This window comes from Scomber scombrus, chromosome 24 (assembly GCF_963691925.1).
Source record: "Scomber scombrus chromosome 24, fScoSco1.1, whole genome shotgun sequence".
Lineage (NCBI taxonomy): Eukaryota > Metazoa > Chordata > Actinopteri > Scombriformes > Scombridae > Scomber > Scomber scombrus.
Window position 1 is genome coordinate 1,421,227 of NC_084993.1, and position 70,676 is coordinate 1,491,902.

At 38.3% G+C, this 70,676-nt stretch overlaps 7 protein-coding genes across 9 annotated transcripts in view; 1 reads left to right on the forward strand and 6 right to left on the reverse strand.

Moving 5' to 3' along the window:
• Window positions 1–4,143, reverse strand: part of LOC133976654 (growth hormone receptor-like) — a 41,977-nt gene extending 37,834 nt beyond the window's left edge. Inside the window, exons 1-3 of the mRNA XM_062414914.1 lie at window positions 4,138–4,143; window positions 3,418–3,473; window positions 3,084–3,350 (exon numbers count right to left, since the gene is read on the reverse strand). Of these exons, the coding sequence (XP_062270898.1) occupies window positions 3,084–3,350; window positions 3,418–3,473; window positions 4,138–4,143 (329 nt within the window). The remainder of the gene's footprint in view (window positions 1–3,083; window positions 3,351–3,417; window positions 3,474–4,137) is intronic.
• Window positions 4,144–17,886: 13,743 nt separating this feature from the next.
• On the forward strand, window positions 17,887–30,166 carry LOC133976296 (cytochrome b-245 heavy chain). Its single transcript, XM_062414469.1, is given in 16 exon segments — window positions 17,887–17,989; window positions 18,806–18,898; window positions 21,708–21,818; window positions 22,516–22,600; window positions 23,144–23,292; window positions 24,201–24,382; window positions 24,576–24,705; window positions 24,938–25,030; window positions 25,963–26,216; window positions 27,009–27,171; window positions 27,285–27,411; window positions 27,414–27,430; window positions 27,645–27,675; window positions 27,678–27,768; window positions 28,696–28,712; window positions 28,715–30,166. Coding segments are annotated over 16 exon segments (1,686 nt in total). The 5' UTR covers window positions 17,887–17,944; the 3' UTR covers window positions 28,813–30,166.
• Window positions 30,167–30,204: 38 nt separating this feature from the next.
• Window positions 30,205–34,586, reverse strand: LOC133976319 (dynein light chain Tctex-type 3-like). 2 transcript variants are annotated; one of them, XM_062414502.1, is made up of 6 exons: window positions 34,450–34,586; window positions 33,771–33,812; window positions 32,473–32,596; window positions 31,442–31,519; window positions 30,724–30,808; window positions 30,205–30,671 (listed from the first exon to the last, which is right to left on the reverse strand). In XM_062414502.1, the coding sequence occupies exons 1-5, from the start codon at window positions 34,483–34,485 to the stop codon at window positions 30,735–30,737; spliced, it is 354 nt and encodes a 117-aa protein (XP_062270486.1). In that variant the 5' UTR covers window positions 34,486–34,586; the 3' UTR covers window positions 30,205–30,671; window positions 30,724–30,734. The 2 variants fall into 2 exon arrangements, with proteins under 2 accessions (XP_062270486.1, XP_062270485.1); XM_062414501.1 differs by having other exon boundaries at window positions 30,205–30,808.
• Window positions 34,587–35,374: 788 nt separating this feature from the next.
• On the reverse strand, window positions 35,375–53,191 carry rpgrb (retinitis pigmentosa GTPase regulator b). Of its 2 annotated transcripts, none has more exons than XM_062414467.1 (17): window positions 53,112–53,191; window positions 52,065–52,190; window positions 51,390–51,482; window positions 49,293–49,355; window positions 49,042–49,200; window positions 48,170–48,319; window positions 47,261–47,419; window positions 46,283–46,438; window positions 46,069–46,193; window positions 45,279–45,470; window positions 44,966–45,152; window positions 43,990–44,084; window positions 43,838–43,897; window positions 38,060–38,272; window positions 37,919–37,967; window positions 37,713–37,828; window positions 35,375–37,120 (listed from the first exon to the last, which is right to left on the reverse strand). In XM_062414467.1, exons 1-17 carry the CDS (start codon window positions 53,140–53,142, stop codon window positions 36,929–36,931), a joined length of 2,166 nt encoding a protein of 721 aa, XP_062270451.1. In that variant the 5' UTR covers window positions 53,143–53,191; the 3' UTR covers window positions 35,375–36,928. The 2 variants fall into 2 exon arrangements, with proteins under 2 accessions (XP_062270451.1, XP_062270450.1); XM_062414466.1 differs by having other exon boundaries at window positions 37,713–37,831.
• A 5,663-nt stretch (window positions 53,192–58,854) lies between these two features.
• On the reverse strand, window positions 58,855–60,390 carry LOC133976314 (tyrosyl-DNA phosphodiesterase 2-like). Its single transcript, XM_062414497.1, has 3 exons — window positions 60,278–60,390; window positions 60,009–60,179; window positions 58,855–59,204 (listed from the first exon to the last, which is right to left on the reverse strand). Exons 1-3 carry the CDS (start codon window positions 60,368–60,370, stop codon window positions 58,920–58,922), a joined length of 549 nt encoding a protein of 182 aa, XP_062270481.1. The 5' UTR covers window positions 60,371–60,390; the 3' UTR covers window positions 58,855–58,919.
• A 4,810-nt stretch (window positions 60,391–65,200) lies between these two features.
• On the reverse strand, window positions 65,201–68,382 carry LOC133976303 (tubulin alpha chain-like). Its single transcript, XM_062414484.1, has 4 exons — window positions 68,317–68,382; window positions 66,715–66,937; window positions 66,468–66,616; window positions 65,201–66,366 (listed from the first exon to the last, which is right to left on the reverse strand). Exons 1-4 carry the CDS (start codon window positions 68,317–68,319, stop codon window positions 65,392–65,394), a joined length of 1,350 nt encoding a protein of 449 aa, XP_062270468.1. The 5' UTR covers window positions 68,320–68,382; the 3' UTR covers window positions 65,201–65,391.
• A 1,647-nt stretch (window positions 68,383–70,029) lies between these two features.
• LOC133976311 (tubulin alpha-1A chain-like) overlaps window positions 70,030–70,676 on the reverse strand; it is a 1,611-nt gene continuing 964 nt past the window's right edge. The window contains exon 3 of the mRNA XM_062414494.1: window positions 70,030–70,676. This exon is cut by the window's right edge and continues 334 nt beyond it. Coding sequence (XP_062270478.1) covers window positions 70,030–70,676 — 647 coding nt within the window.

The window sequence follows — 70,676 nt, forward strand, 5'->3', positions numbered from 1 at the left end:
GTTAAAAAAAGGGAATAATCTACCTTCCTTATAATAGAGTTTATTTGGGTCAGTGATGTTGTTATTCTCCATGTGGTTTAGTTTAAATTTAAAGGGTTAAAACATGAAAATAAACGTATGAATAACTTGCACACATTCTTTTTTTGTGGACCCAGCATCATATTTCTGCTTTTAATCCATTTATAGAGAATATATTAGAGGATTATGGCAAAAATGTCTAAGTGGTGTAACCATAAAAACTTTGTACCAAATAATTCAACTTGCTTAAAAACAGTAAATTGTCAATAAAACACCATATCAACTAGTTTGGCATGATCTTACATTATAACTTTATATTAAATAAAGGTAATGGAATACAATTGTTCTACATATTACATTTACTCTGGTAACCATGGAGATCAGGAACCATTTATCATTCTTTTGTGGTTACACCATTTGACATCTTCAGGAGCATTCAGTCTTACTTTTGGTCAAAAATGGTGCAAATGTCATTTCACATGATATAAAACCAACAAAAATACTAAATGTAGATTTTAACAAACCTGATGCTGCTTTTAAATCTATTTTTTACATATTTTTTAATTGCTCATCTTTGTCAACTCTTATTTATCACTGACTCATACACGTTAAAACAATCTATGACTCTGAAATACATGATAAGAAAAGTTTGATTTATCTGTTTTATTTAATCATTTCCTGCTTTTTGTTGGCATGTTTCAAGTGGACAGAAGCAAAAGTGGTTCAGGGTAGGTAATCATTTTGTTCTCTCTGGCATTTCGTCAACTGTGCTGTGCTGTGTGTGTGTGTGTGTGTGTGTGTGTGTGTTTGTGTGTGTGTGTGACGATGCAAGACAAAGCAGCAGACATTGTCTTCTTGCACGTTCGAGGTGTGGCCATATTGACATGATGTGCCTTCTCTTATCTGTTGTAACATACAGTACGTCTGTGAGAGGAGAGGAAGAGGACGAGGAAGAAGAGACACCGACTCCAACTAACCATTATTCTCATTATCCATTAATCTGCCTGTTTATTTTAGCAATTACCCGACTTGTGACTCGATCTTTAAAAAGGTCAGATGTAACTCCAAACAGCAGGGTAATGTCTCCAAATTGCTAATTGTATCCAAGCATCAGTCCAACAACCTAAAAAGATTCAATTTACTGTCAAATATGACAAAGAAAAGCAACAAATCCTTAAATTTAAGAAGCTGGAACCAGATTAATCTCCGCCCAGAATCATTTCATTGAAGATATACCTCGTCTCAGTCGGTCATTAGTTAACTTGGCCCACATTTGAGTCCAACTGGCACCATTAAAAGTGTGCTAAGCTCTGTATTATCAGTCCCTGTTTGCAGTGTATCCATAGAAGATAAGAGATAGAAGATTCAGCACTTATAGGGAGTTTAATATCTTTCTAACTGTGATTGCTGAGCAGGTTTTCTTCAATGCATTTCAGAGATAATGACATAATCTGAAAGTGTCAGTCTGAATCTAAAAAATATGTTTATAACGTCAGAGTAGGACTCCGAAAAAAGGTACGCAACATGATGTTAAAGTTTGTAAAGCAGCTTAATTCCTTCATCTTCACCTCCCAGTATAAAAACCTCTAAACTGAACATCTTTGCACGATTAATCGATTAATCGATTAATCATGCAGATGGAGTTAACTGCAGCTCTAACACTTTATTATTTACTGTAGTTTGAGAGCTTTTATCAAACATGGTGCGTCTGTAGTGCAACAGGTGGTAACAGGTTTCCGCAATCGGATGTTATATTTGGTGTTTACAGCGAGCAAAATGTGCAATATTATCTATTTACTACATAGACAGAAATACCTGCATTCTGCATGAAGTATGTGATGAAGAATGGTACAAAAAAACAGCCGAAATCCCTGATTTGGTCGCAGAATTTGGTGCAAAAGCAGAATAATTTGGTAGTTTGATTATAAATGAACAGATGAAACATATCATTTAATTTAAAATAAGTTAAATATATAAAATTGTACAGGAGAGTCTGGTTTTAGATGCAAAATTGAATTTTAATGATGAAGTTGAGTGAAAACGAGTAGCTGGACTCAATTTCAGTGACAATTTTAGGTTGTTAATATCAGTGGTTCCCAAACTTTAAAGCTTAGGATTTGAAAATGAAGCAAAGTCTTCTCATTAACTACGAAGCCAATGATTAAGAGGAAAGTCCTGAAAGAGTAAATATCATTTTCAGCATTTTCTACAAGGTCTCCTCCACACTGTGTCAGTAATGTGTGCATGTTTACTTCCATCTACACACCAGATTAGTCTATATTAGTCCATCATTATGTAAAATGCATGTTTATGCATGACTGAATCTTGTTTAATGAGACTGTGTGTGAGTGCATGAATGAGTCACTACTCCATTAACAGACTCTGAATGATGTCTGTTCACACTTTAATCAGATGTGCAGACATGAGAAATACTCGGCAGCCCACAGTTTATGTATCAAGTGTCACAAACTGCAGGTTAAACATACATGTGGATTAATGTTAATATCAGCTCGCTTTGAGGTCACAAAACTGATGAGAAGGAGCAGGAAATATGCTGTATGGAATAATAATAATAAAACAAACAGCAATAAAAATGAAATGTGTAGAAAAAGCTGTCATCATAATATAGAAAAGTGCCTTTAAATGATCCTTAAACTGCACAAACACTGCGGATTACTTCCTTCTCTTACAGGTTAAAGCACTCTAAAATCTACAGGTGGACACGTTTAATGAGAAAACTAATTTATCCTTTATCATTTATTATGTAAAAACTCCACATACTTAAAGGCTGCACTCTCTCAGATGTGAAGATTTGCTTTAATTGATTATTGATCAGACATAATAAACAGATTAAAGATTTAAATGCTGTTTTTAAAAAAACGTTTTATTCACTACATTGTTGTGCTCAATCTAAAAGTTAACAAAAAGTCAAATATTATCACTGTATAGTTGTCATTGTGTTAATTGATGACGTATTTCACCTTAAACTTTAAACACCTGTGTGCACGCGCGCTGCGCTCATGCTCACGCGACGGATTGTTCTATTAACATGGTTCCTTTCTCACCTGACAGGTGAATAAACAGCGTGAAGAGACGTCTGCTGCTGCGTTAAAGCCGTCTGGAGACAGATTCCTCCAACATGCAGCCGCACCGGGAGCAGGACCGACCAGCGGCCGGCGGATGCAGCTGGTAGTCCGGGTGAAGTCCCTGTGAAGAGACGGAGCTGTGGCTGCAGCTGCTGGCTCCGTGGTGCAGGCAGCAGACTGTTGCGCTCACAGCCGTCTCTGTGTATTTCTAGCCCACTCCAGTCCCGTAAGGAGATTTTCCTCCACCTGATCCCGCGTCATCAAGCAAACACCAGCTGGAGCTCCGGGCCTCCCCTCTGCAAACTGGACCAACCTCCAGTCTGCAGCTCTGAGCTCTGTGTATGGAGGACCATTAATGCCAAGATTAGCCTACAACAACAACAAAAAAACATCTAATGTAGGGAATCACAAAAAATTAAAATGATATATGTTGATTATGACATACTGACTAAAACATTATAATAACATTAAAAAAATTACTATGAATAAATAAAATATTAAAAGTAAGTTTTAAAGTAAAAATGATATGTTAACTTTAATAACTTGCACACATTCTTTTCTTTTAATGGACAAAGCATTACATTTCTGCTTTTAATCCATTTTGAGAGAATATATTAGAGGATTATGGCAAAAATGTCTAAGTGGTGTAACCATAAAAACTTTGTACCAAATAATTCAACTTGCTTAAAAACAGTAAATTCTCAATAAAACACCATATCAACTAGTTTGGCATCTTACATTATAACTTTATATTAAATAAAGGTAATGGAATACAATTGTTCTAAATATTAAATTTACTCTGGTAACCATGGAGATCAGGAACCATTTACAAGTTTTAAAGTAATTTTTTTTATGGTAAGTAAAAATATGAACATCGTGACAGCTCAGCTCTTGGTCGCCCCCTGGTGTCTGGCTGCAGTATAGCTCATGTTAGCAGATGGTTTTGTAATTTTCCATTTATTTTTGTTGTTGATCTTTTCTAATCTGTAGTTTACCACGAAATGAAAATTAACAATATAAAACTGCATATTACCTTCATTGGCAGAAACAATTGGATGAATATCAGGGTTCATTATATTAGATTTAGCATTTTTAACATTATTTTATTTATATTATTTTGCATTTTAATAGGCAAAAATAGGATCTTAAAAACCATATTAATAAATTGTATCTTCACTTAATTTCATTAAAATATGAGTTGGTCAAATGCCAACATGCCAATACCAACAAATTGGAAAATAACATCATGTATACGCTACTTAAATACACTTTAAAACCTTGTTATGTGTAACTGTTAATGGGTCAACAACTCACATCTCAAAATACTTTGATGCGATGCAGACATGAACATCAACAACAAGCATTCGTTGTAAATGTTGCGATCTTTTTTGGGGGGAAAAACCTACGGCGGCACTGTCATCCTCATACAATGTGTGAAAGAACAGTCACCTCTGCTCTGCATTAGCTTTTGCCCCACAGAGACGAAAATAATCAGATTATTCTCTAGAGCAGCTTGTTGGTTCAGGTCTCCTGTACTGGGAGTGTATGCTGCTCTGTTCGCTAGCTGATGTTTAACCAATGAGAACAGCATGACTGCTCAGTGCCCCGGAGCGAAGAGGCATGACTCAAATTAGTTAGAGTGCATCTTCCTCTGAATGATTCATCAAACAGATCCAGATCCCGGGATGCAGCAACAGAGGCGACCAGGCAGAAAAAATGCAAGCTGTTATGAAGGAGGTGGGGGGGGAAAGAATTTTTCTACTAGCTGAAACATGAATGCGTCAGTTATGAAACTTCATATTATATCACTTGTAAACCTGCTGAAGCAGTTCTGGCACTGCAGGTACAGTTTGTTTTTCACACAGATCCTTTACATCAGGGAAAGAACCAAAACAGCAATTACGAGCTTGATGTAGTATGCAGTATTACAGTAAAAGTACTGCAGTATTATGAGTGATGTAGTATGCAGTATTACAGTAAAAGTACTGCAGTATTATGAGTGATGTAGTATGCAGTATTACAGTAAAAGTACTGCAGTATTATGAGTGATGTAGTATGCAGTATTACAGTAAAAGTACTGCAGTATTATGAGCGATGTAGTATGCAGTATTACAGTAAAAGTACTGCAGTATTATGAGCGATGTAGTATGCAGTATTACAGTAAAAGTACTGCAGTATTATGAGTGATGTAGTATGCAGTATTACAGTAAAAGTACTGCAGTATTATGAGCGATGTAGTATGCAGTATTACAGTAAAGTACTGCAGTATTATAGTGATGTAGTATGCAGTATTACAGTAAAAGTACTGCAGTATTATGAGTGATGTAGTATGCAGCATTACAGTAAAAGTACTGCAGTATTATGAGTGATGTAGTATGCAGTATTACAGTAAAAGTACTGCAGTATTATGAGTGATGTAGTATGCAGTATTACAGTAAAAGTACTGCAGTATTATGAGTGATGTAGTATGCAGTATTACAGTAAAAGTACTGCAGTACAAAACTAAGTTCTGATACACAAATGTGTTTTCAGTTTTTGGACTTTTTCTCTAATCTTTGATTTTTGCTGAAATATTGGATCATTTGAATATTTATTGAAATGAAAGCATGTGAGAAGTTTATAGGGAAAAATCAGTATTTAGTGGAGCTGTTAACAACTCATAGACATCTGAAACGTGAGCCGACTACACACTGCTTTTTGTAAAGACGTCAAAAGGTATAAAAAGGTGTCGCTATTTGAGTGATTTTAACAGCAGATTCCAGCTAACTGTTCACACTGTGTGTTACTTCAGTGAGTCTGCCTCCTATCACTGATATACTTCCACTCACACACACAGAAACACAGTAATAATATGCTCCTCTCTCACGGGACAAAGAGTTTATGTATCATTCATGAATTTTGCAGCGCTGCATGGATGATGGCAAAGAATCGCTGCCATGTGGAGTAAAGCCAGCTGGAGAAACCGGTTCACTTCACGATAGAATAAGTAGACCAGCTGCACCTTTTTTTACCTCCTTAAAATTAAAATACCAAGAAGCAAGAAGGAGCTCAGAGGTGCTAAAAACACAACCAACTGGATCAGAAACTAGAAATAAAACTGAAGAAATGTGGACATCCTAAAATATCTCAAAATGTTCTTAAACTGAAATTATTAGAGGTGTTTCTGGCAGTTTTTGGTGCCTCAGGAGAACTTTCTTTAATCCCCCACATTCCTCCATACAAAAGACTAAACTCATATTCCTTTGTTCATTATGGGGATGAGTATCGTGAGTTTCATCTATACTACTAACCTACTAATACTCGGTTCTGGACAAGATTTGAATTTAAGGATCTATGACTGATTACACTACTTCACTTTATAAGCATGGTGTGGTCGTGTACGTTGGTGGATGTGAGACTGCGAGCAAATACTGAACAATTGTTTTGATGATTTACTCTCATTGGTTTTATGGGATTCACAGTAATGAGTCAACTTCACAATCTGCTAATCTTTTTTCTTCGAGCACCAATAAAAGAACCGTTTGAAGTAACTTTGGGTTTTGAGATTGATGTGAATACGAGTGATGAGTCATGTCTGTAGTTGATTCAGAAGTTTACACATCTTTAAAACCAGCATCAAACACTTTCTTCTGCTTCATATTTTTTTATTTTTGTTTTCTTTTTTTAAGTCTCACTAACAGCCAGCTGGGTACACATCTTTGAGCTTCATTCATTCTCAACCCAACCCCCAACCTTAAACTTCTGGGCTGATTTATTAAGAGGCAGATGGGAAAGCCCGGAGGAACCAGTGTCTCCTCCTGTTGGCTTCTTTTAAACTCTGCGCCCACTTCTGCTCCTTCTGTTGCAGGACTCTGGCGGACTCTTGACGTTGGACCTCCAGCTGCTCGTTTGCACACCTGACGGCGGCCGTGAGCTTGGAGATCTCCACTCTCTGCTTGCTCCTCTCAGCCTCGTGCACCTCCCAAGCCTCCCTGGCCGAGTTGTTGAAAAACGTCTTTAACTGACTGATAGTGAAGCGAACTACTTTCTGCTCCTCATCATGCAGGTCTGGTTTAGACTCTTCCTCCTTCTTCTTCTCTGGAGCTTTTTCCTGCAGCTCTAAAACAGGTGTGTCAGTGCTCAGACTCTGCACACTCCTGTCTGTCTCATGAACCTTCTCCATTACTTTAATCTGTGTCTCCTGCTTGGCACACAGATTCGTATCTCTTCTCACCTCCCGAAGCTTCTCCTCTACGTGTGGCCCAGCTGCCTCGTCCTCCTGCACGCTGCAGGGCTGCTTCTCCCCCTTCTCTTTGGATTTATGCAGCTGCAGCTTTGGATCATCTGCAGCACTCTGACAGGGCTGCTGCAGCTGCTTCTTGGCCTGCTCCAGTTTGGACGTGAGGTCTTTATTGATGGCGGTTTGCACGCTCAGTATGGCGGCAGAGCTGCACTGGACGTGCTTTAACTGTTGGTGGAGGTGCTTCATGCTCCTTTCTACTTCCACTGTAGACTGCATTTGCTTCACACGAGCTACTTCAAGCTGGAGTTTAAGGTCTTTGATGATTTTATTAGAGACATGCAGCATGTTAGCAGAGTCCCTGTGCTTGATTCTAGTTTCCTCCAGCTTCTTTTTCAGAGCTATGATCTCCTCCCTCATCTCCTCTGCTCCTCTACAGTATATTTCAATTTCTTTCTTACCCTGGAGCTGCTCGAGTACAGTACTCAGGGTCTCAATACTGCTCTTTATGCCGGCTCGTTCATGAGGGGTGCTCATCATTAGCTTCATCTTATGGGCCTCCAGTTTCTGACTGACCTCGGACACCCAGCTCTTTGTGTAGGACCTCACACGGGAATCCAGGCTCGAGGCGTTTCCTGCTGCCATTATTGCTGTTGTTTGCTGCGTGCCGCTTCGGCGAGGAGAAGTTACATGTTGATGTTGAACTGAGACAAAGACACTGAATGTGAGGGTTTGAATGTGCAAACTGTTTCCCTGAAGGCTTTCCTTATGACATCTTCCAAATAATCTGGAATTGATGATGTCACACGGAATTAGTTTCACTCCGGAACAAATTTGCAAGAGCTGGTTCACAGGAAGCAAGCGGAGAACAGGTTCAAACCTTTAATAAATCTCCATGACAACGAAAGCTGATTAAAAAAAAGAATTATGAGGAGCTCGAGCCAAAAGGAAAAGGTAAAAAAAGAAAGAAGCAAGGCCTGTGGGAGACGCCGCTATATACCTTTTTGTTTTCTTTTGTTTGACGCTCTTCTTATTAGTCACCTAACTTTTAAAAAAGGTTTTGAAGATGTTTAATATTATTTTAGCATTTTGCATAATTGAAAGTCATTGGGAGACATGCTAATAGTTCAATATTAAGTTAAGCTATTTTGTCATTATCTATGAGCTGAAATCAAGACTTACTTTAAAGTCCTTCAATACTGATTACAGTTATTAAATTACTTAGATTAGGTATATTATTTGTCAGATATTTAGTAAATCTAAATATTTTTGTCAGATTTTTATATATATATTAAGTAAATATAAAGATATTTTTAAATATGAATGAAATTTTGACTTTTAATCACAGTTTTTACAGTTACCCAGCCAGCATGTCCATGTGGGACCCACCTGGGTTAAATGTGGGCTACATGGGTACTGAGTGGGCTTGAACTGGGCACATTTTGCGGTTCCTACATGATTTCAGTAACATGGGCCCCACATGTGAATCCCACATGGGCCGACTGTATGAGCCCCATAAGGGTTGTAAGTGGGCTAAGCGGGCATGGGCATTAACAGGGCAAATTGTATTGGCCCCACATGTGTAACTTACTCAGTTGGGACCCATCTGAAACCCAGTCAGAACCCACTTGAAGCCCATATGGGCAAACACAGGTGGGTCACCATGGAAACTGCAGAAAATCGCACTTGGGACCCATATCGCAGCCCAAATTAAATCTCTATGGGGCCCACATGGACATGCTGGCTGGGATATTAGAAATATACACAATAAGACAATTAAAGCATATTACTTGCCATTTACTATAGCTGATGGCAACAGTACAAATCTCTAAACTGATATTTTAACATTCCAAAATTAATCTACTTATTATATTTCATGTTTGCACAAAATAGGTGCTGAAGCAGAACTTTTAATTGGAATCTGTGAACTTGTTTTATTGTTATCACTGAATACACGGCTCAGCTAAAACCTGCAGCCTGAAGGGGTTCAACTGCTTTGGTAACTTTAATCTGTTTTGGGGATGTTGACATTTTCCGCGAATAGACCGCCTCAGGGTCAGCGTGTGGACAACCAGCTCATAGATCAGTCTTCTTTGTAAACGCTGGCATTAAACTAACCCCTGGAGCCTTGGCACAACATCCCCCTTCACCAACTTCCAAGCACATTCTTTGACACTGAACTCGCTAAAAATAAAAAAAACATCACAAAGAGAAAACAGCTCTCTCCTGCCCGGGGTTGATAGGAGCGATAAGGCCAGCGAGATCTGTCTGCTGATCTATAACAAGCTGAGATCAGAGATAAGCCTGCTGGATGTGATGTTAACATAGTGAATAAGATGATTTATCAAATGCGGTAGCCACTATCTTCAACTCTGTTACAAAATAACTTCAAACTGACCCTTTCAAATAAATCAAATTAAAATAATGATCTTAGTACTACGTTTGAACTTAAATTTATGGTCAGACAGAAGTACCAGTATCGCCTTTGTAGATGCGGTCAGAGATGAAAGAAAAGTGGAGGAATTGTAGCCTTATCTGATGATGCCTTTCTTTGCAGACAGTCGTCACTTCAATACACTTTCTGTTCTTTTCCCGACTGCAGCCTCAACTTATTCGTCTGCAGGCTAAATGACTAATGAATGTTCAAATTCTAACAGCTACTCAATAGATTTAGTTTTTTTTGGCTGGTGAGTGAAGATAAATCCACCTAAATCTCACTATCCGAAGAAAACCAAAGCTCCAGCAACACTTGTGGAACAGGAGAACTTTATTAGCAGACCAACACGTTTCGGCTTGTTGCCTTCATCAGGTTCATTGTAAATTACATTATAAGCAGCATTATATAGGGTATTTAGATGGTTCATTGACCACATATGGTGTCACCCATGTTTATTTATTGGATACCTTCCTCCTGCCTATATGCCCGTCTGGGACAATGATTGGCATGAAGTCACATGACCATTAACCCAAACCCAATTTGGTGGATTTCCCATTGGCTGATGAATATATGAATCTTGAATTTTTTCAGTTTTTTAACCGGATCAGCCGTAGCTATTGCCATGTGTTTTAGTGAAATGAATAGTTAATAGTTTTAGATAGTAGTTATGAGGATTTCTTTTTATGATGTAGCAGTGAAGACTGATGGCTCTAATGGTTATACAATAAACCCCACAGTTCCATAAATATCATAGGACATGATATTGTGTGATAGGAGATGTTTAGTGGTGTAAAAGCTAAAAAATACACTCTCATGCTTTTTAAACACATCTGTGCTTCAACATTTAGGTATAGACACTTTTTACGAGGGGAAGATACTGTAAAGAACGAGATTATGAACATGATGTGAGGGTTAAATACTCTATATAAACCTTTATGAAGGCCACAAGCTGAAACACGTTAATCTCCTAAGTGTTGTTTGACTTTTTTTCCTTCTCCATGCATCTTGGAAGTATCTGAAGTTGTGCCAAAAACTTCCACCCTGTTTCTGAATCTTCTTCTATCTGCACATCTGTGACGCCACCACACGTAAACAGTTTCCATAATGAAGAGCTGTGAAAAAACACCCGACAACATCAAACACGCTGACTTTGATCTAAACTATTCCTGGAGCTCGGAGATAAGAAACAAAACTGATCCAGCTGAATCTGTGATATCAAGACTGAGAATAACTGTAAATTAATTTTCAATGCTGAACTGGACTCACTAGTGAACTCACCACTGTGTCAGATCTCTCTTTAACACAGAAATGCTGGAGAACTTGTAGTGAAATATTAAGTAACGCACCTTTACTGGACCTTTGATAGGGTGGAAATATAGTAAATGGACCTGTAAGACTTGTATTTGAGTAGCCCTGGTATATTATACTGTATTTCTGTATCTGGTATTTAATGTAAATGATGGAGGTTTAACAGACTGTTCGTTAAATTCACTTTAAAGGGCCAGTGTGTACAATTTAGAGGCATCTAGCAGAACTGCCTTGGCATTTGAAGATTTTTTAATAGTCAGTATGAACAAGAGGAATGATTACAGAGAGGAAAACCTCTTTCACCGTTCATGTGAACACCTGACTGCTGGTTTAATTTTGAAAAATTGTGAACCTGTCCTTTAATTATATCTAATTTCTTGTGCATGATAAACCATTTTCTCATTGTCTGCAAGTCATTGTAGACAAAGTAAGTACTTTTTTAAAAATTTGATCTCACTTTAGGATGTAAGTGTTGAGCTCTGCATCTGTGTCAAAACTTTAAACTCAGAGGTTTTTAGGAGGACTCCTAGTGGTAAGAAATGGTCCTCGGTGAACTTGACCTCAGGGCATGGTCACCTAAATGTCCAGTATATGCAGCACTTTGTGATTATGCATTGTGAAATGGGTCGGTAGTGATGTCACTGTCGCTATGCAACAGATTTAACCTAATCCCCTCCGCTCAGATTAGGAGGGAAAATCACTAGAAGGCCTTTTGTCTAAATTACATGCCATGTGAGAGTTGCTTTAACCTTCACCTCCAGCAGTGGGCTTCATCATTTAACATATGCTGTATGCTGCAATGTTTCAGCTCATTCTAACTTGACAATTTACATAATGTTCTTTCTTCATGATTCACTGCTGTGAAGTTGGGATAATTGCTGCACTATTGTTACAGCTAAAGAAACATATCAAGGAAACAGCTTGAAACAGCAGCAGCAATTATTTACTAGACTCCAAGCACCAGCTCAAAGGTGTTCAGGCAAACAGAGAGCATGTTACTTTAAAAGGAACTATTTTGGGGTTCATGCTTATTCATTAAAAAGAAATGAGCCCGTCACACATCTGAGAATTGAAACCAGTTGTTGCCAATTTGCTCTAACATGGATGTGAATATGAATCTAGCTGCATACGTCTGCAAATCAGGAAAAGAAACAAAACATGCTTCCTTAGCCGAAGCCCAACATCCATATATCCCCACTTCTAGAGAGTCTAGGGCTGTCAATCATATGGTCAACAAGGCTCTTTAATGGGGACATATTGTGGGTTTTTTTAGGTGGTTTTCTATCTATATCCCGTCCTGAAGTTCCAAAACTTAAGGTTAACGTATGTACAAATAAGTCAAAAGTCAGTCTTCCACCTGCTCTGACCGGTTCATTTGTGACATTTTTTTTCTACCTTGCAGATAGAGCTGACATCGGCTCCGCTCACATGCCCATAAATGGTCGTCCGTTCTGTAGCCAAGGTTGCTAAGGTGGTTGCTAAGGTGTTATTCATATTGTCTGATCTTATATTTCAGATCTGATCCAGATCCAACATGTACGGATGCTAGTAGTAGTAGGAATAGTAGAGCCTTTGACCACTTTAAAGGATACAGCTGGCGATCATGATTGGATCCAAACCAACAATGAACTGATCTACTAACAAGTATTCTGTGTGTATCAAAGCTTTTTTTCCAAAAACTATTAAAAACAGAAAGAGTTTTGGTCATGTCAGTTTGTTTCAAAATGGCTCCAAAGACTAAAAACATCCACGAGCGTGTTGTGATACGTATCACAACGTCCCGACTTCATTCATAATGTAGTATCGATAATCATAAATTCATATCAGGAGAAAGAACAAGCATGTGGGGTTTTTTGTGTGCGTTTCCACAGAGTACATCTTTACTGTGCATGTGTCAGTTTCCTGTGTTAAACAAGCAGATGGTTGTGGGAACGAGTGGAGGGAATGCATTATTCAGACTGAACCAGGATGAAGTTTGACATACGTGAGATGTGACAGAATGAGAACAATAATTCACACACGCACACATTTACATTTATATACCACATGTTTCTACTCCCTTATTTTTCATGCTTCATTGATCAGATCTTTACAGGCATTTAGTCTCTTTTCTATGAGATAATAGACTTGAACGATCGTAGTTGTTTAGACGCTGTTTTAAGGGTTTGTTTTTCCTTCTACTTCGGGTTAGTTCGTCTACCAGCTCAACAGGAACCTTGAGTGACATAAGTGTGCATTGATTTGTTGAACACGTGAGCCAACGTAGCACAGGCAATTGTCGTTATTACAAATAAAAGTGTATTGTCCTCCAGCTTGTTGTTGTTGTTATATTTCATGCAGAAGTGATGTTGCCATACCAACCACATCAGCGTTCCTATTGGACGGTATGAATGCAAACAAAACAAAAAAACCTTGAGGGTATGTAGTTCTTGGTGGAGCTCAACAGCGGATTGTTCCACTTAAGGAGTTCCAAGAACTGCTTTGTCTGAAAGGCCTGTTATTTAACAATAAGGAAGGGCTGAATGATGACGGAAACAGCACCTATTTAGTCTGGAAACTGAACCTACATCCACCAGCTCCAAGTAGGACTAAAAAAAAAAGGATGCTTCTATAAATATTTGGACATTTTCTTTCCTGTTGTCCACAGGTCAAAATCCAAACCACACTCTTCATAAATAATACGAATGATCACTACTTTCATTGAATTTGAGTTGTTTTATCCACATTTATATAACCTGTGGTCTTCCTAGGTTTAGTATGACCCATCTACCACTAGGTTGTGCAATGGGTCACACTATTATGATGTCAAACAGATGAACACACATATTGTTTTTCTGTGTTTTTGAACTTATAATCCACCTTTGGGACATTACAGAGACATTTATTTCCTGGAGGTTTATGCTAAGCCTAACCTTATCACCACAGGTCCACAAATCAGTCTAAAGAAATAACTTTTTTTTATTGTATCTGAATTTATAATCCAAATGAAATTGAAATTATTGTAAATTTTAAAAAAAACAAAATAAAAAACAGTTGAGACTAAAGTTTAAAGTTTTAGAAAAAAAATTGGACTGTTTTTTTTGGTAAATTAAATAGTTTAACCCTCCTGTTGTCCTCGAGTCAAGGAAGGAAGGGAGGAAGAAGGAAGGAAAGGAGGGGACGGAGGAAGGAAGTGAGGAAGAAGGAAGGAAAGGAGGGAGGGAGGAAGGAAGGAAGGAAGGAAGGAAGGAAGGAAAGGAGGGAGGGAGGAAGGATGGGACGAAGGAAAGGAAGGAAGGAAGGACGGAGGAAAGAAGGAAGGAAGGAAAGGAGGGAGGGAGGGAGGAAGGAAGGGAGGAAAGGAAGGAAGGATGGAGGAAAGAATGAAGGAAGGAAAGGAGGGAGGAAGGGAGGAAGGGAGGAAAGGAAAGAAGGAAGGGAGAAAGGAAAGGAGGAAGGAAGGACGGAGGAAAGAAAGAAGGAAGGGAGGTAGGAAAGAAAGGAAGCAAGGACGTAGGAAAGGAGAAAGGAAAAGAAGAAGGGAGGAAGGAAGGAAAGAAGGACAGAGGAAGGGAGGAAGGTAGGGGGGAGGAAAGAAAGAGAGAAGGAGGGAGGGAGGAAGGAAAGGAAGGAGGGAAGGAGGGAAGGAAAGGAGGAGGGAGGGAGTAAGGACAGGAAGGAGGGAGGGAGGAAGGAAGGACAGAGAGAAGGAATAAAGGGGGATAGAGGAAGGAATAAAGGGGGATGGAGGAAGGAAAGAAGGAAGGGAGGAAAGAGAGAGGAAGGAAAGAAAGAGAGAAGGAGGGAGGGAAGAAGGACAGTGGGAAGGGAGGAAGGGAGGAAAGAAGGAACAGTCAAAACAGACGGGGTCAATTTGACCCGGGAGGACGACAGGAAGGTTAACTCCTTGTTTGCTGGCTGTTCTCAGTCAATGTTAACTTGGGAATATCAAAGCTAATATTTGATATATACCAATAAGAACTGAACTAACCCAAAATAAACAATATAAACTGAATTACCTCCTTTACTTCTGTGTGTTGTCTCATGTATGACTCATCCTGCTAGGTGGCACCAGCGCTGCTTCTGTAGGTTATGTGATCTGTTGCATCAGCAGACACTAATCTTCATGTCATTGTAATCATCTTTGTGTTGTGTGTATTTAAAAGCTTTTTTCAAGACATCACATCAGGCTTAAAGCGTATTAAAACACACACATAAATACTGGTTAAATAAAACTAACTTTATAAATTATGAATTGACTGAGCAGCAGAGAATCTAGAGCAGACTGGTTTTCATTCCTTGTGGAAAAATTGGGGATTTCTTAGTTAACCAGTCCAGGATTTCAGGTACTTGCAGTATTAAACTCACCATTTTAAGATTTAACCTCAATTGGTTTCATGTAATCACTGATGTTAAATCCCTCGGGACTAACAGCAGTCATCTGATTGACAATAATCCAGAGTGAAAGTTGGATTTCAGTTCATACAATTTGTGCTGAAAGCTGAAAGCTCCAGCGCTTTACTGGAGGCTCGGCTTACAACCAGCTACAACCAGATTTCTTAACATACATTAGCTCCTTTACAAGGGAGACATGGACTAAAGTGGCTTGAAAAAGCCCCGAAAGAATAGTGACACTGGTGACAGTTTCACAATGTTATATGCTCTGTATTTTATATATTTATAATGTATGATATTATTTCAGAGGATTACTATAAAACCCATGTAGATTAATTTACTTGTCTTACTGTATGGAAGATTTTGAGGACAAGCAGATGTTTTTATGGATTAATCTTGAGCTTTTTTAGTGCTGGGCCTCAAAAATGTTAATATCATTCTATTTGGGATAATCTAAATTTAATTATGGTTGTTTCTATTGAATTAAATTATAATCTAATTAAAAACGTTCCTTATTTTGACCACATGAAACCCTCTTAAATCCTGCAGCCCCTTCTAGGACCCGCTGAGAAGCTTCAGAGGAGCTCGTGAGAGGAAAACAATTCATTTAGAGCAGGAAATGTGTCTGTGCTGAAAGCTCTTTTCATTACACAGAGTGAAAACTAAAAGGCTGCAGCTCAGCTCTGCTCTGCTTTAAAAGGCATAAAAGCTCAGATTACTCTCGTCACCCTCACTTTTTAAATGAAACAGTCCATTTTTCTGTGACAATGAGATCAGGAACTGTTCATGTTAAACGTTTGCACTGTTCTTTGTTGCTTTTAGTGAACTTTTCTGATGTCACATGTGTGTTTAGAAGTTGGTTCAGGTGTTTCCCTTTCTGCAGTTTAGTTTGAAACAGGAAGTATGTGGCAAGAAATCTTCTGTTTTACTTCACGTTTAGAAATATGCCACTTCCTCCGCCTATCATTCACAATGTCACCATCGAGTATCAAGTTCCTCCTAAACGGTCACCTGGCCGCGAGCGTTAACACATCCAGGACTGATCGACTGCTGCTGCTGCTGCTCAAAGATCCTTACACTTCATGTTCTGTCTTAAACTTTGGAGCCAAAATTATACAAACAACATTATTTTATATTTTTGTGCTCCTTTTGTTCAACGTTACACTGCAGTTTGGGCTTTACGATCACAAATATATTCCTAAAAATTATATCAAGCAGATCTAGTTTTGCAAATATCTTCAAAGTTTCATGATTTTTGCTTTCAAATCTGCTCTGACTGAAGATATTTTGCAGTTTAAAGTCAGTGAAATTGTTTTTTTTCTCAATAAACTTGTGATTTAGTCTAACAGCAACATGAACTTCTGCTAACGTTAAAGCCGATGAAGTTATTTCAGGAGAGATGTGATGATGACACCTTTCTGTGAACCAATCAGAATTTAGCAACACTTGACTCTGATGACAGTTGTCAGGGGTTGGTTGTTGCCATGGAGACAGCAACCTGTCAATCAAATCTAGTCAGACTACACCCACAGTCCTAAAGAAGCAGATGAACTTAGTGTTGCTTGTCATTAATAATTAAAGTTATAATCAATATATTTATAACAGTGATCTGTATAGTGGAGCATTTAGCCGCCTGTAGTTATTTACTATTTTGTTTAACTTACAGACAAATGACTGGTCAATTAATAATTATTAGTCAATTTACATATTTTTCAAGAAGAATCTGACTTTTTTCACTCTTATTGGTTACAATTTCATATCAGAAACAGACAAATAAACAGATAATTAATGAAACATTGACCTGTTAATTAAAGGATTACCTAATAATGTAAATGAGTTGATGCCACATCCCTAAAATAATGACTTCTGCATTTATTTAAACAAACTGGATCAGTGTTTCTACTGGCTGACCATGACGATTTACACATGTTTATATCAAATGACCTTAAATTCAGGTGTGTGTGAGACACTTTTACTTTATGATAGGCACCAGCTGATCTTAAAACTGGGTCAAGGAGATACGGTCATAATGCAGGACACTCCTCAGTTGAGATATAGTATTTAAGTTTAAGGTTAAGGTGCAAATTTCGTGATTAAATGTACAGTTAATCAAATCCCCAAAATTAACTAATGGGGGGCTTTTTAAAATAAAAGCTTTAAAGATGACTTAATGTTGATTTTAAGACTCATAACAACTGTTTGCTTTACCTGTGATTAGATTTGATAAATATTAACACTTTACTGACTCAAGGCTCAATAAGGAAGCTGTGTGTGTGTATTTGTACGACTGGAGGAATTACTGGGGGAGATACGAGCAGCTGGCAGAGCGACAGACCTTCTACTGAAACAAACACAAAGGCCTACTTCCTTATTTGCTCCTAGCAAAGGTTATAAAATGAGTAATCAGTCCTCTGCACTCTTCATTCTCCTCCTGTGCTGTTTCCTGCTTCCTCCTGTATTATCACATTAACACTCTCCTTCACTTCATACACATATTTCATCATGGGGAACTTTGCTGCCAATGAGGGGCTCTCCGTCTTTGTTATTGTGAGTAAATTTCGCTTTAATTAGGACAATTCTCAGTTTTGATGTGTTTGCTATCGTTGTAAATATCATCAGTGTGGTGATAACGCCTCTTGGTTTTGGTTTTGACTGAGGATAGTTACAGTGATAGTCAATGATTTTAATGCACCACGTTATAAAAATCTAATGTCTGGTCCGATTCATAAACTTTATTGTCTTTAACTCTGTAAGTATGTTTTCATTTAAATCTATTTTTTGCCACTTTTTGACCATTTTTATTAAATCAAAGAGCGTATAAGGCCAGAATTAGGTTGTTAGATCAGAAACCTGCAAAGTTTTATGTTAGCCTGGATACTTTTTTAATTTTTAAAGCCATTAATTTGTCCTCTAATATATTTACTAAGATTTTAAATGATTATACATGTTTGACAGCTCATCTTCATGCTGGTCTAAATCTCCTCCTCCATGACTTAACACTGGTGGGAAACTGTGTTGTTAAGTGATGTACTTTATTTTTCTTGGTCTAAATATGGTCGGCCCAATATATCTAACTTAAAATGATAAATTGTTATTATTTTTGTACAAAATGCATGATCTGTGTGACCTGACAGCCATTTATATGACTGCATGTGTTTATATATTTAACTTTGGCCTTTTTTTGGTCTCAGGAAAGTGTAAAAAAACACTGAAAATCAAGTATTGTGTCGATACTGGTATTCCAAAAATGATGAGTTACTTATAATCTTTCTTGATTCATGCATGAGTGAACAGAGGTTGTTTTGCATTAGTCAGACTGTGTTTTTTGATGTAACTCGCCTTGTGTTTGGATGTGTGTTGCAGCTGGTTTGGCTTGGGATCAACGCGTACCTGTTTGTCCAATTCTACTTGAACTTCTTGGTCGAGAGATGGTTTTACACCCGGGTGCTTCTCGGGGTGAGTCTCTCCTGCTGCATCACTTCTGCTTCATTTTTTATTTTATCATCTGAATTATGAATCATTTAGTAGATTCTGGGCTGAGATCAGTTTCAAAATCATATCATGCATGCTTTTGAAGAAGTCTGTAAAGTGTGATTTACTTTTCTTTTCCTTTTTTAGCTTTAACAGAAGTTATAGAATCAAATAATTCAGACAGTTGTGGGACAAATGAAATGAGTTATTTGTGAAAACAGGACCTGGCCTTTTTCAGTTCCTCATAATGTCACGGCTGCTGTCTGAGAAAATTCCTAAGACCAATTTTATATTATCATAACTGTATTTTTACTAAATTTACATTAATTTATAACGAGTATAGTTTCAGTTCATGTGTTTCCATGACATCACAACACAATAGATAACAGAAAACAGCATCAGAACAAACAATTCTTCTCTAACAGTGACAGAAATAGGATAAAAAAGGATGTGTGTTAGTTATCTACTGTTTACAGACTTAATGTCAACATCAAACCACGGGGCTTCAACGCCTACATCGCCACACCGAGATGAGTCAACGTCGGTAGATGCAAAATACTCACATGGTGGTTTCTAACTTTTAACCCCTGACAGTCCAGGGTTGAGTGTTTTGCAGAACCTCATATGGGGCGTGTCTATAATAGGATCGATATGTTTCCCCCATTTAGCGTGGTATCGGTTTAGCTGGTTTACTCTCCTGTAGTTGAACTCTTTAGAGGTTGGCATTCTACTTGACTGATTGAACCATAAGCTGGATGGAGGAATAATTCCCTAATAAGTAGCTTTCAGGCATGCATGATGATCCACCTTTTCTAGGGTTCAGGGATCCCACAGTTTAGGTAGAAATGTAATGTCCTGACCCATGATCAGTTTAATATTCTCATGAAATGCTGTCAACCATCTCTGAGCCTTGGCGCAGGACTATAACAAAGGGTCACATCTCTTAACCCAACCCTATGCAGTTTTGCAGAGGTTCAGTGCACTCTATGTAGAAATATTTAGTGGGTTTTGTAGAATGATACTCCATTCCTCATCATTAAATGATTGAGGTCTGCTTCCCAAGTCTCTCTGAGGCCATTTGTCAGCTCACTTAGTCTTTCCAGCAAAGTAGGACGAGTATACTGAGGTTTCCTTGCACTTACCGAAGACTGCAAGTATATCACTAAGGGTACAGGGCCTTGACTTGAGTTATTTTAGGGTTTGGAACAGCCTGCTTAAGTAAATGTCTAATCTGAAGGTATCTCCAGAACTGATTCTGAGGTATATCTCACTGTTCCTTCAACATAAGGACACGCCCATCATACATATTGTCATACATTTCTTGTGCTACTTGCTATATTGTCATTCATTATCTGTTTATACAGCAGCTTAAACGTATGGTTGCCCACTAGATGAGTTATAATAAACAAATACATTAATACATACATTAATAAGTGTTTATCTGCTTATAACTACTTTTGTAGGGCATTTATTAACTGTTTATATACTGATTAGTAACACTAAAAAGGGGGAAGAAAATACTGCAAATGAGTAAATATAAGACACATCACAAATTTTGAAGCAGGTATGCAGCAACTACAGAAACATTGACAGCTGTTTAATTAATAAAACACTAACTCTAGGTGTGTATCTATGATGTCAGAATCATGTACAGTAGTCACCATGTTTGATATGATTCATACAATTGTGCAGTGTTTTATATTTGTATTATTATGTTTAGTATGTACGTGCTTACCTTCGAATTACAAAACTCATGGAATAGCTGCAGTGTTTTTTCTCTACTGACCCAAAGAGGAGTGGCAGTTGTGCCGATAACAGCACAGCTAATGAGGATCTAAAAACACTAATAAATAATGGTTCAAACTAAAATAAACAGCGTTATCTCATTTTCATACATCATTGACTAGTGGTTGATGTGAAAATTGACCAAAAGTTCTATTATTTCTTTTACTTTCAAGTAAATGTTTCTTCATTTACTTGCTTGTGTTTTGTTAAGTTGCGGCACATGGAGCTTTCTTGTGTAAGAGCTCATGGCCATTACTGTAGATACATTTAGTACAGCATAATAAATCTTAATGAGTTGTACTGAGAAAAAAACAAACCAAACTAAATCAATTACAATCATATGACACATTATTCACACACATTTTTGTTTCTGGATTCACATATTATCACATATTATTTACACCATCTTTCAATCTAACGTTTCTTATTGGAGAAGGAAGTCAGGCTGATGTGAGGATTTAAGTCTGCTCTGTGGTCACAGCTGGCTTCATGATGCACTGAGTCAAACTGCCCAGCTGGGTTTCAGTCAGCAGAAGTGAAACAGAGGGGCTCTTACTTTCTTTTGCATTTGTGCACTTTCTTATAGGGACATTACAGTATGTCACTACCAGTATATGGAAAGATAAGCAGTATCCAAGGTTGATGTTCTTTACAGAGCTTTTAGGATTAAGATAAAGAAAAGGGTCAATAGGTCAAGGGTAGAAAATTCGGTTGAGGCTAAGATGCTTTAGGGATTACAGGTTGGGTGTTAGGTTAAAGATAATATAAGATTTACGTGGTGAATGTAAAGGGAGTGGTGAATGTCTGGGTTACATTTAGCCTGTCTGAAGTTCATCAGTAAGACTACAGTTGGGCTGCAATTGCCTATTATTTTCTACTCTTTATTAATCTTATTGTAACCCATTTTATGAATTGTGAAATTATTAAATTATTAAATTATTAAGTATCAATCTAAAAATAAGCACTACAATCTGATTACATTGTGAACTCAACACTCTCTTCCCTCCAGCAAGCTCTTTCCTGGGCCAGAGCTCCTGCTGCCTGCCTCAACTTCAACTGTATGCTCATTCTGTTGCCAGTTTGCAGAAACCTGCTCTCCCTCCTCCGTGGCACCATTCAGGTATAAAAACTCAACTTTAAAGTCCGTGTAAAGTAAGAATAAATATGTGTTCTGAGTTTGACATACCACAGAAAAGTGTGTTGTTAACCACCCTGCCAAATTTGAATGATTAAAAAAAATCGGCAACTATATGAAATTAGGCTTTAAAGTTGTTTAAAAATCAGCCTCTGTCTCTGCTCCAAAACGCTGTAGGCGTGCCCGTCGAGTTCGCTGAAGCCCCGCCCCCTACCAAGTGTCACCTGTCAATCAAAGTCACCACCTCTACCAGAAACATGGATTCTACATCTGAGAGCTTTATGCTGCTAACTCAGCTGCTAGCTCAGCGGCTAACTGTAGACTGTAGTAGTAATAGTGTGAGCTGAATGTATTTATACCGCTACAGCAGCAGGGACGGGTTTATGCCAATGCACCGGTGATTTTCAGACCCGCCCACTAAATCCTGAACACAGAAATGTTGAAACACAGTTTGTGAAGCCTAGCTCCACAATTCAAATCTAAATGGTCGAAATGCTTTTTACACATTTTTTAGAAATACATTTATGACCTATTTAATTTGTTTAGAAGAAAATTTCTGAATTCACTTTACATGGTCTTTAATTCAAATGATTGCTGTCAGTTTTTTAATTAGAAGACTGAATTTATCGTCCAATAACACTTTCCTAATTTCTCATAATCTATCTTTCTTGTTTGTGTTTAGTTATGTAGCCGCACAGCCGCTCGTCAGCTGGACCGAAACATCACTTTTCACAAACTGGTGGCTTATATGATTGCCTTTCATACAGGTATTATACAATTCTATCTTGGTTAAACGTCTACGTAAAGTTGCATATCATCATAGCAGTTGAAAAGCAAAGTTATGATGATGATGTGTTATCGCAGCATGCACACACAAAATCAGAAAAGGACCTAAAACAGAGCCTTGATGCACTCCACAGATCGGTGCAGCAACTTTGAAGTATTTTGTAATCTTGTTTGTTTAAAAAGTGCAACATAAAAATATTAATCCTATGTTTGTGAAGAAAATATATAGCACTACAAAACCCAGATAACCATTTTCTTTTAAGTCGTTTCTTACACATTTTCAATTTGTGCAACAAAACAGAAATTCTGGGTTTTTTGCATTAAGAATTGGATGAATAAGATCAAATATACTTAAAAATGTGGCCTGTAAAACATTTAAAGTTGCATACCTGCTTATATATCTAGGATAAGTCAATACTGCTGAATTGGGCATCATCAAAGCTTCTCATGTGACTCAAAACATGATTTTGACTATTTAAAGTTACTTTGTCCTAATATGCTTCTCCTTTCTCACTTTCTTGTAGCCGTGCACATCGTTGCACACTTGTTTAACTTTGAGTATTTCATGGATGCCCAACTGAATCGTGACCCCAATTGGCTTCCCTTCGTCTTGTCTGACATTGGTAACGGAGATGGCCTAGCCTACCTAAACCCCATCCGGACCAACGAGACTGTGAGTTATGGTTACTGGAAAAACATGCAGCTTGTTTAGCTTTTTCAGTTTCTATATGTCGGTGGATGCTTCTCGTATTGCTGAAATCTGTTAATTTCCCTCTGCTAAATTTCTAAATCTTGGGTCATTAAAAAAAAAAAGTTGCATTACTTCATCCCACAAACTTCCTCTATGATGATACTTGTCTTTAGGATATTTTGTCATATGAGAAACTTCCTCTTTGCAGATTTAGTTTCTGTTTTTCTTAAAAAGCTATGAGAAACAATTGAAATGTGGACTTACAATATGCAGCATTGATACTCCATTTATACTATATTGATACATTGATACTGATATTGATGCTACTGCCTTTTTACTGCAAGCACAATTCATTAGTGCCCTTCTGCACCCTTTCTGACTGTACAGGTGCCATTGTACAACTAACTTCCTTGCTCTTACTATATCTCCTTCCTGCTTTCACATTACATGTCGACTAATAGGTCCTTTATTTTTTAATAGAGAGTGCTGCTGCTGCTTTCAGATGAACATTAAAATTAAACATCAGCTTTTCTGACTCCCATAACTTTCAAATATAAATAAAATATACTGCTTACACACTTCGACTGACATTTCCTTACGGTTTATAATTTATAGCCTCTCATTTCTTACAGGACATTATCTGATAACTCAGCTAAATGTATCACCTGCACTTGTATGATTTCATCACCCTGTAGTGCCTGAACTTCACATTTAACATCACTCAACCCTTGCACTTCAGGACTCAGATATTCACATAGTTTTACTGTTCATAAAACTGTGCAACTGCCTTCAGTGATTACACTTTACCTATTTTTTATAATAGATTTGCTTATAAAATGTGCTTCATTAGAGTTGAAAAAATGGGTTAACCCTACTTAATTATAACGCAGAACCCTACCATCGTCATGTTCACCACCATCGCCGGGCTGACGGGCGTGGCCATCACGCTGGCCCTCATCCTCATCATCACTTCATCCATGGAAGTCATCCGCAGGTCGTACTTCGAGGTGTTCTGGTACACGCACCACCTCTTTGTCATCTTCTTCATCGGACTGGTGTTTCATGGCTACGGGTAGGATGCCACCGAAGTTCATTTTCATTTTGAGCAACACCTGAAAGAAATTATGACTTTTTAATTAAATTTGGACAAAACAATAAACAATACATTTGAGCATTGGAGACAATTACTAGGGTATCCCCAAGTTTTACCCATAGTTATATTAATACTGCTCATTATTAAATATTCATGTGTTTTGTGGCTGCAGGCGGATTGTGCGAGGACAGACACCAAAAAGCTTGATGACAAACAAGCCGAAGGACTGTGCCGATGATTTTAAGTACTGGGGGAACTCTACCACTTGTGCTGTGCCAGAATTTGCTGGAAACCCGCCAGGGGTAATCTATGAAATTCTGGCCTTATAGTCTTCATCTATCGTCACTGTTAACAACAAATGGAAAAGATTGGTTTGGATTGGAAAAGTTGTTATGTGTTTAGAAATGACTCTAAATGTTATACCTATCAAGAAACTGTCAGAGAGTTAGATGTCCTTTTGAGCTGTTTATATATTGTTTTGTAATTATCGGTAATAATGTTGTAAATTCTTAAAAATATATTTCTTTTCTGCAGACATGGAAGTGGGTTGTGGCCCCCATGTTCCTGTATGTGTGTGAGAGGATGGTCCGCCTCTATCGATCCTGCCAGAAAGTCGTCATCACCAAGGTTTGTGTTTTTAATCACTAAAACTCAAAAATCACTAAAAAAAAGAGATATAAACAGTCTCGACCTGTTCTAAAGGTAAGGATAATAGGTTTGTTGAAGTGTCTTTGAGCAAGACTTTTAGGTCCTACATATGTTTTTTTTCCAACTAAATTCTTGAAATGTAACTGCAGTGGGCTTTAAATGTGCCTAACCTGCCCCTATCTGTAAAAGTATTATTATTTATACTTACAGCAAAAACAAGTATATGTTCTCTTTGGAGGTTTGTTTGACTTTTAGTTATCTCAAAAACTACATTGCAGATTTCAAGAAACTTTGGTAGAAAGAAAAAGCTTCTTTTCCCCCCCAATGCAAATAGCACAACCATGTGGCATAAGAAGCAACTTTTTGATACATGAACATATAAACTCAGAATTATCTGGCAAAATATGGTGTTTTTTTTCTTAAAAAATGACAATACAGTACAGTAAATTATGAATGTTAATGATTATAACTCACTAGTTGAGTCAGACTCATCCTTGTAAGAACGAATATTTCTGTAAAATGCAGATTAAAAAAAGATTTAAAGGGAACAAATTTAGAGGATTATACAGCTTTGAGCTAATTATTCTAATAAATCAGCTTGTCGAGCAACAAATTAACATGATTTTTTTCCCCCAGTTTCTGAAATGTGAGGATTTGCTGTGTTTCTCAGTTTATTATTGTAAACTGAATACTTTTGGGTTTTGGACTGTTGGTCGGACAAAATGAGACATTTATAAACATCACTTTGGACTTTGGGAAGTTTTGATGGACATTTCTGATGAATAGACTATACAGTTTAGACTAAACAACTCATCAATATGGCAGTAATGACACGTTAAAGCCCTAGATGTTATTTAATACTTGTTATCTGACAAATAACCCAAACTCTCATAACACCGTACCTCCCACAGGTGGTGATGCACCCGTCCAAAACGCTGGAGCTGCAGATGAAGAGGAAAGGTTTCCACATGGAGGTGGGTCAGTACGTCTTCATCAAGTGTCCGTCCATCTCCAGGCTGGAGTGGCACCCGTTCACCCTGACCTCTGCCCCCGAGGAGGACTTCTTCAGTGCCCACATCCGTATTGTCGGCGATTGGACTCAGGCACTGTATGAGGCCTGTGGAGGAGACAAAACCGAGACTCAGGAGGCATGGCAACTACCCAGGTATGACAACAGGAGAGGGGAGACGGGGGGAAAAAAAGAAAGACTAAAATTGTACCTGAAATTGCCGGTTGATTATACTTGATTGCACCCTCTTGCTTTCTTGATGGACTCTTTTGACTAGCTGGCAGTGGGGGTCACATTTACAGCCCTTAGTGGTTCATTGTGTGTGGCTATAATTCCTTCCCTTTCCGGATTGAGCAGAGAAGAAAAGAGACTGTAGAGATCTTGCAATATTAACAATAATATCCTCTCAATATCAGATCCGTTTTTGGCAGTGGTCCCACTGGGCAATTTGGAGTTTTTGTGAAACAATGAGAACAAAGAACAGCACCTTTATTCAGAGCCGCTGCGTCTAATGAAATTATGTTGAGGACAATTTGCTGCTTTCTTGGTTACACTTTGACTGTACATGTTATAAAAAAAGGGACCAAACAACCATCAGGTCTGCAAACGTGCTACAAAAATGCAACAACCATGTTTGAGTTGCTTCAAGGCAAAACAAATATTTTAAACCAGCAGAGGCAATTAGTGGTTTGCACTGTATGAAATGGAATTGACGAAAAGATTATTTTTTGTATGGTGGGTTGGATTTACTAAAACAGAAACAAAAATGAACAAATGACAATGAATAACTGTTTGTGCTTTGACCTCTCTCCTCTCTCTCTCTCTCTCTCTCTCTCTCTCTCTCTCTCTCTCTCTCTCTCTCTCTCTCTCTCTCTCTCTCTCTCTCTCTCTCTCTCTCTCTCTCTCTCTCTCTCTCTCTCTCTCTCTCTCTCTCTCTCTCTCTCTCAGTGTGGCCATAGACGGCCCATTTGGTACGGCCAGCGAGGACGTGTTTCGTTACGAGGTGGTCATGCTGGTGGGCGCAGGAATCGGCGTGACTCCTTTTGCTTCCATCCTAAAGTCTGTTTGGTACAAACGCATCCAGAACAACCAGGATGTCTTCACCAAGAAGGTGAGTGAGACCAAAAGGACAGGAAGCATCGTGGAGATAAAACATGTTAATACTTTTAGGACCTTTCGGCTAATAAAGTGATTCTTGTGTGTTTTTCTCTCCATCGTTCCCAGATCTACTTCTACTGGCTGTGCCCAGAGACGGAGGCCTTTGAGTGGTTTGCAGACCTGCTGCAGGTCCTGGAGAACCAGATGACGGAGAAGGGCGTGACCGACTTCCTCAGCTACAACATCTACCTCACCGCTGGAAGGAGACCGAGGTACTGGAGACATCTGCTCATGTGATCTTAGACTGATACAACTGCTTTCCTTTGTATTAAACTGAGAATATAAAGCTATAAAGTGACCATTACATTGGGGGTTAGTTTTCTGGTTTCACTTAAATTGAAGTTCTGTATGTGTTGTGGAACTATTATCAAGACTTACTCAAGTTAAAAGTTGGCTGAAATATGAAATGTCTCTGTCCTTTTTCAGGCCGCTCACTTCCGTGTTCACCACGAAGCAGAGACGATCCAATCACAGGGCTCAAACAGAAGACTCTTTATGGGAAACCCAACTGGGACAATGAGTTTACCAATATTGCCACAACGCACCCAGGGTGAGGTTCTTTATCACGCTATCATACACAATACAAACACACTTTATCAACATTATTCAGGTCTGTGACGTCAAACACACCCAGTTATTTTATAAATCACTGACTGGAATATCTAACGGAAATAATTTAATCAACTAATGATACTAAAAGTAAATGTCTTAACTGTAGTTTTTACAGTTTTTAACTACTGTACAAACTACTGATGCTGTATACGTGGGCTACTAGTACTGCTACAGTACAACTTCTACTACTAATACTGTTGCTAATAATCCTACAACGACTACTTCTACTACCAGTATGACTTGTTCTACTATCTTATACAACTATTTCTACTATGACTACCCCACTTGTTCTATCACTGACAACTTACTTTACTACTACATCTACTTCTAATAAAACCACTTCTCTTACTATTGAGACTACAATCACTCTACTCCATTCCACTACCACTGCTACCATTTCTTTTACCACTACTACTACTTCTTCTACTTTTACTACTACTACTTTAACTACTACTACTAATACCACCACTTCTTCTATTCTACTACCATTTCTTGTACTATAACCACTACTGCTTCTTCTACCAGTACCATTTCTTTTACTACTACTTCTACTACTACTACTACTACTACTACTACTACTACTGCTACTACTACTACTACCACCACTTCTTGTACTACTTCTACTTCGGCTACTACTGCTGCTCAATATTTTTCAAGTTTAGGGATGTCTTGTGATTTTAATCTTTTTGAAACATCATATTTTTAAGGACATAATGTGCGAGACATGTGGGCAACAGTAAGACTTCAAAGTGTAATATTCGGGTGTAGTAATTCTAGGACAGTTATATAGATCTAATAACCTTGCAGTGGTTATAAATAATACCATAAAAAATGATTATAATAAACTTGAGTTTTGTTTCCTCAGAACTAAAGTTGGAGTCTTCTGTGCGGCCCGCCTCAGCTGGGCAAATCTCTGGAGAAACAGTGTCATTCTCACTCAGAGTCCGACGTCAAGTTCATCTTCAACAAAGAAAACTTCTAAAAAAAAAACAACTTCTTAAACAGCGAGGAAACTTCCCAAGTAGCAGCAGGGGTCACATTTTACATCATAATATTTTGTCTTGTTTTATGTTTTTTTTTTTTTAATGTTGTAGAGTTTAGTTTGGAAGCTGCAGTGTTTCCAAGTCAATACTTTAAAAAAAAAACCTCAGCTCATCATCACCGACCGCTCTCCTCCTCTTCCTCCTCCTCTTTGCTTCTCGCCAGGTTTTGCACAGAGACGGTTCTTGCTCAAAAAAGCTTGTTCTCGTTTTGTGTTTCATCAAAAAAAAAAAGGTTAAGCTTTGCTGGTTTCAAAACTGTCCTTCCTGTTTCTGCTTTTTGTGGCACTCGGACAAAGTCACTATGTCTGAATAAGTTCTTAAATGTGGTGAAGAAAGTCATTATTTTACAAAAAGAACAAAAATCGCTTTTGAGCAAGGCATTGAAGCTTTGGCTGCTGCAGTGGATCAGTGTGTGACTGAGCTTAAAAAAACAAACATGCTTTCTAATACAGCTGTGCGTATTTATGCATGTTTTATATTATTTTTGATCATTTTCTGGCATTTCATGAAAAAACTAATTAGTTAAAACCCCTAATTGACAGATTTATTGTAATACAAGTAATAGAGATAATTAGATGCATCCCTACTGCAACTGGATCAATTCTCAGTTCATCTGAAATAATCATTGTCTGTTATTTGATTATAACTTATTAGCACAGGGTCGACTGGTTAGAGGCTTCCCGGGGCTTTCATCCACATTTCGTGTCATGGTTCATTTGTTCAACACATGACCCGAGCATTGAATTTCAGTCGGGTCATGAGATGTGGCTGAAAGCTCAGGAATATGTCTAGTTTGTGGGTTTTCATCGTAAATATTAAACTTTTAAAGCTCAAACTTTCTGCATTAATGCCTCAATATAAATTTCATGTTACATTTAAAAGGGAAAATTACAGCAATGAAAGATTATTTATATGTTATTGTGTCTTTCCTGTGTTTTCATGACATCTTTAATTTAAAAAGCTTTAAAATAAATGCAAAAACATTTCTTCTCCACCATGAAATCCTTTAATAAGAGTGGTTTGCTGTATTTCTTCTCTCCTGACCAAGTGAACTTCCTTTTTTTTTGATGATTGAGTTGAACTTTTTGAGGCCTTGAAGCAATTTTCTAAACATTTCGTAACATTACAGTGTAACCAGAAAAAGGAACTTACGGTATTCAAAGTTACCGACATTTTTTGATCCACCAAGAATTTAAGGGAACATCATGGATCCAACAGAACTACAAAAATATATATAAAAAAGTGAAAATGCTCACCTGCAGGGATGAAAATCGAATAAAAGAATAATCCAGCCGCTGCGGTGTTTCGCTAACAATAATCAATGACTGCTGTTTGATCATAAATCATAAGTTTATTACCTTGCAGCAAACCCCTCTGGGTACAAAAATCCTCTTTCTCTCTTTAACATGATGCACAAAATAATCAGAAAACAAACCACAGAAGAAGAAATTAATTGAATGTTATTGTTTGCAGCTGTTGCATGCAGTCAGGCGTTAGTGATAAATACAGTTAATTGTAAAGCAATTAAAGCACTGCAGTGACATGACAAGATAACAGAGAGATGTTTAAAGGCTGAAAAAAAAAATCAAACAGCTGTTGTCCTCTCTGCAGCTTTTCCTTCGACGTCAAAGGTCGAGCTACAATGAGGCAGCATGGACTCTGTGGCACTTGGTTGCCCCCTGCTGGTCACATGAGCACACTGCAATCTTCATGTGGTAGTGATGGTCATCTATTAATATACAATATATATATATATATATATAGGTGTGTGTGTGTGTGTGTGTGTGTGTGTGTGTGTGTGTGTGTGTGTGTGTGTGTGTGTGTGTGTGTGTGTGTGTGTGTGTGTGTTAGTGTGTGTGTCCTATGCGACAGCCACAGCGAACACACTGACCACGCAGTACATGGTGCGGTTTTCCCATCTCACAGTGCAACTTCCTGTAGGGACACAAAACAACAAAACTAAGTGTTAGAAGACAAAATTAGACACGAGAGAGAGAGAGCTGAAGGCCTTCAAATAAACCTCCTAAACTTGATGTACATGATATAAATCCTCAGGAAAGCTTATGTTCATCTCATGTTTTGGAGCTATGTGTCCACTTTAACACTTTTTACATGGAGCCACTTAATAAAATTGGCCAAAGTATGAAAGTATGATGACAAAAGACCTACATTTATTTATTATTATTACTATATATCCTGTATTGTTCAGTACTGAGCGTGAGCGTTTATGTAGTTCAAACAAATCCAACAGAGTGATACATCTTCTCTCTCTAGAGAATCACATCAGTTTTAGGAGTAACATTCACTTAAATTATGACAATAATAATAAAAATGTGTGCACAGTCAAAAGGCTGCAGCTGTTATTTCAATGTGATGGATTCACTTTAAATGAATATTTTATCTTCTGCTGCATGAAAAATGTTAAATATCAGTTTGGACTCAATATCAGCAGATATCTGAATTTAAAATGTGTCAGATGAGGCTTGATCAGGACTTCTTTAATGACAATAAACCAGCTGATTATACTGAGATTAATGTGGACTCTGAGCTGTGGAGGGTTTTTCTTACCATCCATAGCAGTGTCCCAGTAGCAGGAGTTAGCTGTGTGGAGGCCTGCACCAGTTTTCTGCATCACGGAACACGTCACTGTACGGAGAAACAGCCACAATAACCACTTCAATAATTATAATATTAATAATCAATGTTATTTATGCAGTGCATTCAAAATGAGGGCACTCAGAGACACATAACACAGATAATGGCGACTAGTGGAAGTTACATAACAGCAACAAGAACAACAACAGAGCAGCAGGCGTTAAAAGTAGGAAATAAATGTAGTTAAAAGTGTGATTCTACTCTTATTTTGTATCATTATTATTATTATTATTCTTATGAGACTCAGACTTACAGCATGTCTGCATAAAACCACTGAAGTATAAACTAAGATTCAGATGTAACGCATGTTTCACTTTGGAGAAATTTGAATCTATGGCAGGAAGATCAAACTCATCTTCAATCAAAGGGAACATAAGGACCAATCAGATCTGATGAGGACCGGATCATTAAAAAGATGGAGGGAAGGAAGGAAGGAAATAAGAAGGGAAGGAAGGAAAGAAAGGTAGGAAGGACAGACAGAAGGAAGAAAGGGAGGAAGGGAGGAAGGAAAGAGAGAAGGAAGGAACGAACGAAGAAAGGAAAAAAGGAAGAAAGGGAGGAAGGAAAAAAGGAAGGTAGGGAGGAAGGACAGATGGAAGGAAGTAGGGAACGAAGAAAGGAAAGAAGGAAGAAAGGGAGGAAGGAAAAAAGGAAGGTAGGAATGACAGATGGAGGAAGGAAGGAAAGAAAGAAGGACAGACGGAAGAAAGGGAGGAAGGACAGATGGAAGGAAGGAAAAGAACACAGGTAGTAAAGTGGGCCGGATTGCACCCTTCGGCAGGCCGGTTGTGATAAAGTCGGATCAGTGCATCCTTCATTAGCTGCATTCATATTTCTCCTGCTGTCACTTATAAATGAGTTATGTGTTTGTCTTCTGACCTCTGGAAGCAGAACATGGAGCCTTATATCGCTTTGTGTCTCAGTGTCTTCATTCAAACACATACCGATGTACTTGTACGCTTTCCCCTGTTTGACCAGCAGAGTGAGGCAGCGCTCCACGATGCTGGCCGTCCATTTGTTCACCTGACCCTGGCTGTAGTCGTCTACTCCCACCACTCCTTCGATACACTGAGAGAGAGAAAGACACACATAAATATAAACACACACACACACACACACACACAGTCAGATAATAGCAGAGTGTTTCCAGTCATGTGGAAATCACCGGGTGTTGTTTCACTGGAGGCGACTCAGATGAAGAGAAAACACTGTTCAGCTTTTCACTAAAACCTCAGTTAAACATCAGAGTGAAGCACAAACATTAGAGAGTTTCTGTTTACTAAAAATCACACGTTAATGAACTCTTTTAGACGTGGACATGAGGTTTGTTTCTTATTGTACATGGCCAGTGTTTTAAGGCATGTGTTTCAAAATTCAACTTGTTTCATCTGCCATTATTGACATTATAGCTTTTTATTAAATCACCATCAACCTGAATCAATAGTGAAGCTCACAGCAGCACAGGAACTCTACTCAACAACCAAACATCTTATATACTGAATTAATGAACTAATTAATCATCGTTTGAATGAGATAATATGACAAATTTTAACATTTTACATCTCTATAGAGCTGATTTACTAGTCGCAGCTTCTTAAATGTGGAGGATTTGATGTCATTTTAAACTGGATATCTTTGAGGTTTGGACTCTTGTTGACTAACATAAACAATCTGAATAATATTAACTTGGGTCTTTTTCACTGTTTTCAGACATAATGACATGTTAGCTGCAGCCCTACACCATTAAAATTAAATTAAATTCATTGTTTTGTCTATAAATGCCAGAAAACAGTAAAAAATACGATCAGAATTAGTTAATTTCTAGTTGATAATGACGCATTTAAATGTCTTGTTTTGTCCAATATCCTAAAATAATCTGTTTATTATAATTTATGTCATAAAAAAGCTTCAACTCATCACATTAGCTGCAACCAGCAAATGTTTTGGCTTTTTTTTACTAAAACAATGACGATTATATGATTATGATAATGGCCATTTGACGACTCGATTAATTGACTAAACGTTGCAGTTCTAATTCACACTATTATAAAAATATAAGTAAATTATTGGGTTAATCCAAGGTCTTTAATAGTTTGTTTTATATACATTTATAATACATATGTATGGCTTACTTTGTGCCAAATTAAACAATGTTATCTGCAGAGAATATAGTATTTTTTTTTTTTTTTTTTACAATTTTAAAAAGAAAAGTACATTTGATATAAAAAGGTTCAACATTTACCTCTTTGACAATAGTATCAACTTCTTCAGAGTTGAATGAGCTCTGAAAAAGAGAAAAAAACAGACAAATATTCAGAGTCATTTTAGCACAAGTCTCCAAAAATAGTTAAATATAAGGTTAATGTCTGTATAGTGTGTGCATAGTGTGTGTATTAGTATGCGTATTAGTGTGTATATCAGTGTAGTGTGTGTGTGTGTGTATTAATATGTGTATATATTAGTGTAGTGTGTGTATTAATGTGTGTGTATATTACTCTGTGTGTGTATTAATGTGTGTATATTAGTCTGTGTGTGTATTAATGTGTGTATCAGTGTGTATATCAGTGTAATGTGTGTCTGTGTGTATGTAGTGTGTGTATATCAGTGTAGTGTGTGTTTGTATTAATGTGTGTATATATATCAGTGTAGTGTGTGTATAATTAAATCATCCAGTTTTATCGTTAAACTAAATTATAAATAGTGAAATATTAGATACTAAAACATGACCTAGAACAATAACATCACTTATAACAACACCATGAATGTGTTAGTAGTTTATAAAACAACCTAAACTACTGATTCAACACATAATAAAGCATAATAATAATAATATTAATATTACTTGTAGCATCGGGAGTGGCCTCTCATGTTTCTGACTATCTGCATTAAATGAGACTAAATGTTGATTTAAAGGAACAAACCTCGCTGCTGCTGTTATATTCCTCCATTCCTGTCATCTACTGAGGATCCACTGTGATTATAACTCTCTGATTTACAGATGAAAACAGAAGGATAAACGGAGAAGCTGCTCGAAGGAAAAAAAGACAGGAAGTAAAGTCACGTCAGTTCTTCCTGCCAGCTGTTAAACTCAGCCAACGACAGCCGGAGAGAGAGACCTGAAACCCGGGGAGGGTTCGTGCTAGCGACCGGTGACACCTGGTGGCGAGAAAATATATTACACCTTTTAACTTTATAAGGGTTTAATCCATTAATAGGGTTAGTGCTAGCGACCGGTGACACCTGGTGGCGAGAAAATATATTACACCTTTTAACTTTATAAGGTTTTAATCCATTAATAGAGTTAGTGCTAGCGACCGGTGACACCTGGTGGCGAGAAAATATATTACACCTTTTAACTTTATATGGGTTTAATCCATTAACAGGAAATAGAAATATATTACACTTTTTAACTTTACAAGGGTTTAATAGATTAATAGGAAATATATTACACTTATTTTAACTTTATAAGGGTTTAATCTATTAATAGGAAATATATCACATTATTTAACTTTATAAGGGTTTAATCCATTAATAGGAAATATGTTACACAATTTAACTATACAATAGTTTAATAGATTAATAGGAAAATATATACAAGAGTTTAATCCATTAATAGGAAATATATCACACTATTTAACTTTACAAGGGTTTAAGCCATTAATAGGACAATACATACAAGAGTTACTTGTACTTTACTGTAGTACTAAAACCAGAATTCAATGCTTTTAAAGATTTTCCAGACCTGCAGTGATGTGTATTTGGTGATGTGTAACCCCTGAAATAAAATAAAAATGAAGGAACACACTCAGCTTCATATCAAAATGCTTTACTGGTATCACAAAAAAATTCCAAATCATAAAAAACCATAAACATGAGTTAAATGAGATTATCATGTCAGTATATAAAACAGATGCATCTCATTGAAATGCATACAGATCACATTAAAAGTGCAAATGTGCTCAAGGACCATGTTACAATAAATAGTAATATTATCATCCTCACAGTTTAAAACTCACACACACACACACACACACACGCACACACACACCTTGAGGCTCAGCTGATGAGTAGAAAACATGTGCCAAACAATACAACAAATAAAAAATAAAATGTAAAGTCAGAAACTCCTCCCAGCAACAGAGTGATACTGGTCGTACTGGTGGAAGAGGAGGAGGCTCAGCTGTAGGTCACTTGTGAAGAGATAGTGGTTAAAGTAGCATGCTGGTGGCTCCAAATATCGTCACTAAAACACATCAAATCTATTATTTTCCAAATGTGTGTGTCCCCCTTTTTTTTAAGGAATATTCCACGTAAAATCTTTAAAGTGTTTTAACACATTTCACAGCAGATACAGTGGATTCAAATGGACACGATGCATAAAAAAGCATCAAAACATCCACAGAAACATAAATATATCGATTCGATTGTCAGAAAATTCATCTGTAATTGTTTATTTTTCTTTTATTAAGGCAAAACCGTAGAAAATGTATGTATTTACTGTTTTTTTAGATGACTCGACAGTAATTAAATATATTTGTGGGTTTCTGAACATCACCTTGAGCTGCGGGAGTTTTGGAAATATATTTTACAGACTAAACATCTCCTGTATGCATCTGAGGTATGCTACCTCATTGTTCACTGTTGATTTATAACATTAATTAATGGATGTAGGGGTTGAGAATGCTTTATAATAGCTTAAATCCACAGTATATAAATATCTGTTTTGTATAGTGTATGGTGATTGATGGCCTTTAACATGTCAGCTCATAATGTGCTTTAGTAGAGCATCCTTCACAAATTGGTTTAAACCTGCAGCTTTTGTGGTTTTGGAGACATTTTTCTGTTTCCTGTGACTCTAAAAAAAAAAAAATCAGGAAAGCAAGAATTACAGCTGGACGGGAAAAGTCAAGAAAATGACTAAAATCCGGTAACAAAACTCTAAAAATAGGACGGGTAGGTACTTTCCAAAATGACCTGTGGATAATAAAAACTTTGTTGGAAATTTCCCACCTTTTATCTGCATGTTTTTGTGACTAAACTGCAGAAAATGTGCGCTCTATGTGACTGTTTCACATTCACTTCAGTGCTGAATAAAGACTGAACTGTCACTCTGAGTCTCTGCTAGAGTTTACTGTAACTGCTGTGAATCCAAACTGATACGAAGGAGCAGTGTATAAAGTGTTTGATCAGATTTTTCAGTGGCGTATTCCTTTAATAGAATTTGTGATTCAGGCTGACATGACGAGAGTAGAGCAGTTTTAACACCACAGAGGAGCTGGATGATACCGCTGATCTATAGAAACCATGATCCCAAGAGGAACCGCTGGCTGCTGCTAATGAACCTTTTCACACTTTGGTCTCACTTTCCTTGACAACCACCTGAGGGTTCAGTTCTCAGGATCACAGGATGGTGCAGGCTTCAGAGCGAGGTCTTTGCTGTGCATTTCCCCGGTTGCTGCTGCCGGCTGCAGCAGGGGACGGAGGCTCTCCCTGGACGGCTGCGTCTCCGCTGACGGTGCCCTCCGTCGGGGTTTGTTCTCTCTCGCTGCTCTGCTTCGACCTGGAGAAGGACAGCCGTCTGAAGAGAGAGAGCTGAGAGGACGACAAAGGACAGATCTGCCTTTTAGTACAGCCTTAATTATTTGTCCTTTATGTCTATGTCCTTAACCTTGTTTATAGTTTTGTTTCTTTGATTACTTATTGAATTGATGCATTAAATGTGATTTTATGCTTGCACTGAACAGGAGTAGCTCTTTTGATCTCGTTGTATAGTGATGTACAATGACAATAAAGGCTTTTTATACTACTCTGTCTGTGTTTGAAGAAAAATAACCAGTTATAACTTTGTCTCATTTTACTTATAATAGTACCAGATTACACAGGAAATTATTATGAAATTACAGACCCATAAAATACAGTCAATTTCCTGTGTAGTTTTCCATAAGAGCAAAAGAACCAATTTAATCATATTTTAGCTATTTTTACAAACAGATGTCTTCACTTCATTCAATTTACTATCACAGACTGAACAAAATCAACAACTTCTACTTTTAAAATGTACTGAAAAGGTTAATTGATCATCAGAATAAATGCTGTTATTTTTCCATCGATCAACTAATCGATTATTGGAGTAACAGTTCTAATATTCGTCAGTTTTTTCTTGTACAACAATATATTCTTGTACCTTTTTGTTGGAACCTGATTGGTTCTTTGAGTTGCTGTCTGTCGTCCCATTGGCCGGTTTGGAGCTGTCGTTTGTCTTCTCTTCAGCAGCGGTGTCCAGCTCCTCTGTGATTTCTGCTGCTGTGAAAAGTAAATCTGTGTTTCATTGATGCAGAAACTCAGAAAAACTATTATTAAGTTTTCTGCAGAGAGAGAACAAACGTTTACCTCTCTGCTCTCCGTCAGGCACAGATTCTTCTTTCAGCTCTTCAGGTTTCTGGAAAAATCCAAAGAAAGTCACACTAGAAATTAAAAAAATGACAAAAAATATTCACAATTAGATGTTGAATTATTTAAATATTGATTTACAGGAGTCTCTTCTGCTGGTTTCTCTGTTGAATCCTCCAAACTCTGCGAGGACGGTTCCTCTGCCTCCGCTGAAGTATCATTGTCCTCTTCCTCGTCTTCCACGTCTTCATCATCAACATTGTCCTCCTCCTCCTCCTCATCTTCTACTTCTTCTTCTTCATCTTCTCCCTCCTTTCCTTTACTCCACGTCTGAGCAAATGCTTTTGTCAAATCCTGACAAACAAAAAAAGTGAATTAAAGACATAAAAAACAAGAATTTAAGAATTTAGTTTTTTGGCAAATTTTCACCTTATAATATAAATATGATGTGTGAGATCTACTGGTTGAGATAGAGGGATTGGGTTTTAAACAGGAGGAAAGCAAGAAAAATGTGGCAAGAAATTAAAAAACTAAAATCTTGTGACAACAACTAAACAGCAGAAAATAGAGGCTCTTTGTAACAGCTTCACATTATCTTTAGGGCTGTATAAAGACAGTAAGGACACAAGCAGCAGGGACTACAGCAGGGATTGATGATAGGAGGATTACAGCAAGACGGATTATAATCACAAAGACAATGACGTGACTTGAAAAAGAAAACAAGCCCCACCTGCTGTTGAAAGCGGCCAATCGGATAATAAGTAATCGGATGGAAAACGTTGCAGGCTGCAGTTCGGAGGGTTATTCTTCACATTTTTAAAGTGTTTTTACTCATTTCAACAAATAATCACTTTGTTTAACATCAATTCTCTAATATAATAACCAGTATTTGAATAATGTCCTGCACTAATAAAGACAAATGCTCTTTGTATGCTCAGTTAAAATTGGCATATTCTTAATTATAAGGCCTGCTTCTATCTAATCTAGATTTGCATCCTTCAGAAAAGAATAAGAAGTTATTGTCTTCTCTCCCAGGATTGACTCCGACTATCTGTCCCTAAAGACTTACTGAAGTGGGAAAAGGAGCGTTTAAGGGTGCTGCTCCCTCAGTTGTAAGATTACCTGAATCTTTTGGTGCTGGTTCCACTGGATGCACTTAAAGTATTGATTCACATTGACTTATTTTGCTCCTATTTGATCCCTGATGTAAACGAATACTGATGAATATTTTAATAATTCATGATTCTGCATTTTATTCTTTATTTTCATTGTACACTGCTCTATGTTCCTTATGTCTACAGCCCTGTTAATTGTGTTTTTCATTCTTCTAAAAAGAGCGTTTTAATCTCAATGAGGCTTTTCTTGGTTAAATAAATAAGTGATAAATAAATGAATGATGAATGAAGGCAAATAAAAACATATCGGAAGTGTTGAATTACCTCTACTCTAATGGCTCACAAGATAAATTTGACACAGTCTGCTGCACTCGCTTTCTTTTTTATAAAGGAAACACTGTTTTAGGCCACTGATTATCTCCAATTGTTTCATATTTTGCTCCTTCGTTATATAACAGCTTCTCTCATAAAATAAATCATGTTTTCATTCAAGACATTATTTCCAACCTACTTTGTGTTGGGGTTTTTTTTAATCGTTGTTAAGCAATCGTCAATGAAATCCAACACTTTCTGCACAGATGTTTTTCACATTAAAATTGTGACGCATTTGTTCCACTTGAGCTGCTGGAAAGATTTAAGTGTGAAATATCTTAAAGCCATGAAGTGTTGAGGTTCACTGACGGCAGATTAACAGCGATTTAAAAAAAAAAAACACAACACAACAGCAAAGTAGAAAGGACTGGAAATAATAAGCGAATGAAAACATAACTTCTTTCAAAAAGTGAAACAAGACAAAATATAAAATATTATAAATATAATAAATAAAGTAAAGCTTTCCTCAAACATACAGAACAGTGAATAATATTTTCTACATTTATATAACACATGTATTAAACTAGCAACTTGAATTCATTTCTTAAACTTACATGTGGAACAAGACACAAACACAATATAAAACAAACAAAACATATTTATTAGAAAATGCAGAACTGGATAAAAGCAAAGAAACAGGAAAAGTTTGAAAAAAAAAGGTAAGTAGAAAGAATAAAACAAGTATAGCTTTCACTTGACAGCGACTACATGAGCAGCGTGAGACGAGGCAGGTCTGAATAAAACATCTGTGACAGAAACAGCTTAAAAAGAAAAATAGCAATGCGTTCATGAAATGTTAAACAAATGAGACTGTGTTATTAAGATTAAAGAAGCAGGAGGTGAAAGGCACTCTTTGTGATAAGCAGCTGCCTCCTAAAATTCAAACTTGTAAACAGATTGTTGTAGCTTCAGGTTAATCAAGACTGAGCCTCAAATACAGAAGCACAACATTCAAGTAAACATGATAATTAGAGTCACTCAGAACTCAGAAACTTCAGGTAAGAAAAACCTTCTGGTAGCATCTGACCTGAAAATTGAGGTAAAACTCGCCCTGATCCAAAAATATGAGTAAACACTTTTCCATAAAACTGTAATAAATCTCAAAATATTTGACCTTAAAATATGTTTTTATGGTGAGACCCAACCCAAACATTGCTTTTTAACCCTCTCCTCATAATCAGCAATTAGTTATCTTCTCCAGTTTATGTCCACCTTTCTATTTCAGAAGTATTTTTGGGAGGCTTCTCTTTGCAGATGACAACTTGCTCTTTTTTAAATCTGGAAATTAAGGTAACCCTAACCCTAACCCTTTCTTTTAGTGCTGAAACAGATGATGATTCATCAATTAGTCAGCTGATTAATCGATCACTAATCAATCATAAACCAGTTCCTTTAGTGTGAAGATTATCTAATTTTCTCAGTTTTATATATTTTTTAAATCTTGGACATTTGCGAACTGATGATGAGTGACTGATAAGATTGATCACTTAATTGAGAAATGATTAATCAATAGTAGAGATGATCGTGATTATTGATTATTGGTGATTATTTCAGGTTGAGGTATTGAGGTAAAACATCGTCCCAGAACTCCTCTGACTCTCCGGCTGCCTGACCTTTGACCCCTGACCTCAGGTTACCTCTGGTCGTAGTTTTAGCACTTTGTCTTTTAACGTCAGCAGACTTTTTCTTTTTGACAACCTCTTCCTCTTCTTCCTCCTCCTCTTCTTCCTCCTCCTCCTCTTCTTCCTCCTCCTCCTGCTCATCTTCATTGTCAACCTCTTCCTCCTCTTCTCCCTCCTCGTCTGCCTCATCCTCTTCCTCGCTTTTTTGTTCCTCTTCTTCTTCTTCTTCTTCTTCTTCTTCCACTTCTTCCTCGCTCACTTTTTCATTCTCCTCCTCTTCCTCCTCCTCTGCTGCTGCTTCTTCTTCTTCCTCCTCTGCTGCTGCTTCTTCTTCTTCTTCTTCCTCCTCCTCTACTGCTGCTGCTTCTTCTTCTTCCTCCTCCTCTTCCTCCTCCACTGCTTCTCCTTCTTCTTCTTCACTCTGCTCCTCCTCTCCGGCCTCCTCCTCTTCTCCTTCTTCACCCTCTTCCTCACTTTCATCCTCGTTTTCACTTTCTGCTTTCTCACTACTCTCCTCCTCTTCCTCCTCAGCACTACTTTCCTTTTTCTCCTCCTCCTCCTCTTCCTCCACCTCACCTTCCTCCTCCTCCTCTTCTGCCTCACTCTCTACATCACTCTTTTCTCTCTCCTCTTCCTCCTCCTCCTCTTCTTCTTCTGCCTCACTCTCTACATCACTCTTTTCTTTCTCCTCTGCAGACTCTTCCTCTAATTCACCCTCCTCCTCTTCTTCCTCCTCCTCACCTTCATCTTCCTCCTTTTCAGACTCTCCTACTCTGCTTTCTGACTCATGACTCGAGCCTTGCTCGCCTTCCTCCTCCTCTTCTTCTGCATCCCCTCCTTTGCTCTCCTTTCCTTCATCTTCACTTTCACTACCAGCCATTCTACTCTTTTCCTCCTCTTCCTCTTCCTCTGCCTCCTCCTCCTCTTCCTCACCCTTACTTCCCTCTTCATCTTCATCGGTGTCCGACTTATCATCTGGCTGGACTGTGTCGCTGTCATCTTCATCTTCTTCTTCTTCTTCTGAGCCTTTCTCTGTAATCTTGCTGAGCTCCTCTTCTCCATCGCTTCCTTCTGCACTTGTCGTCGTCTTCCCTTCCTCTTCCTCCTCTTCCTCCTCCTCCTCTTCCTCTTCCCCTTTAGCTGTTGCAGAGTCCGTCTGATCCTCGCTTTCCTCCTCACTCTTCTCGTCCTGACTCGTTCCGACTTCTTGATTCTCTGAATCAGGGATGATGTTGATGCTGACTTTAGATTTATTGCTAAAATCTGCGGTGTCGGATCCTGAATCTTCGGCGCTCTGTGATATCCTCGTGACTTCTCTACGGACGCGGTGGCGACTGCTCTGGGACGGTGACGGCGAGCTAGAGCGACTCCTGGACGATGCCTGTCGGATTAACGCTGATCCTGCGACCACAGAGGCAGCTCCGGCAACCAACCCAAGAGATAAAGCCTCTTTGGATATTTGCTTTTTAGATTGAGCCTCTTTTTTAGATTGAGCCTCTTTTTTAGATTGAGCCTCTTTTTTAGATTGAGCCTCTTTCTTAAATTGTGCCTCTTTCTTGGATTGAGCCTCTTTTTTAGATTGAGCCTCTTTCTTAGATTGAACCTCTTTCTTAGATTGAGCTTCTTTTTTAGATTGAGCCTCTTTTTTAGATTGAGCCTCTTTCTTAGATTGAGCCTCTTTTTTAGATTGAGCCTCTTTCTTAGATTGAGCCTCTTTCTTGGACTCAGCCTCTTTTTTATTTTTTTCATTCTTCGACTTTTTTAAGTCTTTTGACATTTCTGGCGAGCTCTCTCGTTTGTGTTGACTTTTTACGGCTATCGGTTTGCTTTTGGACTGTTTAACTTTCGCCTCAGCAGATTCAGAGCCAAACCCTAAAAGTGTCTTTTTGCTTTCTGGATGTTTACTCTGTTTAGAGTCTGGCACCATTTTCCTGCCGACCTCTATCAGCTGGCTTTTCGCCTGAACTGGCCTGAACCGCTGCGTGGACGCCGCCTTCCTTATGTCGCCGACACTCGGAGGTTTGTTTTTACCGCGCCTCCTGTCCAGCTCCTCCACAGCCAGGATCAGATTCTCTTTGTTCTGGACGGCTGTCTTCTGTCTCTGAGCAGACAGAGAGCGAGCCCTGTGGCTCTTCAGGAGCTCGGTAGGTAACGCCCGGCGAGGCGAGACAGTCTGGCTTCTACGGGACGAAGCCGTCGAAGAGAAACTGCTCTGCTTCGAGGGCGTTTTCTCCTTTTTTGGGTTCTCTTTCTGAGATTTTAAGGCCATACCATGCTTACCCTTCCTCTATCCCAGGCACGAGAGAGCAAGAAGAGGATGAAAAACAGGCATGCATTAGAGATGGAAAAGAGACATGCAGAAAAATCAAGACACAGAAAGAAATCAGTAGTTTAAGACGGAATAATGACCAAAGTCCATCAAGTCGCACAAGTCTAACTCAAACCTTTTGGTGTTGAAACATTGAGTCAATTTTCTAAAATATATAGAAAGTTTGAAGGTTTTCTTTAATAACAAGAAGACAATTTGGATTACTTAGATTTTGTAGATTAGAAAAAGTAGATTTGAGTTTGTTTGTGTTGAGTGTTCATATCAAATAAATGTTTTAATTAAATGTTTCTTTTGTACAGTTTCATGGCTAATTGATGATGTTTCGGAGAAATTGGAAGCCACACCAGCCTGATCATGAAAGAAACTACAAGTATGAAGAAGAGTTGTTCGACCCGATGCACTTCACAGTAATGATTTGACTCAAGTAGAAACAGGGAGAGAGAAGAATGACGGGGAATCAATAATAATGATGCCGAATTACCTTTTGAACTGGAGACAGCATGAGTGTTTTATCACTGGGGTCCATCTTCATCATGTGCGTCTATCAGAAGGGAATTAACAAAAAAGAAAAATGAGCACTTATGTGTCCGAGAAGACGGCGTTTGTTCAGGAGTAGATTTATTCCTCTCTCACCATGTTGAGGAAGTCCGTCGTGTCTCCCAGACCTCGGACGCTGTCGGTGTCCGTCAGGCTCTCCACAACGCTGTCTGTCTCGTCCCCTGTTTGCTCTGATGAGGGAGGAAACACGGCGGCACGTTAGACCAGAGGAACACCTGACTTCTCCTGATCCAGTCCAGGTTTTAAACAGGACTTGAGTGATATGTCAGCACTATTTATGGGTACCACTTTACAATAAGTCTTCCCTTATAAAGGCTTTGTGAATGGTTGCCAAACAGTGATCCCATATTTATCTGTATTGTCAGCTTTGTCTTCCTTGGTTTCCATTGTTTGTTGAGTGGATTCTCTTCACGTTATGAGCATTTATTTACGAGTTACAAACTATTTTAACACTAAAAACGGAGCCTTATTGTAAAGTGTGAAAACATATGACTTAATAATAACAAGTAGACAAATAAAAAACAATATTTCTAACTTGTTGCATGTTTGTGTGTGACTTTATAAGGCTCCTTGTAGCAGTTATAAATATGTATAACTCATAAATGAATGCTCATGATGAGATGGAAAGAAACATGAAGATAGATGAGGGGGAAGATCTGATAGTCTATTAAACCCTGATGGATAATAATGCATTTTTGGTCTTTAATCTCTCTCTTTATGTATTTTTCTTTGCATTCAGGATTCCACAGTTATTGTTTCATTGTTTAGTTTTGTGTGGTTTTATTGTCAGCTTGTCACTCACCTGTACGGTACTTTTAAACAAGTTGTATAAAAGTAATTAAATCTATAAAAAATCTAGTTATAATTTGCTATATTAATATATTTTGATGTGTTTAGTTAAGCTTTATGTTATTGACCAGTGAGAAAATGTGAATATGATGCAAATTTCTGTAAAGATAATAGAAATAAAAGTAAAAGTTGAATTAGATTTTGCTATTTTTTTAGTCCAAATCCCGGAGGACGCATGAGGAGGTGGAGGTGAGGTAGGTACCCTTGTGGTGTGACCCTGCGGTCCCGTGTTGGTGAGCGCCGTTGAGCACCTTTCTGTGGCTCAGCTCGGGCGGAGGCAGTCTGGGCGGGAAGGTCTGACTGGAGACGGGCAGCGGCGGGTGGAGGAGGCCGGGCGTCATGGCGGGCAGCGTGCGGAACAAGGGGCCGAACTGGTCCGGGGATCGCTCCTGTGGGGGGGGAATGTTTAAATATGCTGCTATTATCTGTGTTAAATCATTATATTAAATATGATTTGCCAGATCAGTGTTAGTTAGTATTAAATGAGATATATTGCATGTGAGCAGCAGACCCACCCGCTCCCTCCTGCGGACCCGAGCAGAGAGGCTCCTCTGCAGGGTTGAGGAGTCGGCCGTGTCTCCCAGCAGCTCCACGTACGGCTTCTCCAGGAAGTCCTCCGTCACGTCGTCCTCCTCCAGAGAAACGTCTCCGCAGCTCTCGTCCCTCGGCCGAGCCAGAACCACCATGTGACAGCCGCCGCACGGAGCCTGAAGGCGTTCGGAAAGGAAGTGTCGGTTATTTGTAGGACTGGTTTTAAGAAAGCCCAAATTCCTTCTTTTTTCTTTTTTTTGTACGTGGTATTTTGCCTTTGTGAAGCACTAATATCTATGAAAAGCTGTTTATAAATAAACTTTACTTACTTTAAACCAGGGAGGTAAAAAATTACTGTTTACTGTTTATTTTCCTTACATCTTTCCATCTTTCCTTCCCCCCTTTCCTCCTTCCTTTATTCTGTCCGTCCTTCCTTTCTTCCTTCCTCCCTTCCATCTTTCCTTCCTCCCTTTCTTCCTTTCTTTCCGCTTCCCTTTCTTCCTTCCTTCTTTCCTTTCTTCTTCCCATCCCTCTTTTCTTCCTTCCTTCCTCCCTTTCCTCCTTCCTTTATTCTGACTGTCCTTCCTTTCTTCCCTCCCTCTTTCTTTCTTTCTTTCCTTCCTTCCATCTTTCCTTCCTTCCTTTTTTCATTCCTTCCTTGATTGAATTGCTAAATAGTTGTGAACCTCGACTGATATTGGATTTCTGATGCCGATACAGATGTTCTGATATATCTTTGATAAGTTTTAATATAACAAAATGAAAATCACTTACTGCCTGAACGTGGTACTTGAGGAAGCGCAGACACACAGTTGGTTTAAACTGGTTGGTGAAGTTCTCCTCTCCCAGTCCCAGTTTCCCGTGTCTGCCGTCTCCAAACGTGTAGAGCAAACCTCCGTCTGAGGAGAACAGGAACAGGAACATCAGCATTGTAACAATCAGTCTGAAACCCTTAACGTCTGATATCTGCTCATCAGCTGTTCTTTACCCGTGATGATGGCCGTGTGGTTTTCTCCGCAGGTCACCGCACACACCCGACCCTTCCTGAAATGCTCCACCGGACGCGGCAGCCGCGACTCGAAGATGAACGTGCCGTGACCGAGCTGCCCGAACTGACCGAGGCCGAAGGTGAAGACGTTGTCCTCTGAAAAGACACAAATCACATCTTCATCTCAGTTTTTTATTTTTAGTTTCACTCTCATTGCTTTTTTTTCAAAGGACATAACTGATGAGTCATATTTGTATATTTTTCTACTGATCCACTAACAAATATTTACAGTGTGTCTAAAGTCTGATGTATAAACTAGTGAAGATATAAACTGAACTGTTACTGCACATGCTCAGTCGCCTGCTTTACAGGAACAAACTCTTCAAAATAAAGGAACACACTCTTCATAATAAAAACAACAAACTTTTCATAATAAAAGGAACAAACTCTTCAAAATAAAAGAACAAACTCTTCATAATAAAAACAACAAAATGTTCATAATAAAAGGAACAAACTCTTCAAAATAAAAGAACAAACTTTTCATAATAAAAACAACAAACTCTTCAAAATAAAATACTTCAAAATAAAAGAAAAAACTCTTCAAAATAAAGGAAAAAAAACTTCATAATAAAGGAAAAAACTCTTCAAATATAAAGACTTCAAAATAAAGGAAAGAAACTTTCAAATTAAAGGAACAAACTCTTAAAAATAGTTTGTTATTAATAGAGCTTGTTCCTTCAGAGTAGAGTTTGTTCCTTTATTTTGAAGAGTTTATAGTGAACGCATCGCTCTGACGTGTTTTTAATAGTTTTGGACATTAACAGAGGAATAAGATTTATCTGCTTTGATACACACACATAATACTTGTTAGTGGATCAGTTTGTTGTTGGTTTGGATCAGAACATGAAGACAAATATCCGGAATAATCATCAGAACGATCCTTTAACGTCACGTCGTCATTGTTACTTGAACCGTTACCTGTGAGCGCCACCGTGTGTCCGCCGCCGCACGCCACCTGGGTCACCGGCTCCTTGATGCTCTTCACCCGCTGAGGGAGGCGATGTCCGGCCAGCTGGTCCGTTCCCAGTCCCAGTTTACCGCTGTCCAGCTCGCCGAACGTGTAGAGAGCTCCGGTCGCTGACGAACCACACAAACAAACACTGATTTTAAAACATTATGATCGATAATGGTTCCATCTATCCTTCTTTCCTTCCTTCTCCACTTCCTTCCTTCTGTCCTTCCTTCCTTCCTTTTGTCCTTCCTTCCTTCTTTCCGTCCTTCCTTCCTTCCTTCCTTCCTTCCTTCCCTCCTCCCTTCCTTCCTTCTTTCTGTCCGTCCTTCCTTCCTTCCTTCCTTTCTTCCTTCCGTCCCTCCTTCCTTCCTTCCTTTTTTCCTTCCTTCCTTCCATCCCTCCTTCCTTCCCTCCTTCACTTCCTTCCTTCCAAAAACCCCCCCACAGATTTTAAAACATCTATCCTTCTTTCCTTCCTTCTTCACTTCCTTCTATCCTTCCTTCCTTACTTCCTTCCTTCTGACCCTAATTCCCTCCCTCCTTCCTTCCTTCCTTCCTTCCTTCCTTCTGTCCTTCTTTCCTTCCTTCCTTCTGTCCTTCCTTCCCTCCTTCCTTTCTTCCTTCCTTCCTTCCTTCCTTCCTTCCTTCCCTCCTTCTTTCCTTCCTTCTGTCCTTCCTTCCTTTCTTCCCTCCTTCACTTCCTTCCTTCCTTCCTTCCAAAAACAACCCCACAGATTATTTCTGGGACTTTTTTCCCAGAGAAATGGTTGAAAGCTTGATTCAGATGATTTTACAGCACAAATAAAACCAGTATGTGTGATTTTTCTAACTGGGATGAAAGAGGAACGTAATTTTAAAGGTTTCCTGCAGCTCACCTGTCACTAAGGCGGAGTGGTAATACCCGCAGGACACCCAGGTGATCGGCCGTCCCACGCTGACTTCCTGTGGCGACGAGGCTTGGCTCTCCTTCCCCAAACCGATCTGACCCTCCGTGTTGTCGCCCCACATGAAAAGCTTCCCGCTCTCTACGGCAGAGATCACATCCACAACATCAGGACGCTGTTACTGCACATTATATTTACTTCCTACCTTCCTTGCATCCTTCCATCTATCCTTCTTTCCATCTATCCTTCTTTCCTTCCTTTCTTCACTCCATCCTTCCTCCCTTGCTTCGTTCCATCTATCCTTCTTTCCTTCCTTCTTCACTTCCTTCCTTCCTTCCTTCCATCCTTCCTTCCGTCCTTCCTTCCCTCTTTCCTTCTGTCCTTCCTTCCTTTCTTCTTTCATTCCTTTCTTCCCTCCTTCCTTCCATCTATCCTTCCTTCCTTCCATCTATGCTTCTTTCTGTCCTTCCTTCCTTCCCTCCTTCTTTCCATCTATCCTTCTTTCCATCCTTCCTCCATTCCTTTCCTTCTTCCTTTCTTCCTTCCTTCCTTTCTTCCTTCCTTCCTTCCCTCCTTCCTTCCTTCCCTCCCTTCCTTCGTTCCATCCTTCCTCCCTTCCTTCCATCCTTCGTCCCTTCCTTCCCTCCTTAGTTCTGTCCTCCTTCCTTCCATCTATCCTTCCTTCTGTCCTTCCTTCATTCCATCTATGCTTCTTTCTGTCCTTCCTTCCTTCCTTCCTTCCTTCCATCTTTTTAATGATCCAACATCAGATCATATTATTCTGTTTGTGGCCTTTGAACTAAAATTATTTTGACCTCACATTTATAAACTATTTTTCACACTTGATACTTTCATGAATTTACCGGTCAGAGCAGCAGATGTGTTCGAACCGGCAGCGAGCATCCTGATTGGTCCGCGCGAGTCGAAGAAGTTGACTCTCTGGAAGGCCGTCCTCTCCTCGCAGTGGCCGAGCCCCAGCTGACCCTCGCTGTTCCCGCCGGCGGTAAACACCCTCCCCTGAGCTACGGAGAAAACAATAACAACAATATACTAATAAATCTAAAAGAGTTTAAATTCCTAACTGCAGTGAAAGAAGTCGGGATCAGATACGGACTGGTGCAGATGAGAGTGTGGTTCCTCCCGCAGGCCACCAGCTGGACCTTCTCCGACTTCAGAGCTGAAATTATACAAATATAAAATGTAAAACCACAAACTCATATTAACTGTTAAAAAACTATAAATATAAATGCCTCTGTGGCTGTACTCCTCAAGACTCACCTTATTTAAATCTGATTTAAATGTTTGATTATTTTGATGTTTTCCTATTTTTCTTTCTTCCTTCTCTGCATTGCTTTTATTGATTTTCTTTTATTCTGTTAATCTGTAAAGCATCTTTGAGTTTTGTTAAAAGCGCTTTATTAATAGACCAACTTGTAAAAATACAGTCTCAAATCTAAGCTGTGGCTATTTTATTTTTTATTTTTTTATGATATCAAATAGACACAATTTTAAAATATTAAAAAAGCTGAATGAGTTATATCTCCACCAGGATACATTGCCCCTATTAAGGTATAAAAGGTGTATATATGTGTGTATCTCCTGCATGTTGCCTGTTTAATGGTTAAATACTGTGTGTGATGTGTTTAATGATCTATTAATAAAGTTCTTCTATACTTGAAGTGTTGCTGCAGCTTTGACTTTAAAATAACAAACTTTTTTCCTTCTTCATGCATCTTAGAAGCAGGAGAAGTTGTGCCAGAAACCTCCATCATGTAATACATTAAAAAACAACACTGCAGTAGATTTTTAAAGCCTGATAACTTGAGATTAAATCAATTTAAATATCATTTTTCTTCATTTCTGCAGTATAATCCACTCAGTATCAATACTTTACCATCCTGGATACGTGCATGTAAACATTTAGTTTAATTTCATGTTATTTTATTTATTTAAATCAGTGAAGAACAAAAGTCTGATGAGCAGCTTCTGCTTATTGTCTCCTTCTCTGGATTAGAGCAGATTATAGACCCTTCAGTCTGGGATTACAAATCTGCAGGTTTCCTTTTTTATAACATTTATACACAGCATCTAATAACCTATAAAAAGAGTTTAAATTCACAATAAATGCTTCTGTTTAAAAAGATCCTCAGCAGTGTTGGATTAATTTTAATAAGGAGATATCACCTGTCAGATTTCTTCATCACGTTCAATTAAAATCAGGATAATCCCGTCATTACTAAATCCGCTCTGGTCTCTGCAGCACGATGCTCAACAACAACAACCTACACACAACATACTGCTTCCTACTGAACTTTAATGAGAATATACATAAACAATAATAGATTATTTTAAGAAGAATTACTACATGTAAATGTGTCTGTATATTTGTACGTCTGTGTTTCTGTATTTGTTTAAATAAGACTTAATATAAACATGGAGTATAAATGAGACACATTATTCTTTTAGCTGCATTTTTCCTGACGTGACCCATAAAATAGAAAAAAGGATATAAAATGCATCTTTTTTTAAAATATTTGTGCAGCTGATACACATTTTATATATGTAAATGTACAAAATGAGTGTGTTTATTTAAAAAAAAAGCTTCAAAAATCTGTATTAAAATCTGTTGTATTCATCATATTCTATAAAATATTCACCTGGACTGTAAAATAGTGATTGTGAATGTCTGTTTTTTAATTATAAGTGTAATTATAAGTCAGAATATGAACAGTATGTAAAGGGTTAAGATTGTCTAAAATAACTTAACACAAGAGCTGCAAAGATTAATCGATTTGTTATTGACTATTAAATTAACCAGCAAAAGTTTTTAGTCATTTCTTAAGAAGAAAATGTCCAAATTATCTGATTAAAGCTTCTTAAATGTGAATATTTTGGGGGTATCTTTAATCTTCTGAGACACTAAATTGAATATTTTAGAGCTGTGGACAAAATATTTTACATTTTATAAACCAAACAACTCACTGATTAATCATGAAAATAATGGATAGTTGCAGCCCTTAACTGTTGCAACATTTAATGTGAAGATTTTAAGGTGTTATTCTTGTTGATTGATTCTATTTCAGCCATCAGTGAAGCAGACTGACAGCAGCTGTCTGTGGCAGCACTCACACTAAACACTCCTCTCTTCTTTCTCTCTCCTTTCTTTTTATTCTGACTTAAAAAAGGGACACGGAGCTATTTTAACACCCACCTTTGACACAAGTGGGCTTACTGACGGTCAGTTTGGTTCCCAGACCGAGCTGACCCCAGTTGTTGCTGCCAAACATGAAGAGTTTCCCATTTTCTGTGGAGACAAAGACGTACAAGGCTGAGCTTCATCTACACAATAACATCTATATAAAACATTACAGATGTTTATTAAAGCTTGTTAAATAGAATCAGAGCTTTAAAAAAAACAAGTAATTTAAAACTTTTCAAACTTTCAGCTTGACTCTGAGCTGGATTTTCACTTCAAACTGGCCACTTCATTACTATACATGTTTAATGAATCAGAATATAACCCAAATAACTAAGTTCTGGTCATGTGAAGCTGAAATTTAGTACAATTTTGAAGCACTACATTTGTAAAGATCGACCTAAAGGCAGAAACCTTTGAGTCCTGAAGATCTAAACTGCTAAACAAGGAAGAAAAATGCATTTATTAAGCTGGATCCATTAAAAAGAAATCCTATTGTGACACAATTGTAAAATCTGCCCAGTGATTGAAGTAAGTATATCACTTTTTTACTCAACAGCACACCAAATGTGACTGTTTTGCATTTGCTTGTAATTTTTATGGTAAAATTTAGCAGCAGAACAAAGTAAACTGTGAGCCAGGTGCATCACAGCTTTAGTTAACTAATATAATGCTGGGAGAGGCTCTTACCTGTTATTAAGGCGGTATGTTCGTCCCCACAAGCTATTTTAAGCGGGACGTCATTTTTGAGCCAGAATTTACTCGGGACGTTGTCGGCAAATTTACTCTTTCCAAATGTGAAAACTGCTCCTGATTCTGTGAGAAAAAAAAGGACAAAAATAATCAAAGCTGAGAAACTTTAACAGACAGAAAATTAATTCATCACCACTTTAGTAATTAATGATTTCAGTTCACTATCAAATGAAAATATCTATAGTAAATGAGAAAAAGTCCATAAACTGAAAACACATTTGTGTATCAGAACTTAGTTTTTTCTTCTTTCCTCTCCCATTAATCACATATTAATCTCACCACCCCTCACATTTATCTGCTGACCCTTTGGAGGGGCCCCACCCCTAGGTTGGGAACCACTGGACTAAACTAGCTAACTGTATATAAAGTAGTGTAAACTAGCTAACTGTATATAAAGTAGTGTAAACTAGCTCCACCTCCAGCAGCTACAACAGTAACATGCTGCTCTAACACTGATGCTTCACTATTAATAATCTAATGATGTCATAATAATAATATATCAGTCAGAGGACCAAACCACTACTTTTACTGTAATACTGCATACTACATCACTCATAATACTGCAGTACTTTTACTGTAATACTGCATACTACATCACTCATAATACTGCAGTACCTTTACTGTAATACTGCATACTACATCACTCATAATACTGCAGTACTTTTACTGTAATACTGCATACTACATCACTATAATACTGCAGTACTTTTACTGTAATACTGCATACTACATCGCTCATAATACTGCAGTACTTTTACTGTAATACTGCATACTACATCGCTCATAATACTGCAGTACTTTTACTGTAATACTGCATACTACATCGCTCATAATACTGCAGTACTTTTACTGTACTACTTTAACTACAGTTAGCCAGCGAGCTAAAACAGAAGCTAACATGAACTAGTTAGTTGGTTTCATATTGAAACGTTTAGTTATAAAGCAGCTGAAGCGTTAAATGTTGACATATAACTCGTTATTTACCGGGTATATCGTCCTCAGCCTCTCCTGCCATCTCTGCAGGACGGTAATCCGCTTTGCTCGCTGTCAGGTTGTTGTTGTTAGTGCCCGTCTGGTTGTCAACCCGGAAGTAAACAAAACGTCTCCTAGGTTACGACGCTACCCCACGTGACCGTTACAGAGCAACGACGTCTGTTTTTAAGGCTTTAGTTATTCATCCTTTTTATTTTATTTTATTTTGTTTCATTTTATTTTATGTATTATTATTAGTAGTAGTATTCTTAACAATGTCTCCCTAATAATTATAATTCAATTTGTAATGAATGTCCTTTTTATTACATGAATGAAAATCACTGCTTGGATGTGATGATGGTAAAAAGGTGAGAACACAAGCTACCACATTGTTTATAATGTCACAGGAAACATTGTACACTCTATCCCATTCAGTTTAAAAGAAGACAAGATACATTTTGTTGCACAATTCAACATTTTATTGCCAAGAATTCATAACAGAGTAGACAATAAAGTGTTACAATAGTGATTATTTTTCTAATTACAATTGGTATCTGTTACGGCCACAAAAGTAAAGAAATGGCTCAACATATGACCACCAACATATATATAAATATATATAAAATTAACGAATTGAGTTTATATGGGAGTAAGGAGGCCTGGCCAAAAAAAACAACAAAAGATGGGAAGCCCATGGGCCAAGACCCAGGACTCCCCCCCCCCCCCCAAATAATAATTGATAACCTAAACTGAGAAACAAAGCTGTGAAAACTGGACTACCAGGCCCCCATCCTCAAAAACAACTAAATTCATAGGAGAGAGAGAAGTTTGACATGCAACAAAGGTTGACTGCTGAATCACAGATGTTGTGGTGATGTGGGTTAACTGTTAGTTAAGTCAAATTCAGGTATTTTTTAATTCAACGAACTTTAAAGGGCTGTTTTTGTCAAGAACAAACTTTAAGTCTTTTAGAGAGAGTTTAACTGTTGCAGCGTTGAAATCTGCAATTATTTGTCCTTTTATATGTTTTATGCGAATGTTTCTGACCATTTCTTCCCATGCCTTGGTCAAAATGTCACAAATGTTATCAGGGATTTTTGGGCGAATTCTGAATTTATCAATGATTTCCTTCCCGTTTTTTAAATGACCAAATAAATTGCTTTCTTTTTCCATAAGCTCTTTCAGAGCTGACATGATAGTAGCTGCATCTTTGTCACCTTTTTTGACATACTTTAACTTTTTATAGTCTAATTTGAAGGGATTATCTTTGTAATTTTGAAAAAATTCAAAATATTCACTTTCGGGACTTGAGATGTCAGAATGTTTAAGATTTTCCAAAAAAAATGGAAAACTCAATCCCCAATGCTTTGTGAACCCCACAGTAGTATAAATTCCATATATTTTGTGCCACCACTGTGCGTTCTTTACAATCAGAATAAAACAACATTCTGTATTGTCTTTTTTTTTCTCTAAACATGGACTGTTGACTGTATGAATGAAAATATGTCTCACTTGAGCTCCGCAGGTCTGTAGAAGCCTATTAAGACGTTCAATTGCAATGACCTCAGAGTGAATTATAATTTCACTGTTACTGTTTTGCTTACATGGATACAACTTTTTAGAAATCATTCTTTTACCATTTTTAAAGGAAACAATAGCAATTCCAAATTGATTATTAATGTTTTTAGTTGGGTCAGGCTCATCTTTTTTTAAAAACTCCAACCATTCTCTCGCATTTAATGAAACAATATTCATTTCTTTTTCTATATTTGAAGCTAATATTAATACAGAAGTAAAAAAGTCATCATTGTTACAAAGGTTTTGTAGTTGTTCCAGATTGTATTTGAACGTCTTAATAGTATTTTGTATAGGATAATCCTGTTTTACATTCTCAGTACTGATTTCAGCGGGGTCTTCATTTGGCAGAACATGTGCAAACAACCAATTGAGAATATTCTCTTCAGTGAGAGGACGCCACTCTTTGTCATCACAAATTGCCAGATAATTTTCAGCATAAGCAATTGCATTTAAATGAAGGGCTCTTTTAGAATTTTGATAACAGCAGTTAATTATCTTGTAGTGGAAAATTTCAGCTAACTGAAAATGTATATTAAAATGTACTTTTAAAACAGTTAAACCATTTTCAATTAACTGAAAATTTAAATCAAACGTTAAATTTTTAAAATACAATATTGGTTTCATGGGGCCAAAGGGAAGTCTCTCCTGCTGCTGGTCTTCTACCCTGAATAAGGAAAAAGGTTCAATTTTAGCTCACAGGTTAAATGATACACTCAATTTTTATATTATTATAATCTTACTCATAATGGAGTGCTTGATAACAACAATTACATTAAATTAGATATAAAATTCAATCAGCACCTCTCTGATACTGTCAGAGAGGTGCTGAAGTCATTATTAAACATCTGTTGAATTTGACTGCATTGGATTGTTTATATGTATGATCTATGAAACAGTGCTTATAAAATTCATATCATCTGTTGTTTTCAATATATATCTTTCTAAGAACAAATATGAGGTACTCCACGTGTGATTTTCTGGTCAATACTTACAGTACTTCTGTCCCTGCAGTGCAAAGACTGAAACCGCCAACAGTAGAAGCTTCGTCCTTCACATAGAAGCAGAGGATCAACAGAAGCTTGAAGGCGAATCTGCTGGGCAACTTGGAAGATTTTACGTGGAGATCTGAAGGTGGTAATAACAAAGTTGGATGTAAAAAAAACGTTGAAATTATTAAGTGGCTATTGGCTAGTTTTAAGGTGGTCCCAATTCAGTCACCCACATCACTTCCTTACACGTACTTTTTATGAATATGGAGCAGACTTCCTGGTGTTTCTTCTTCTGGATAGGCTCCCGAACCTGCACCATGTCAGCAAAGTGTCTGTGTGGAAATACATTGAAAAAGAAGATTTATTTCATTAAACAGTAATGTGATCAATTGCATAATGACTTTAATTATTTATTATTAAAAGAGTCTTTATAATACTACATATATTTCTATATACTATGTATATCATTGTATATAGAATATCAGGAAAAAGTGCAAAAATAATATCAATATTCTCTGAGGTCCAAATGAACATGTTTGAATTAATAATTTTGTCTGACCAACAGTCAAAAACAGAAAGATGTTCATTTACTATCATGGAAAAGTAAACTCTACCACCCAGTACTACCATGAATAGAGGAGGTCAGAAGGAGAGCCAACAACAAACTGTTGCCCCAGGGTTTAATTAGAGGTAAATCACTTCAAGACTTCTTAAAACTATGTGATTGAAACAAGTGAGAAAGTCTGTTTTCTGTAATGTGACTGAAAGTTGTAGAGGTTTACAGGGTTACGCAAAAGCTGAAACCTCTGACTCACTTTGGCTGGTTCTTTTGATCAAGTCCATCCATAGTCAAGGGCGCCACCTTCAGGTGGTCGTCGTCTTTCTCTTGACCTTGTTTGACCGTGTCATATTTCTTTAAGTGTTTTTCCATCTGTAAAAAAGGAATCATAAATGATTACACTCTCAAAGATCTCAAGACAATTGCCAAACTCAGTAGACGCTGTTACAGACTCCAATACAGTTTGTTAACCCGCATGTTGTCATACTGTATTTGAGTCTGTCACAGCGTATGTGCTGACGTGGCTGTCCAAGATGGCGGATGTGCTCGTGATCGACTGACGCAATGACACAGCAGAAAACCCCTGAGAAAAATTACAGGATATAGCCCATTCAATTGATTAGTTAAAGGCACAATAAACCTTAAAATCTAAATCTTAAGTCCAATAAAGAGTAAAAAAACAGTTGTTGTTCCTCTGGTAGCTTCTTTGTTTAAAAACGTGCTCGACTGTAAAACCGTCTTCAGTCGGTGACATGACTGGAATCTATATGTGTAAATAACCATGTTAATATTGTGTTAAAACTATGTTAGAACATCTCCGCTCTGCTTGATGATACCCTGCAGCAAAGGAAAACTTCCCTTTAACAGGAAGAAACCTCGAGCAGCAACCAGGCTCTTCGGCTTAGCCATCCGCCTCGACCCATCGGGTTTTCTTGGTCGATGTGCTAAAGTAATCTCAGTTCTAGTTAAAGTCAAACTAAGTTTTAACCCCTCATCAAACACGAAGAATTTAACAAATAACGCAGTTTTAACAATTATGTAACAAATCTTTCATTTGCCACTCTGGTCTAAAGAAGAGCACTTACCTGGCTTGATGTCTGGATGATGTGTACCGGGAAGTCAGGTGTAGGAGCTTTTATCTCCGCAGACTCCACCCTTTGTTTGCGTCATAGTGGTGGGTTGTAAATATCTCCTTTTCGTCTGTTTCCGGTGCTGCTGTCTCTCTTTATTCATTTCTTCCCATATAATACTCATACTCTCTGATTTTGAGTGACTTATATTTGTATCTCTTTTTCGTTTTATTAACTCTTTACATAACATGTCATGAACTTTTTCCATATAAAAAAACTCCACCACTGGCTTTTTATTTACTTCCTCACATCATCCTCCAGACACAATTCTGGATCCATAGTGCCCCTTCCTCTCCTAAATCTACTTTGTTGCTATGATACCTCTTTTCTCCAAGACATATTTGTCATTACATCCATTTACAGACATGCAATGTCAAGTCAATTAGCCTGTAGTTTGTTGGCTTACTGGCATCCTTCCCAGGTTTCTTTATCAGAATAATTCCTTACTTCCACCTCTCTGGCACAACTTCTTAAGCCACCTCATACTTTCATTTCTCCCTGCGGTATGGTGGCTTGGTGGTTAGCACTGTTCTAGAACGTTCTTACTGTGTTGCTCACAGTAAGAACGTTCTGGGTTTGATACCTGGCTGCAGCCGTTTTGCATGTTTTTATTGCATGTTCTCCCTGTATGCAAACACGAGAAGAGGGTTTCCTCATTCATTTCCAAAAACAAGTCAGTCAGGTTAATCCACCGGTCAGTGCCCGTTACCAAGGTACTGACAAAGAACTGGAGTTGGTCCCTGGGTGCTGTATAGTAGCTGCCCACTGCTCCTAATACTTAAGACTGATTAAATGCACAGGCTGAATTTCACTGTACAACTGTATGTGTAACAAATAAAGTACCTTTTCCCTGGTGCAGGCTTCCCAGTGTTTTTAGCCAGTCCCTTTGTACCCATGTTAAATAGTACATTTGGTTCATCCTCAGCATTTTCCTTTCTCTGTAGTGCCACCTCTCTCTCCAAACTATTGGAAGTGTGTACAGTCTCCCTAAAAAGTAATTCTGAGTATTCGCTAAGACCAAGAAAGTGGATCGCATCAGTCCAGTTCTCAGATCTTTACACTGACTTTAAAATACTGCTATTGGTTTATAGATGGTTTTGAGCCTAAATACATTTCTGGTTTGCTGCTACCGCTCAGGTAGTCTGGGTCAGGCATCCAAACTCCCAGAAGAAGGCAGGTCTGTTCCAACTCTCGGCTGTTAGGGTTGGGGTTTATTGTAATAACTGCAGTTAATTTAATTAATGAGATACCGCCAAATTGAAGAGTATTACCTAAAGATAAAGATATGCTTGAAATGAATATGCTTTATAACTTTAAACTGAAATAATGAAGGTTTTAAGGCCATGTCATTTTTTAAAATATCTACAGCTACATTAGAGCTCTTTATCATGCAGGTATAACTTCATGACACAAAAATGCAAAAACAGCTAGATGAAGTTAGTAGAGTCTATTTTACTGTGATTACTGCAGTGTGAACATGCAGCATATCAAAGCACACTTTTAAAACACTCTGATTTCTCTCACAGCTTTATACAAATATATAAATGAGAGAAACACAGATAGATCAGCACACAGCAGAGAAGGTGCAGTATATTCCCCAGTGATCACTGGTGTAACGGCCACAGTCGAGCATCTCCATCCCTGTTAAGGACATGTGGTCGGGGTCCAGCTGCAGAGCCCCGTCGCTGCTCGCCTGGCGCAGGTAGAGCCGGTCGAAACGGAAGCGACACTTGGATCGGATCCCTTTGTTGGTGTTGGTCTGGGTGTCCCATGTGTAGCGGCAGGCCTCCTGCTCTCCCAGCTGCTCCCACACATCACTCACACTGCTGGGAAGGCCCACTTCAGCCACCTGGGATGAAAAGGCAGAAATGAGAGAATAGGTCACCCATGATGTATCTGTATATGAGTCAGTGATAAATAAGTGTTGGCAGGATGATCAATTGAAAAATATGTTAAAAAATAGTTTTAAAAGCAGGATCAGGTTTGTTAAAATGTACATTTTGTATTTTTCTTGGTTTTCTCCATTTTTTACCAAAAGTAAGACTGAATGCTCCTGAAAATGTGAAATGGTGTAACCACAAAAGAATGATAAATATTCAATATGTTTATATCCCCCCTATAGTGTATTTAAGTAGACTCATACAAATAATTACTTCATTTTAAAAACATTAAATGAAAAGAAAATATTTTGGAGTATTTCGACATTTAAATTTTAAAGCATTTTGTCAATATTGAGCAGAATGTATCCTAAAAACAACCATTTTTTTCTAAATAAGTTTTGACAAATGATGTAAAATCTGTTATAAAACATAGTGTTGTGTTGCTGTTATTCAAGATTTTAGTTAACATTTATTTTCCTGTATATTTTTTATGAAAAAATACTGGTTACACCAATTGGACATTGGGTTACATCACGTCATGGACCAATAATAAGCAACATTTTTACATGTTAACTTTATTATCTCTATGGCTTAATTAAGATAAGATATTCCTTCATTAGTCCCACAATCGGGAAATTTGCAATTAGATGGATACAAAGAAAGAAACAACAGGAAAAGACGGAGCGAGACATTGACAATTTACATCCTCACTTCATGCATTCATACAGACAGCTTATTCCTGCTGCAGATTTTGGATGTAAAAAAAGACAAACCTCACAATCCATGAGGTTGGTGTCTCCTCCAAACAGCACAATGACATCATCAGGCGCATCTGTCATCCTCTTCATCACCAGTCGCAGCTGTCTCATCCGCTCCACTGCATTTTCCTGGCAGCTCTCCAAGTGAGACGTCATCAGGTGAAGCTTCTGGCCTTTGAACAGCACCTGATTTGGAAAGAGACGCATGTTTACATCAGTGCCTCTTTGTGTGTGTGTGTGTGTGTGTGTGTGTGTGTGTTTGTGTGTGATGTCTGCGCACCAACCTGAGCGATAAGCAGGTTACGCAGCATCTGAGAGTCTGGATATGAGATTATTTCACTGTCCAGGAGTGTGATTCGTGACTTCTTCAGCATCATTCCAGTGAAGTAATGCTCCTTACCAGCTGATCAGGGATAGTAACCATTAATAAAAGCTTTTAATTAAGTGTTATAAACCTTTTTTTAAAGAGTGACTTATCAGAAAAATGTAAAATGTACAATTTACATAGACTGTATATAAGAAATGGACGTAACATCCGTGACGTCACCCATTGGTTTGTGGACTGCTGCTCGGAGGCCAATAGTATCGGATCTGAGCAGCGCCATCTTGAAAATTTCAGGTGCATGCTGGGAATAATAAAAACAGGGATTCTACTTATATGGGCATCAGGAGGAGCATGAGGCGCCCTCCTGAACCTGTGAACCAATCAACCTGTCAATCACCACGTAGCCACGCCCTAATGCATACCCTGCTTTATCGTCACATATAAAATCAGGGAGGCCAAAATGTCCCAAATGAACATCATACTGCATTGAAGAAGGCTTTAAACTAGCGATTGAGACCATAAACACATTTTGAAAACGTTTACTGAGGTTAGAAATTAAGTGAGAAGTTGGTGAATTCTCCATTGACTTGTATAGAGACGGAAGTCCTTTTGACACCAAAACGGTCGCCCCCTGGTGGCCTTTTGATAGAATGCAGTTTTAAGTTACTTCCGCGTTGGCCTCATTTCAGAGGACCAGAACTCCCCGCCTGGTTTCAAAGTTGAGATGAAATGAAAAAATGCCCTTTTAAATCACATCCCTGGTCATATTGTGCACCTTTTTTAACAATATATGCCAAAAACAGATACCTTACATCAAAATCCAATCATGCTTTCCTCCTGTAAAACAAAATATGACGAGCACTGTAATGATTCCTCCTGTTCATACTGACCATTAGAAGATCCCTTCATAATGTTTACAAGATGGAGGATTAAATCCACAGTCCTCCTTCTGTGTTAACATGTATTTAAAAGTTCATCTAAAGCTAATATAGGGGATCTTTTAATAGTCAGTATGAACTATGTATCACGTACCTTCAATGAACGTGTAGTCGCCAGCGAACCGTTTCTTCAATGAGCGGACGTACAGGTGGATGAGCTCCTGAAGAAACACAACGTCCGGAGAGTGTCTGTTAAAAAATAGTCAAGAGGAAAAGATTCACTTTATTTCAGTAACAGAATAATGTAGGTGAGTTAAAATAAAAAAAACTACATTTTCTCACTGTACCTCTACATTAACCATCACAGTAATTGCTGTTTAATAATCTATAAGATAAGATAAGATATAAATGTGTTCAAATTGATACGACAGTACAGTGGAAAAATAGCAGCGTAAGGGTGAAAGTGATAAAATAATAAAAATAAAATAAAGTAATAATAAAAATGTAATTAGATTAAAAATAAAACAAAATAAAATAATAAAATAAAATAAGATTAAAAAATAATAAAATAAAATAAAATACTATATACAGTAAACTGGATCTCTGTGTAAATAAATCTGCAATATTTAAATGTGCAATATTCAGAAGTTCTTTAGACTGAGCTTTTATGAACACTAATAAATCCATGACATCACCCTTTAAATTGTATATTTCCCCATATTATATGATTATCTTTATAAAGAAAATGGCACCCAAAAGTAGCGTTTCTTTTTCCCAGAATCAGTGTCCTGTTACTTTGGGTCACTCACAAATCTGGGGAGACGAAACTGAAACTAAATCCCTCGACCACACAGCAGTGAGTGAGACATAAAGCAGGAAGCACAGCTGCAGCACTGAGTTATAATAGCATAAGTTTACGATGTTAAGCAGGAGCAGAGGCCTCTCGCTCTCTCTGGCTGCATCTCTCCATCCAGTCCGTCCACATTAAAGCTGATCAGCTTCAGGTGGTCGTCGTCCTCCTCTGGCTGCTTATTTTTAGATTCTGCTGATTCATCACTGACCAGGGAGGAAGCCTGACTTTCCCCGCCAACATGTGCACTAAAGAAATGCAGCAGTAGATAAATTTTAAGGTACAGCAGTGGATTACAACATTAAAATGCACCATATGTGTCAGATAAGAGCATTACCTGCTTACTGGAGGGCTCTCCTCACTTTCATTTCTGTTGCTTTCTCTTTCTGGTGACTCTTCTGCAGCACACACTCCCCCCATTTCAGTTTTAAAGTCAGTTTTCAACCTTTAAAGACAACTAAGTAGACAGAAATATACTTATCATCCTTCCAATGTTTGTGTGAGTCACATTAACATGATTCATAAGTAGGTGGCACACTTCAGTTTGGACACTCCTCCAGCCACAAACATCACATGACTGGACATGATTAGATATCATGCACCACTTCAATGATAAATATTCACAATCACAATGTTTTCTGACTCATTTGAAGTACAGTAACCACATTTATTATGATTATTATCATTTAAAATAATACCAGTGAGTCATACCTCTTTTTAATGCTGCATTCATCTTAATCATGAGCCTATTTTTACACTAACTGCAGTATACAAGTAGAATTTGACACTATATTGTTTCTGTTTTGACATTTAACAGCTGTAAAAACACTCCAAATGTAGTTTTTTTTTTACTTTGAAACTTTACCTAAAGTTGCCCAAATTTCACTTTCATCTATGCAGTGTGTGTAGTTATATAGCTTCAGATATATGGTAATATTAAAATTTCAAAATTCAAATGTTTTCTTAAAGAAGTATGCATTCAATGTCAGGTTAAATAAGCGATAACCTGTCTCTTCTTCTTATTCTTATTATTATCCTATAATGCTTTGTTCGGTTGGACTTTAATCTATATCATTTTAACTAAGACCACAGCACTTGAACAGCACAATTGGTTACTTAATTGACCCAGAGCAAGACTACCAACAATACTCAGAGAACTATATCAAACTCTAATAAACCTCTTGATCAATGGTCTATAATGTACAGATTATCTAAAATAATGCCAGAAATCTTAGTGAGAAACACAACACAGATACACAGTCTGGAGTAATGCAGGCAGATGTTTTTTCTAAGACACAGGGTTGAGGGTTAAGGACCACCTCTCTAAAGCACCCTGTCTGCAACTATTGTCTCATGCAGTAGCACTTGGGACACAGCCATGATCACATCCCTTCTAACCAACAATAAGGCACAGAGCCAACAACTTCTAACATCCAAAGAATTGGTTTTATGAGAGTATCTACCACACATTAGACAGATTATCAACACTTTAACCATTCTGCTTGACCAAAACACATATCAAACAAGTGAGCAACACTTTAAACAGTAAAATAACACTCATACAATCTGTGCAACACTCCAGCACTTTCAGTCTTACATAGACTGCACTGCAGCTAACATAAACATCACACACAGCAGAGTGTTTTAGCCAAACACCTGAGACAGAACACTCAAACTGTTTATCTTGTAATCTGAATTAAAGCATGGAACTAAGTCCTGTTTGACAAATTAATTCAATTCCACAAGTCACAAGAAATGAGACGCCTAGATCAAAAACGATCCCTACCTTTTTTGCGGCCGCCGTGTGAAAACCAGGATGCGATCTCTGCAGTCTTCTCTTCTCTGGCCTGCTCCACAATGCCAAAATTATGTGGTAGACATCTTTAGGTATATCTATACCATGTTGATTTAGCGCCAAAGATGACAACTCACAGCTTTGGGAATTCTGATTAAGGAGTCATTTAGTCTGCACAGAAAAAGAGACTAACAAGTCACACCCAAATCCATCTTTTATAGGCAGAGTCACATAAGCCAAAACTCATCTCTGGTTACAGATGTTTCCTGTTTTTAGCCCATCCGCCTACTGTGTGTCACTCTTGCTTAACATCAGTAGCGGCTAGTGAATAATATTCTAGGTGGGGCTGTGCTTTATGAACTTTATGCACAGCTCCACTACTGAACTCCTGAACTCAATACAGCTCCTTTGTTTCCTGTCTTACGTTATTGGACAAACTGATTAATCCAGGTGTGTCTGACCATTGTTGTTGTCACTAGTGAGGTCAGACACACCTGGATTAATCAGCTTGTCAGACACACAAAGCTGTTGACTGTTACAGCAGTGCCCCCTTGTGGCAGAGACATCACATCACAGCAGCAATGTCACCAGAAATCCCACTCCCTCACCAGCAGCCGCAACCTTGGGACGATATCTTTATGGCCCTTAAGGCATCAGAATCGACTACGCTGATTGGATAAATTCCTGTTGCTATGTGCGAATCTCTTGTCAGTAATTGGTATCACATGACTGGACATGATTAGATATCATGCACAACCTCAATGATAAATATTCACAATCACAAAGTACAGTAACCACATTTATTATCATTTTTAAATGATAGTGAGTTAAACCTCTTTTTAATGCTGCATTCATCTTAATCCAGAAAATAATCTGCAGATTAACAGATAAAAACATTTAATCCAGATTTATTCATCCCTTCAGTTGTTTCTAGTTTTATATCACAGGATACATTAGTCATTATCAATAAATTCTTTCAGTCATATGAAGCAAAGTGTGCTGAACTGAGAATTTAAAGCATTTCTTCGACATGAAAAACTGAATCTTTTTTATTTAAGTCATTTTAATTACAATAATTTAAGTGCGCACCTCTAGTTTTAATTGTAAAAGATAACTAGCGGCTATAATCCAGTGTTAAGAGTATTACAGTGCAAGTTTTTATTCTAACATCCTGCTTAAACTACGAGTCATTTTTTTGGTCCTGACCTAAAAAACATCCTGCTATCTATCTCAGATTAACCCTGAATACATAATGGAGATTTAATCGGTTAATCTTTTTTTTTTTTTTTTAAGTGATGCAGTTTTATGTACAGGAGACATTTAAAGAGTTATTTTCAATATAAGACACAAGACAACAGATTGACTTCATGTTATTTTATTAGTGTGAATGAGAGGCACTGAACTCAGGAATGTGCAGATCTTTTTCATTTATTTATTTTTTTTTAAGGAATGAGTCCAATATTACGAAGAACTGAAAACCTCTTGGTTTTCTTTTCGACGGCAGCGGACTGAAATGAAGCCATGGTGAGCTGCGGATGTTGCTTTGTTTCTTAATACTCCTCGCCTTCATCCTCCTCTCCAACGCTGTCGGTGCCCACCTCTTCATAATCCTTCTCCAGGGCAGCCATGTCCTCTCTGGCCTCTGAGAACTCTCCCTCCTCCATGCCCTCTCCTACGTACCAGTGGACGAAGGCCCTCTTGGCGTACATCAGGTCAAACTTGTGGTCGAGACGAGCCCAGGCCTCAGCGATGGCGGTGGTGTTGCTCAGCATGCACACAGCCCTCTGTACCTTGGCCAGGTCTCCTCCAGGAACCACAGTGGGAGGCTGGTAGTTGATGCCAACCTTGAAACCTGTGGGACACCAGTCCACAAACTGGATGGTGCGCTTTGTTTTGATGGTAGCGATGGCAGAGTTGACGTCTTTGGGCACCACATCACCACGGTACAGCAGGCAGCAAGCCATGTACTTGCCGTGACGGGGGTCGCACTTCACCATCTGGTTGGCGGGCTCGAAGCAGGCGTTTGTGATGTCAGCGACAGACAGCTGCTCATGATAAGCCTTCTCTGCTGAGATGACGGGGGCGTAGGTGGCCAGAGGGAAGTGGATACGAGGGTAGGGCACCAAGTTGGTCTGGAACTCTGTCAGGTCCACGTTCAAGGCGCCATCGAAGCGAAGGGAGGCGGTGATGGAGGAGACAATCTGACCAATCAGCCTGTTCAGGTTGGTGTAGGTGGGACGTTCAATGTCTAGGTTTCTGCGGCAGATGTCGTAGATGGCCTCGTTGTCAACCATGAAGGCGCAGTCAGAGTGCTCCAGAGTGGTGTGGGTGGTCAGGATGGAGTTGTAGGGCTCCACCACTGCTGTGGACACCTGGGGAGCTGGGTAAACTGCAAACTCCAGCTTGGACTTCTTGCCATAGTCGACAGAGAGACGCTCCATCAGCAGGGAGGTGAAGCCGGAGCCGGTACCTCCTCCGAAGGAGTGGAAGATGAGGAAACCCTGGAGCCCTGTGCACTGGTCAGCCTGAAAGATTAAGAAAAAGGATTTATGTGTCAAATTTCTGAGTTAAAATTCTGCAGCTCCAAAAATAGAAATCTACTAGTTTTTTGAGAATTTGAGCTCACCAGTTTACGGGTCCTGTCAAGAACCAGGTCGATGATCTCCTTGCCGACTGTGTAGTGACCTCTGGCGTAGTTGTTGGCAGCATCTTCCTTTCCGGTGATCAGCTGCTCAGGGTGGAAGAGCTGACGGTAAGTTCCTGTACGCACTTCATCTGAGGAGCAATGAGAGAATACAGTTCAGATTAATCAATAATGAAAACTAAGATTTACATCTCTTAACATTTCTTGGCTCAAGTATATCAGTTCTTACCGATGACAGTTGGCTCCAAGTCCACAAAGACAGCTCTGGGAACATGCTTGCCAGCACCAGTCTCACTGAAGAAGGTGTTGAAGGAGTCGTCTCCACCTCCGCAGGTCTTGTCACTGGGCATCTGACCGTCCGGCTGGATACCATGCTCCAGGCAGTACAGCTCCCAGCAGGCATTTCCCATCTGGGCTCCGGCTTGGCCGACATGCATAGAAATACACTCACGCTGCAGAGAAAGAAAGAAAGGTCAATTATCATAAAGAAAGCACTTTTTCATGTATGCAATTCAGCACCATAATGCAGATTTTAAACATGTACTGAAGGATGAGCAGTGATGCCCTTCTCATTATGTGTTCTAGTTTTCTTAATTCTCAGTTAACGTGATTGTGTCAGTTTTTACAACTACCGAGGATTTCTGATAAAATGATGATCAAAATGTTTAAATTCTCACTTGCTGTTATTAATAAACCAGAGCTAAAAACAATTAGTTGCTAATGTATCGGTTAATTTTAATATGGAAATTTTCTGATCATCGATTAATTTTTCAACCAATTTATTAAGCAAAACCGTATCTGGCTGACTAACTAATTGCTTTAAATTTCAACCATTTAGTTTATGGCAGTGTTTCTTGTCGGTGTAAAGGGACCCTTAATTTATGCACATCTGACTGCAGACACGCCTATGATACAGTTTGTTTTTAATTATGTTTTAATGTTTCCAATTGTATGTTTTTGTTTCCGATTCTTACTGTCCAATGATTGTTAATCTAAAGCACATTGAGTTGCTTTAGAACATGCATTATTTTAGATCTTTTATTCTTCAGTATTTAATTTATTTGGATGAAAGAAAATCTGCTTTCAAAATGGTGCACAGCCGGTTAGATTAGTCGGTGCGTGTTGCCGCAGGTGACGACTTCCAGCCACGTCTGCTGAGTCACAGGCTGCAGCCGGCTTACTGCAGCCCTATGACGGCCTCCCTAAGCCATCTCTCCTGCCCCTCCCTACCACACAGCACCAGGAGGAGAGAGAGAGAGCTGCTCCTCCCCGCCCCCACTCTGCACTGCAACAGCCTCGCTTTGTGTTCCCATGGCTGCGGCTAGGGCGTTATCCACCCCCCACCCCCCCTCCTCCTTCCATTAAATTATCAATTCCTGCGTTAAAATACAATCTAACCACCAACATTTTTGATCAGATAATGTTCTATAGGCTTTGTAAACGAGCTATTTTAACGGTTTTTAACGGTCCATCGTGTTTTTGATTATTATTTTTTGGAAACTGCGCCAGTTAAGTTTGGCCTTGTTCCACGTCAAGTAATGTTCTAACACGCGGGAGAACAACTAACCGTCGATTCTTAACCGTTATAATTCATAATAAAAAGAACGTTACGTCATTTTTTTTTTTTTTTACAACATTATAACGATTATTTAAAATGAATCTTATATACTGCGTCAATTCAAAGATTAATGAAAAATGCGCATTTAATATTTAACACGACGCGCTTTTATTCACAGTAGTAACACACTGCCTTTTTTTCCCCCTTCCAATATTAAAACTAAACAAATGAGCTTTTTTTTTTTAAAGATCCTTCTTCACCATCCATACTCACCATTTTGGAATTTTATTTTCTCCTTCTCTCCGACGTTGAAGAATCGGGTGCAGAAGGCAGGACTGTAGTGAGGGAAATGGAGGTGGTCGTATTTATAGTCTGTGGAGAAGGGGTGGGGCTAGAGCAGACGTTTGAAGCCCGTCTCGGCGGGAGCGAACGTTATGCTGTGCTACCTTCAGGTGCGCTCTGAATTTTCCCTTTTTTTGGCGTTGAGCTGTATTATATGAACGCAACGAGCTGAATTTTGACTGATTTGTGTTATTTTAGAGGCATAGATTATCATAGTCTTACTTTGTGCCTTATTTGAAACATATGTATTGAAGATTATTTTTAAATTAAAGATACTATGGGACATATGATGGCAATCAGACCGCTAATAAGTCCAGCTGCTTATTTTTTATTTAAACAGCGATAGAGGAGTGATTATGTGCTGCTTAATTAATAGGAAAACAGGCTACAGGCTGCATTTTATTGTATGTATTCTGAATAAAGGAATGTGAGTGCACTTACGTCTTTATTAGTGACAGCTGCAATGAAAGGGAAAATGTATGAGGAGCACTTGAATGCAGCATGACTCTGAAAATATAAGATGCCCTCAAACGTCTTCCTGTCCTTTTTTTTGTCTGTGCATGCATTTTGTACTCAGTCATTTGGTTTCATTTATAAGTCACGACTAAGTTAAATCTCACTAAGAAGATATAGCACATATAATAGTGCCAATACATCAGTAAAAACGAGCAACGTAGCACCTTTATGGGCTCTTCAGTTTTGCCATGTGGAGTGATGTTGATTCTTCATGTCAATACTCAGCAGTTCTGTCCTGTTCAATCAATATTGCAAATTTACTGATTATTTGGCACTAATTTTGTCACCAAGAACATGTGACTTGCATTCCAAATGATGACAAAGCTAAAACACAATATGAGTAACAAATGATGAGTCTTTCTAATCATCTGTAATATCCTTGTCTTAACACCAGGTTTTGTTGTTATGTATGACATCATGCATGACTGTGAGAAGGAATTAAATGTCTACATCAATGGGAACATCTCTCAGTTTATTGGTCCAAGACGAAGACATATAGGCAAAGTGATATGCAGACACAGTAAAGAAGTTCTGCTGGAAAACACAATTTTGCAGATCATTCAGGGCTTGACATGAAAATAAATGCATGCCAAATACAGAATATCACTCTCAAATGTGCATTTTCTAATGAGCATTTATCAACAACTCTGAAACTCTTCTCCTTTGCTTTCTTTTGCTTTATAATACAGCCTTTTAGTGGGTGTACAATCTTAAAACTAAGCTCTGTTGTTATACAGCATTGTAAAGAAAGGAGACAAAGAACAGAAGGAATTTGAGCACCTGCAGGGACAAAGCATTAATGAGCACTTTAACAGCACTGCCAATCAGAACACAATGAAATATAATTTTAAACATTTCATTAAATGTAATTTTTCACAATCTTAATGCCATAAGACAATGAGCATGAGTGGCAATTAAAAGCTTCAGTATGCTATAAATGAAAGGCTTTGTTGGGTCATCCAGCAGTAACTAAAATTCCCTTTCCAGCAGCAGAATTAGGGTTGAACAGGTATCACCTTTGCCTATGGATGTGGTCAGACAGCCAATGTATGACCTAGTTTGTTTGAAGCCTACTAAGACCTAAAACAAGCCAAATCAGTGTTGTTGTGTTTTTTGGTAATTTTAAACTTAATATTCCTCCCCCTCTTCCTCTCCTTCATCCCCGATGCTGTCGGTTCCAACCTCTTCATAATCCTTCTCCAGGGCAGCCATGTCCTCTCTGGCCTCTGAGAACTCTCCCTCCTCCATGCCCTCTCCTACATACCAGTGGACAAAGGCCCTCTTGGCGTACATCAGGTCAAACTTGTGGTCGAGTCGAGCCCAGGCCTCAGCGATGGCGGTGGTGTTGCTCAGCATGCACACAGCCCTCTGTACCTTGGCCAGGTCTCCTCCAGGAACCACAGTGGGAGGCTGGTAGTTGATGCCAACCTTGAAACCTGTGGGACACCAGTCCACAAACTGGATGGTGCGCTTTGTTTTGATGGTAGCAATGGCAGAATTGACATCTTTTGGCACCACATCACCACGGAATAGCAGGCAACAAGCCATGTATTTGCCATGGCGAGGATCACATTTAACCATCTGATTGGCTGGTTCGAAGCAGGCGTTGGTTATCTCTGCTACAGACAGCTGCTCATGATAGGCCTTCTCTGCTGAGATGACGGGGGCGTAGGTGGCCAGAGGGAAGTGGATACGAGGGTAGGGCACCAGGTTGGTCTGGAATTCTGTCAGGTCCACATTCAATGCTCCGTCAAAGCGCAGGGAGGCGGTGATGG

Bases quoted from the DNA above. Each gene is read 5' to 3' on its own strand.
- LOC133976319 (XM_062414502.1), bottom strand. From the start codon at position 34,485: ATGACAGGAATGGAGGAATATAACAGCAGCAGCGAG. The intron at 32,597-33,770 runs GTAAATGTTGAA...TCTCTCTCTCAG, and splicing joins TTGATACTATTGTCAAAGAG to TGTATCGAAGGAGTGGTGGG. The intron at 31,520-32,472 runs GTATGTGTTTGA...TTCTCCGTACAG, and splicing joins GAAAGCGTACAAGTACATCG to TGACGTGTTCCGTGATGCAG.
- rpgrb (XM_062414466.1), bottom strand. From the start codon at position 53,142: ATGGCAGGAGAGGCTGAGGACGATATACCCG. The intron at 52,191-53,111 runs GTAAATAACGAG...TTTTTCTCACAG, and splicing joins GGCTGAGGACGATATACCCG to AATCAGGAGCAGTTTTCACA. The intron at 48,320-49,041 runs GTAAATTCATGA...TCTCTGCCGTAG, and splicing joins CACATCTGCTGCTCTGACCG to AGAGCGGGAAGCTTTTCATG.
- LOC133976314 (XM_062414497.1), bottom strand. From the start codon at position 60,370: ATGATGCTGAAGAAGTCACGAATCACACTCCTGGACAGTGAAATAATC. The intron at 60,180-60,277 runs GTTGGTGCGCAG...TTTCCAAATCAG, and splicing joins GTAACCTGCTTATCGCTCAG to GTGCTGTTCAAAGGCCAGAA. The intron at 59,205-60,008 runs GTTTGTCTTTTT...TTTTCATCCCAG, and splicing joins CCAACCTCATGGATTGTGAG to GTGGCTGAAGTGGGCCTTCC.
- LOC133976303 (XM_062414484.1), bottom strand. The intron at 66,617-66,714 runs GTAAGAACTGAT...ATTGCTCCTCAG, and splicing joins CTTGGAGCCAACTGTCATCG to ATGAAGTGCGTACAGGAACT. The intron at 66,367-66,467 runs GTGAGCTCAAAT...TTAATCTTTCAG, and splicing joins TTGACAGGACCCGTAAACTG to GCTGACCAGTGCACAGGGCT.